The sequence below is a fragment of the Macaca fascicularis genome, chromosome 7, assembly GCF_037993035.2.
Source record: "Macaca fascicularis isolate 582-1 chromosome 7, T2T-MFA8v1.1".
NCBI classification, from domain to species: domain Eukaryota; kingdom Metazoa; phylum Chordata; class Mammalia; order Primates; family Cercopithecidae; genus Macaca; species Macaca fascicularis.
Window position 1 is genome coordinate 133,844,291 of NC_088381.1, and position 72,089 is coordinate 133,916,379.

General features: G+C 42.6%; 1 long non-coding RNA gene across 1 annotated transcript; it reads left to right on the forward strand.

The window, feature by feature from the left end:
• The first annotated feature begins 6,676 nt into the window (after window positions 1–6,676).
• On the forward strand, window positions 6,677–45,748 carry LOC135972002 (uncharacterized). Its single transcript, XR_010588523.1, has 3 exons — window positions 6,677–6,878; window positions 10,165–10,316; window positions 44,239–45,748. It is a non-coding gene; the product is annotated as an uncharacterized lncRNA (long non-coding RNA).
• The last annotated feature ends 26,341 nt before the right edge of the window (window positions 45,749–72,089 follow it).

Sequence of the window (72,089 nt, forward strand, 5' to 3'; positions counted from 1 at the left end):
ATCATGTCATTCCTAGGATTAAAATTTTCTTATGGTTCCTGTTTGTTATCTATTGCAAACCATCCCCAAGCTTAGATGCTTAAAACAGCCAATTATTATTTATCATAATTCTGTGGATCAGCAATATAGATTGGGCTTAGCTGGGCAGTTCTTCCATGTGGTCACTTACCATTTAGTAGTTCGGCTGGGGATTTCTTACATAATGGCAGAATTGTTTCAAGAGGTGAAGGTAGAAGCTACAGGAACTCTTGAGGCTGAGGCTTTGGAATTAACATATCGCGTTTGCCATTCTGAGGTCAAAACTAGCCACAAGTCTAGTCCAGATGGCAGAGCTGGGAAAACAGAGTCCAATGCTTGAAGGGAAACGCTGCAAAATATTGTGTCTTTTTTCCATTTCTCACAGCTTTCCATTGTCCTTAGAATAAAGTTTCATAATACATTCAAAATGAATATTCAAAAATTTGAAATAAAGTTCAAACTGGCCTTACATAATCTAGGACCTGCCTCTCATCTGAATTGACCTGTTACCAATCTCTCCTTGGCTCACTAAAAATAAACAGTTGCACTCCGTTTGGGGCCTTCATATTTTCTGTTCCCTCTGCTTGGAATGTTCTTCTCTCAGATCTTTGCAAAGTTCAATTCTATTTTGTAATTTAGTCCAAACGTCAGCTCCTCAAAGAGATCTTCTTCCCTGAGCCCTTCTCCCAGTCACGCCTTACCAGCTTACCCTGTTTTATTTTCATATAGCACTTAACAACATCAGAAATTATTTTATTCATCCATTCATTCATTGTCCATTTTCTTACCAGATATTGGATACTATGAGAGCATGGTCATCGACTTTTTAGGCCATCTCTGTATCCCCAGTGCCTATAATAGTGCCTGACACTGAGTAGATGCTCCGTAATGATTTGTTGAATCAGTTAACATTGCTGTCTTCATCTTTGTAGCTTTTGAAAACCCATATTATCTTAGAAAATAGGACAAGAGTGGGTGGAAATATGAATCTCTGTATACAAAATTGGGATTAAAAAAAACCTGTAGGCTCTTTTCCTATAATCAGTATACATTGCCACCAAATGGCAGTAAGTGCCCTATTGGGCACTCTATCAGGAAAGATTTTTTCCTGAGATTCACATTTTGTTGTTTTCTCAAGTCCATGCTAACAAATGTATAATTAATTAGTAATTACATAATATAGTTTGAAAATTGCTGACTTGAAAGAACAATAAACAATAAAGTGGCTTATTCTTTAAAAATCAACACTTAGAGAAACATTTTGTTAACTCCGTATATGTTTGCTATTAATCATCATTAAATCTAAATCCTCCCACATAGCCATATTGATTGAAATGTTCTAATTTGACGTGAATGCCTCGAGGCTGATGTGGGGAGCTGGACCTTCAGGCTAGATTTATGTTGCAAAGCTTTGTGGCTTCTCTCAGCTGTTATCTCCAGCCTCATTTAGAGCCTGCTGATGACTTAGTTCCTCCTGGGTTTCAACTCCCTTTTTTCAACAGTAGCTCTTTTACTTCTCTTCCTTAAATCAAAATTAGAAGGAGAGAGAAAAAACACCCATTTCTTTATCCCGAAAGCATGGTTTTGCCTCAGATTCTTGCTAATACAAAGAAAGTAATTTCTACTTCTCCTTAAATAAGAGCCAAATATCTCCCTTCATTCAGTTTTCTCATTGGGAATTCTTTAAACTGCTGATCATGTACAATAGGACTTATCTTAGCGAAACCACAGCAATGGTTTCACAAGAGGCAGCTTATACAAACTGTTTTCATGATAAGAATTCCTCAGAAACTCTTTATCTAAAGGAAAAGATAAGCTCTTAAGCAGAAAAATGAAGCAACATTTATACAAATCTTCTGACTGGGCCTTTCAGCTTTTCTGCACAGCTCCACTGAAGAATGCCAGCTCCAGAGGGTGGATCTCATGAGTCAGCAGTAGGGATCCAGCTGTGAATCGTGTTAAGATCTTAAGATCTCCAGGAACAAATCCTTTCCTTGGCTCACACTTCTTCACCAGGCATGTCAGGGATGCAATAAATGCTACGGGGATGATACAGACTCTTGGCATTCCATGGCACAGCTGCTTGATCCAACCTAAAGGATAACTTTTTCCTTCTTTCCATGAGAATAGCCCATTCGTATTTTTTGCATATTGCTAACAAAATCCAATCACCCTTAGCTTAAATGTCTTTTAGAATATAAATGCAATCAATACTCATTAAGCCAATGTTTGTGTGTAGTGAATATTCATTGAATGAATGAATGAAAATAGCCACACATGTAGTCCCAGCACTTTGGGAGGCCAAGGCGGGTGGATCACGAGGTCAGGCGATCGAGACCATCATGGCTAACATGGTGAAACCCCGTCTCTACTAAAAATACAAAAAAATTAGCCAGGTGTGGTGGCGGGTCCCAGCTGCTGGGGAGGCTGAGGCAGAAGAATGGCATGAACCTGGGAGGTGGAGCTTACAGTGAGCCGAGATCACACCACTGCACTCCAGCATGGGTGACAGAGCAAGACTCTGTCTCAAAAAAAAGAAAAAGAAAAAGAAAAGAAAATAGCCACACAGAGTTTACAGTCTATAAAGGTGTTAAGTTACATCAGTGTCTTCTGCTCTTTTTGGGTTACATGACCCGTATGTTAAAAACAGTAAACAACCCCCTAAAATATATGTGTATTTGCATAGGTTATTCAGATGTATCAATGTTTTATATATGTGAAAATACATACAAAATGTAAATTATGAAGTATAAGATAAAAAAGAAACAATGCTTTTTAAGTAATTGTGTTATTAATGATAAAATGTTATTCTTACTAAGCTCTTTTTACACACTATTAGTATTAGTGAGAACAATGCACTTGAAAATACTTTGTTTTCAAATCTTGGTTTAGGACTTTGTAGTATACTCATTGGAGGGTCCAGTTCTAAGTTGGATTTGTTTGCTTGCTTGATTTTAATTTCTATCAGAGGGAAAAAAAGATCCTTCATAGATTCATATGGAAGGCATGCACCATTGGTCTCTCTTACTAAATTATAGTATTCATTATTGTCATGGCCAGGGTCAGGTTCCAGCCCATGCTGAGGTTTGAGGGAGTGCGTAGATGAGCAGAAAGAACACTCAGGGGGCCGTAGGCAGGTGAAAGATGATTTTATTCAGCAGCAGTTGTCAACAGCTTTCTGACTCTGTCTGTCCTGTCTCAGCTGCTTAGTGGCTCCCACACACACAGCTGCATGGCTGGTTCTCCCTTGCCTTCAGTGTCAGCAACTTAACTCTTTCTCTGGGCACTAGCGAGCTGACCTGTGTCCTGGCCTCTGCTCTGTCTGCAAAGATGGACAGCTCTGACTGTCTCTCTCTTTCTCTGGGCGCCAGTGCACCTGTACAGTGTCAGCAGGGCAATTATACCTTTTACAGACAATAACGACTTAGAGCCAAGGGATGGCTTTCCTATGTTATGGCTACATGGCTGTGATAACAAGTGGAGTTACACACCTGTGCTCTAAACTCGCTAAGTCACTCTGGATGTTTACCTCGGTCTGTCCTTGACCAAAGCACAGCCATGTTCCTTACAATTATTCAGTCTTATTCACCAATTATGCAAAAGTATTTGTGAAAATTCAGCTAACATTTTCGATATTCTCTGATACCAAATTAGTTTTCGTGCAAAGAAATTAGAAGTTGATGTTTTTACATTTTTAGCAAATGTGTTCAAAATTCACTATGTAAATGACTTAAATATTAGAAAATTCAGTTTCCAAATTCTTTAGTGTGAAAATAAGAAAGTTTTTGTGGGTGGTGCTTTGTCATTTCAACAAAAACTCATCATAATGAAAACATCTGTTTTCACAATGTTCTCTTCACAGCACAAAGCTTTCTGAAGAGCAGTTACTTTCCTATTCATTGTTAAATTGCCACTTTTGCATAAAGAAATAGATTAGATGTATTTATTTATTTCCTGCTGGATAGAATTCTACCAACAACTATTTGTCATTATTTAAAAGGTCAGAAACTGGAAAATATGGTATTTTTGTAAAGGTAAAATTAGCAGCACATCTTCATATACGACAGCTCTTTAGGACACGGACACAAGGTGACCAGCAAACCTCTCTGTGAAAATGATTTGCATGATCCATACCAAATAACCTGAAGATTTTATTATATTGTCAATGATCTTATTTTTATACAATAAATACCAACCCTAACATTTTGTATTTCTTTACGCTCTCACTATTCCAAGAGTAGTTCATGGACCAGCAGTGCCGGATCACCTGGGAACTTGTTAGAAATGCACAATCCCAGTACAGGCCAGCCCTCCTGAATTACAATCTGCATTTTAACAAGATCCCCAGGTGAACCATACGCACTTTCAGGTTTGCGAGTACTGCCCTATGAAATTCTGCCTTCTACTTCTTTGCCACAGTAGCTTGTTAAGGAAAAATGAACTAAATGAATTTCACACATGGGACAACTCTACAGCCTGACTTTGGAATCCTTTTTTTTCTCCAATCAAACCACCTGCTCCACTGGAGGTAATATTCAGTTTTCAAGATGTCATTTTCTGTGGAGAATCTGTTTTCTTTCATGCCTCTTTTTTTTTATTGACTCACAAAATCAGTTCTTCTACAGCCATTATGGAAACAGAACCTAGCAATACCATTCATTTAGATAACATCTTTTCATCCCCAAGTCTTAAAACCTCCCACTCTTGTTCCAGACACATTTCTTCTAAACTTTAACAATATTTTCTATGCATCTTTTAATATCATTGGCTGACAAAGTAATTCATTTCTGTGTGTGGCCATATTCTTTTCCACATCTGATTTCAGTTATTTTCACAATAGAAGGAAGAACTAGAAAAAAGATGTGTGGCCTTTTGCTTCCTCTAAGTAAGAAGGCTTTAAAGATCCTTCTTTATTGTAGTTTAGTCGCATTTTTAAAAACACTGGATTGGGTACTACATGACCTAGGCTATTGCTGAGGCAATTGCAGAAGTTTGTATCTGGGTTCTGAATGCTTAAAGTTTTCATGTCCTGCTAGTTATGACAACTTCAGGTACAACGTGCACTTGGGACCATTTAATGATAGTTAATGATAGTGGATATAAATACGTATTTTAAACAGTAATCTTCTTCATCATTTCAATTTTTTTTCCCCTTTAGCTGACTTCTCTGAAGTGATCACATCACCTCACCACTGTGTCACTTTGCAGTGTAGCTGACCAAGAGCTTGTTCTTGTGGTGGGCTGCTCATCAGCCCAGCCATTTCCCATTTCCCTGTTGCTTTTGGTCAGTGGCAGATTAGCAGACATGACACAAGAAGGGGCTGCAGATGGGCTTGGGCATTGGAGCTTACTCTCTTGCATCTACACCAACACTGTGAGGAAAACAAGCCCGGGCAAATCGACCGATCCCAGTACGAGGCCCTGTGTAGCAGATGAGCTGACAGCTGCTGGAGTCCCAGGTAAGCTGACCACTGTGGAGCCCCAGACAGGTGAGTCCAGCCAAGATCAGTGGAGCTCCTTAGCCAACCCTCAGTTGATTCCAGTGGTGGGAGCATCAACATGTATCGGTGTACTTGCCTGGGTCTTTGTGGCTGTTAACTGGCACTAGGTCTGTTCTCCTGTCCAAGACCAGCAAATCTTCCAACTGCTGTTTTTTGCAGGAAACTTTCAAAGTCATGTGTTCATTTTCTGACAGTTTAGTTAAAATTAGACACTAGATTCCATCAATGCCCCTGACGGGGAATACATCACAACACACTGAATTGAAAGAAGGGGGAGCAACTCATCTAGACCCCTGATTTATGTAAGTGCAAGATCCACAGGTGATAACTACAGACACCTCTGTACACTGAAGGTTTATAATTTGCAGTGCTGTGCTTTAGTGTTTCAGAAGCAAAGCGAAGTATTTATAGAATGGTTCTGCCTGAAAATAGAGAGGAGGGAGAAGGGCAGGTGATGATAACTTTGGGGAATGTCTGAAGCATATGGGGAAAGCACTCCCCATCACAGAATCAACATTTTGCTCCCTACTTTTGTGGTTTAGCCCTTGAAAACCTGGCTTCATTGATCCACAAGCTCATTTCTTGCCCTTCCAAGTATAATATGGATATCAGCCAGAGCTGTCTTTTCCTCACTTTTGCAGACACTCCTGTCTCCCCACCCTACTCTTTAAATTAAACTCTTTCACAGTCCAGTAATCTTCTCTCATAAACAAGCTTTGGAGAGAACATTTTTTTCTTTTGCCCAGGAGCAGATTCCACCAACTTCATTGAGGTGGTGGAGGGCTTTCCCCCTTTCAAGAAAAGCAATAAAGCTGACTTTGCTGTCATTAAGTTTTATAAGGTGATGCTGACCCTATCATGAAGTGTTCTCATCTAGGCTGACTTTGCTCATTAACCACAGTTGAGTGTTAACCTTTCCAGACATAAATAATACAGCAGCACCTTGATCTGCACGAAAGAGGAGCGAATGGCTAGGCTTTGTCTTTTTCCCTTGGATTCTTACAAACCGCTTTTTCTTCTTGTGTTTGACAAAATGTCAAAACTGTATTTCCCTTTATCTGTGTTAAGATATCTGTGACCTCATGCTCTCTGCCATTTAACTTTGCAATGTGTGGGTGGACTGACCTGATACTGGGCTCAGCCACATGACTTGCTTTGGTCAGTGGGAGATTAGCAGGCATGATACAAGGAGAGGCTGCAGATGGGCTTGGAAATTGGAGCTTGCTCTCTTGCATCTCTGCCATTGCCATGAGAATAAACAAGTCCAGGCAAGTCTACCCATCCCAGGAGGAGGCTGAGGGTCTTGTGGAGCAGATGAGGTTCATCCAGATCAGATGACAGCTGTGGAGTCCTAGAGAGGTGAGTACAGCCAAGATCAGTAGAGCCAGTTAGCTGACCCTCAGTCGATTCCAGATGTGAGGGCATCAACATGTATTGGTGTACCTGCCTGGGTTTTTGTGATTGTTTTTTAACTGGCACCAGGTCTGTCCTCCTTACCAAGGTCAGTACCTCTCTCTGCACCCAGGACCCAGGCAAGTCCCCCATCTCACCTTCTCACATATACCCCTCTAATCATCACCCCTTCTTCCTTCCATCTCATGAACCTTTTCCTCTTTATTGGCTAATTCTCATGAGCATTTGAATCACTTCAAGTCTCTTCTATCATTTAGTTTCTAAATAATTGCCTTCTATCCTGTCATTCTCCTCTGGCACTTATTGCCTCCTCTTTCCATGTCCTTCACATGTGGAATCTTGAAAAAGTTGTTCTTACTCTAAATTCCACGTTTTCACCTTCCATTCACTCTGCAACTCACTGCAGCGGTGTTTCCTCTTCCATTGTGCCACTGAAACTGCTTTTACCCAGGCCACCAATGATCTGCTTACCATTGATGACAGTGGACACCTCCAGTCATTCTTTTAAAATTCCTCTTTCATTTTGTATGACCTCTTTGTTGCATTTGACTCTGTTGACAATCCATTTGTTTCCAAAGCCTCTCTTCCCATGGCCCCATGGCCCCTCTGGCAACATGCTCTCCTAGGTCTTCTACTCCACTGATCCTCAGGCTGCCTCATGGGCTCCTCACCCTCATTCCATCCCTTTGATATTGATTAGTTCCCTAGGGCTCTGTTCTAGGATCTCTTCTCCCCATACCAAGGGTAATTTCATCCATATTTCATTGCCTACATTACCAAGAATAAAATGATAACTCCCAAATCTCTAAGTCCTGCCAGTTCCCTGTCCTGGGCATCAGACACATATATCTAAGAGTTTAATTGGATATCCCAAAGGCAAACATGACATATCTAAAATTTAATTCACCATTGTTTTCCTTAAACTCCCTCTTCCCCTTTTGTTCACTATCTCAGTAAGTGATACCATTTCCCACCCAGTGGTATAACCCAAAATCCCTTTAGCTTCTTTCTTTCCTCCTCTTCCATATTCAACCCATTTCTGTGTCCTAATTTTACATTTCTAGCATATCTTCCGTCTGTTCACTTCTTTCTATCCCATGTCAGATATCTTGGTTCAGGCCACTTGTATCCTTTGGCTTATTTGTTGCTTTACCAGACTCCCAACTCGCCCTCCATGTCCACCTCTCCCTGTTCCAATTCATTTCGCACCCTGCAGCCTACACCATCTGACATGGTTTGGCTGTGTCTGTACCCATATCTCATCTTGAATTGTAGTTCCTATCACCCCCATGTGTCATGGGAGGGACTGGTGGAGGGTAATTGAATCATAGGGATAGCTACCCCGCTGCTGTTCTCATGATAGTGAGTTCTCACAAGATCTGATGGTTTTAAAAAGGCTTTCCCCCCTTTGGCTTGGGACTCCTCCTTGCTGCCATCATGTGAAGAAGGACTTGTTTGCTTCCCCTTCCACCATGATTGTAAGTTTCCTGAGGCCTCCCTAGCCATGCTAAATTGTAAGCCAATTAAACCTCTTTCTTTTATAAATTATCCACTCTTGGGTATGTTTTTATTTGCAGTGTGAGAACAGACTAATACACCATCTTTCTAAAATGGATATCTGATCACATCATTCCCCTGCTTAGAACCTTTTAAGGGTTTTCCATTTTCAAGAATCATACAAGGTTCTTTGTGATCTGGATCCCTGCTTACTTCTCCAGGTTTTACCTCTTGATATTCCCTTCCTTGAACTAGTGGAAGCCATAAATAGCTACTTGGAAGTTGCTGAAGGACACCCCGTTTTCTCTCTTCTTGCAGATTTTTATACCTCTAGCTCTATCTGCCTGGAACAACCCACATCCCATGCTTGCCCTAGCAAGTCAGGTAGGAACCGTTCCTGTAACCACCACATGCACTGGCATAATACCCCCTGCCTCCCTTTCCACTTATTCCATCCCTTTGCACTCAGTGGCCTCTTTCCTAGTCTATCATCTATGTGTGAGGTCCTTGAGATAGGGATTGTGCCTTGGTTATCACTGTATTCTCAGGAGCCACCACATTTGGGAACATAGTAGGTGCTCAATAAACACTGGTTAACTGAGTGACTGAGAAAGGTAAATACATTAATGAATATGCACATGAACCATAGACTTCTCAACTGAAAGCTTCTCTACTTTGTATACTGTAGAGCTAAGACCTTTTAGTTTCTCAAAGATTTCCTCCTCTTGCTTATCATCTACAAATGAATTTTGTCCTAACTTTATTGGCACTATCTTTAGGTCCTATAAAAATGTCTTCAATTCCTTTTACTAGCTATCTCAGAGTAATAAGCTTCTCAAGTTTCCCCTCTCTCTAATGACCGCCATATGGGGACATGATACGCTAATGCTCACTTCAATAAGCTGAAGTTATTGTTAAACAAACTGAACTACCTCCAGCTCACCTCCCATTTTAAAGGGCCCACTAAAATTGATTATGTGAAATAGGCTTTTAAAAAATATCCTCCTTAAGTAGAAAATATAAACAGGGGAGGACTGTTAGCTCAGAAAATGTAAGCCTATTTGGAGACCCAGTTTACTTAACTTGACTGAACAGGAGGTAATAGCGCTCATTGGCACAGTGCAGTCTGAACCTGTTTTTGTCCACATTAATGGATTCAGAGTTATCAAAGATTCTGATTTAAAAAAATGGCTGCAGCTTCAGCTTTGACTATCTTTGGGAGTGACTCACCTATGACATGGCACATTCATGTGTCTATGTGATGGAGGTAACAGTGCACACAACCACTGTAGCATGAAATGTTTTGTTCATTTGTGCCATGTTTCCTCAATACTAATAAACCAGAGTATCACAATTCTACATCTAAAGACTTATTTATGACTGCATAAAAGCTGTTGCTATCACAAGGATTATATCAATTTGTACATACAAGACACAGACAGATACACACATATTTATATAATATTTATCATGTGAGCCTTCTGTGTACTATCTTCTAAGGCTATAAACAGTAAATAGCCTTAGACTGAGCATTTTTCTACATCCCCATTTGGGGTCATTTTAGGAAATGAGAGACCTGGGATCATAATCAAAAAAGAATCCAAGGCTGCATGCAATTCAGTTTCAAAATGAAGAAGACAGCTCTGATTCTCTAGCTTTTGTTTATAGACTTCTTGAACTGTGGTCACTCAGCCAGACGGCTTCCTTGAACCTCGTTCACTGTGTCCACTGTCAGGATGAAATGCACTCTCTGAGGCCTGAAAACACAACCCAGACAGGGAATGCAGACAGACCGGCAGAGCAACATGGCATCAGAGATTGCTGAAAGGATGGTGGGGGGCTCACAGCAAATACAGCCCCAGGCAAGGTATCTGGAGGACAACCCAGGTGAGCTTCTACTGGTGATTTGGGGCCAGAAGCTGTCAATTGTTTTTGAAAGTTTTGATAGGTTTTTTTGTGCCAGTTCTCTATTTTTTTTTCTTTAAACAGAAAAACTAAACTATTGTGGTGTCAATAGAGTGAATCAAAGCTGTAGAAAAGCTTGTTAGGTAGCAGAGAGAAAAACCGAAATGAAAAAGCATGGGCTACAGAAAAGAAATGAAAATGAGTCTTAGAGCATGGGTCAGTCAGAGTCAACTAAAATCTCCTAACCTGCAGCCCAGCAAGTACATTACCTGTCTGCCCACCTCTACCCTGAGGTACGGGATCTGTTTGCGTAACCCTGCCAGGCCTTTTGTTTTTAGTGTGAAGAAGTAGAGTTCACTGTGCGCAAAGCTCTGAATATTTTCTTTCCAACCTTAAAACTCATAAGAACATAGACAATGGGCTTTAAAAGGCAGTGGAGGCTGGGCATGGTGGCACATGCCTGTAATCCCAGCACTTTGGGAGACTGAGGCAGGCGAATCACTTGAGGTCAGGAGTTCCAGACCAGCCTGGCCAACATGGTGAAACCCTGTCTCTACTAAAAATAGAAAAATTAGCTGGGTGTGGTGGCGGGTGCCTGTAATGCCAGCTACCAGGGAGGCTGATGAAGGAGAATTACTTGAACCTGGGAGGCAGAGGTTGCAGTGAGCTGAGATCGTACCACTGCACTCCAGCTTGGGTGACAGAGCAAGACCCTGTCTCCAAAAAAAGGCAGTGGAGTCTCCAAACTCTCATGATTCCATATTCCTATCAGTTAAAAATTGTATTTTTATTTAATAATACATTATAAGAATATACTAATATATTAACCTAAGGTACACACGATAAAGCATATATATATAAAATAGAGGCTAAACAATGTATGAGATAAAACATACAAAAGGAGGTATTTTCTTCCCATACCATAGGAGATTGCTGGGAACAAAGGGAATATCAAGAGAGTGAGAAGCTGATAAATTCTTTCAAGAGGCGATTATAAATACAGAAGGTGGAAAATATAGTGGACTAGAAATCCTGAAAACTTTCCCATTCTAAAATAAACAGGCAAACAATAACAACTTAAAATGCTGACCAAAATGTTTTAAGAATTCAGAACTTCTGAGACAGTAGAGAAAGGCTCAGAATATGAAAATAAAGTGGCTGTGGAAGCCAACAGCTGCCCCCGAGGGGTTCCTTGGCCCTATCATCTTTTCTAGAGCCTTGGGGTTTTATGGCCATGGTGGGGCAGGTGTCCAGACAATGGATCACCACCAGTTAGGGAATTGGAAGGGCAGGAATTCTCTACATGCTACAACCACTGGTGGAAAAAAAAAAAAAAAAAAAAAACACTAGGAAAAAATTCTGCTTCACAAGGGCACAAACAAGAAAATGTGATTATTTTTGCTTTGGCCTTTGGAAGATGAAAAATCTCTTTTAAGTATTTGTAACCACAGGCCTGTGCCCATACATGTTTGGAGCTTGGACACTACCTATGTATACCAGAAAAACCCAGAGATATTAGTTAATGAGAAATTAATTCAAAGCAACCCAGTGTTGGAAGCACGTCTGGCATGTGGCAGAAGCAAATGCAAATCCTCTCTGGAGGAAAATCCTTCAACCAGACTCTTGGGATTCCCACAGATAAACACCTGAGAAACAAGAAGGTATGAAGGGCAGAGAAGTCAAATATGCATCTAAGTGGAATTGCAGAGACAGAATATAGAAAATGGGGAGAAGCCATGTTTGAAGAATAAAGGCCAAGAATTTTCCAGATTTGGAACTGCAATAAATTTCAAGCAGGATAATAAAAATAAATTTATACTGTTAACCAAAAATAAAATTCTAAGTCCCCCCACTGACTGAATGGAATCTCCTTGGCCAAGAGAGACCATGACGGGAAGGGGGGCCTAGACATACCTCATTATACTCTCTTCACTTAGGTGTTTAGGCACAACTGACCAGCACTGACATTAAAAGGGAGATTGTAAGACTGAAAAACCAGATTCTTTGTGGCAATAAGATACCCAGCTCCAACCTGACTCTGGCATAGCATCATGTGACACATAGCAGGCCATGAAGAAAATAAAAATATTTTACCCCAAAACACATTTCTTTGACATATTTTGAAATGGCCCTGCAAAGCTATATCTTGTGGAGGAAATCTGCATACAGTAGAGAACCTCCTATACTTTCTTGGTCTTTTTCCAAAGAGTCTAACACTTTAAGGTCCAGTAAGAGACATTAACCATCTATTTTCTCTGAAGTCTGTTGCTTAGAGGCATCATCTATATAAGAAGAACCTTGGTTTCCATAACCCCCTACCCCATCTTAACTCAAGCATTTGTTTATGCTGACTTCAACTCTTCAGGCAAAGCTTAACACTCTCAACCAATTGCCAATCAGGAAGCCCCCACTCTTCAAGATGTTCCACCTTTTTGGGCCAAACCAATGTCTATTTTACATGTATCAATTTTATGTTTTTGCCAGTAACTTCTGTCTCCCTAAACTGTATAAAACCAAGCTACAACTCAATTGCTTTGGGCACATGTTCTCAGAACCTCCTGAGGCTGTGTGTCATGGACCATGGTTCACATATTTGGCTCAGAATAAGCCTCTTCAAATATTTTACAGAGTTTGGTTTTTTCCATCAACAACATTTTGCCACATTGTAGTGTGGCAAAGAGAAGATCTTAAAAACAGCCAGAGAGGAAACTCGGATCCCAACAATAGCAATTGACTGACTTTAGCTTCCTCAACAGCAGTAATGGAAGCCAGCAGGTGGAGGGATTCTGTCTCCAAAAGGCTGAGAGAAAATAACTGCCCATCAAGAATCGTATACCCTGCAAAAATGTCTTTTGGAAATATAGGAAAAAAAATATTGTTCAGAGAAATGCCAGTGGAGTTTGCCACCAACAGAACCTTCTTGAATAACCTTTTTATCTTGAGAGATCCCTCTTTCTTCTCAAATAACAGTTCTTAATCACAATGATAGTCATAGAAGCCATTAGGGGTAATTCCTAACAAGGAGAGTGTCCCCCGCTTCTCCTCTCCTCATACTACCTCTCTATGTTAGTCCCCATCTTCTCAGAGCTACCAGGAGGGGATAGCTGTACTTCTTCTCTCTCCATTCTCTTATCTCTTTGCTGGAATGGCATTAAGGAGCTACTGACATGTTGTTCTTTGCATTTCCTGAATGGGCTGTCTGCACCAGTTGTTAGAAATTAGACCCCACAGAGACATAAGTGAATCTCAGATATAAGCCCCCTTCCTGGGCCCCCAAGGAGGCAAGACTTGCTCAGCTGACACTGCAAGAGAAGACTAATGTCCTTTGTTTTCCAACCAGTTTGAGAGTCATCCACATTTACAGTAATTCTATTCACTTGTTACCATTTGGCATTTGGGAGCCACTAGTAGCGCTGTCAGGTAAAGTGAAAGAAAAGTGATGGGGAACGCCAGGAGGGATAATTAAAATGGAGTGCTAATGACTCTGCCCATCAAAAAGCCCCTGTCACTGTGCTCTGAGTGCAGCTCATTAAGCAGACCTGCCAGCTGGAGAGGAGCCGGAGCTCCTGCCCTCCTCACGGCCCAGCTGCCTAGGTAGCTCCCAGGCCCAGCGTGCCCAGTTTGTTGAGCATTTTGTGGAGCCTGAGCTCTCAGCTGGTCCTCAGTGTCCCATCTTGGGCAGGTATGGGGGTTCTGAAGTGAATCTGCCTCGGGATGAAACCCTGCAGCATCCTGGAGGCTGTGGAGGTTGGACTGGCTTTTCTCAGGAGTCTTGAGCATGTGTGAAGGCAAACACTTATCTCAGGATGGAGGAGGGGAGCTGACAGAGGTTCTAGCGTCAGCAAACATGGAAGGCAAACTCGAGGTGACTTAGTAATTTTATGCCTTTCAAATAATTCAGCCATTCCAATTTCCTTGACAGAGAACAAAAGGTCAGGCCTGAAGGCTGCCTCATTTACTTCTTAGAACACACCTGATGAGGCAGAGATTATTGGCATCCTTGCTTTACTGAGGGGGGAAGTCAAGGGACCAAGTTCCTGTGGCTAGTAAGCTCAAAGCCTTAGTCCTTTCTATGCAAAGACAGAGTTTCATCCAACAAACATGGTGCTCCTGGCCTGCAATGTTGTCCAAGAATATAAAAAATAGCATCAGTTAATATTTACTGAGCTCAACCCATGTGCCAGGAATGGCTCTAAGGGTTTTACGTGCTAACTCATTTAATCCACACTGCAACCCCAGGGAGCAGGTACTATTTTTATTCCTGTCCTATAAATTGGGAAACTAAGGCCCTGAAAGGTGATGTTTCTTGCCCGAAGCCTAGAGCTGGTAAAGTGGCTGGGATCAAACTCTCCAGAGTCTTTGCTCTTAATCCCTTTTGTAAGTACAGTATTCTTTCTCCTTTCCATCTTCTCTCTCCTCCATCTTCCTTCTTCTCTGTCTCTAAATAAGGACCTGCTAAGTTCTGAAATTCTAAATACATATAAAAATGTAAATTTTTTTTTAATGCTCAGTGCTGCCATATAGTAGGCTGTCAATCTAGATTGGGTTTTTGACTTGTTTTTCTGTGGAGAGAAGGATCAGCATTACGGTATCTGTATCCTAAACCTGTCGCTCCCTAAAGCCAACAGCATGAAGCTTTGTAGGTATTTTGTGACTATGTATAAAAAGAAATCTGATGGTTGGGACATAACCTGGTGCTTGGCAGTATTAGCTGGGGCTGGAACTAATGAGCCACAACCCCATTTCTGTGACCCAACCCAGGGTACCGTATTCTAGGGTGGGCATTTCCAAATATACCCAGGTACAGAGCTCCTGCTGGCATCCCCATGGCCTGGACCAGTTTTAGTTCTGAAAGGGCCTACCCAAAACTTTCCTCAACACACCTCTCAGAAAAGCAGGTGCACAAGTCGTCCAGCCAGCAGCCAAGGTGACTGTCCCCATGGTGTCACATGTGGGGTTTATTAAACTGCAGAGCACCAATGCTTTGTGACTAGCCAGACCTCAGCAGCCTCCCTTTGTCACCTGTGTCACTAATTGTGTTTCACTTCCACAGCTTTATTAGGATGAGATGGCATCTTGCAATTGCTCCTTTGTTTGGGCCCACTGACTGGACCACATGTCTGAGGAGTCTTAGTCAATAGATCTATCATATATTAACTACCTCTGCTCCAGAATGCCGCAAGTTCTGTGGACAGACATGGGCAGAAAGGTGTCTTCAGGGACACAGATAAAGAGGAAGGGATAGGTCCAGGTTTTGTGGGGCCTGAAGTTTATACTATTTTGAGGGCTCTGTAAGATAAACAATGACACTTGTGAATATGGAATTTCTAGACTGTTGGTAGGACCTTGGAAGGGGCCTGTGTGAGTGAGTCGGGGGATGCTGAAGATTAAACTTCATTAGCTTCATGGTTAGAGTCTGTCTCCTGTATCTGTTGATACACAAATTTATAGAAATGAGAGCACCACAACTGTGGTTGCCATTTGAGTAGACAGACCTGTGCCATGGCTTGCTTGGGAGACTATACATGGAAACTGCCTTCCTTTTTAGCTTCAGCAAAGAAGAATGCAGGAGAAAGGAGATGCAACTCCCAACTCAACTTTGCTGTAGACAATCAAGTCCAGGCACTGGTAGATTGCCTGGGCCAACAGAGCACAAGGCAGAGGAGAGGAGAGAATGAGGAAAACAGAGATGTTTAGAGTGACCCTGGAATTCATCAAGAAAGGAATCAAAGCTGCCATTTGGGCAGGGGGAAGTAATAAAGTAATGAACTAAAATAGCTTTCATTCATCCCACTATCCAGACTCACTGTTGTCAATAGGTGGGGTCATCCCTGTGTTGGTTATTCTCTATTTGTTCTCCACCTCCACCCATGCCATTGCTTCCATCCATGCCCTGCCCTTTTCTATCCTACTGTTCCCCCAAAAGCTGCTCCTATAGACCCCATCACCCAGATCCCACTGCACTCTGACCTACAGTTTTGGGACAATGGAAGCACCAGCAGGAGATCAGAAGGTAGAAGAGGAGAAGGAGACCAGGGCATTTCTTGGTTGTCCTCTCCTTGCATCAGTGCCACCCCTCTAGCAGGGGCTGAGTGACCCTGCCTCAGTGGCTACAGCTCTCACTGGGCTCTGGTAATGGCCTGGGGTGGCGATGGCTTCCCACTGTTAGCAGTTACTGGTTATCTCAACAGGCAAAGGACTATCAGCCTGTCCCACAAGACTTCTCAGGAGAGGAAGGCATGAAGAAAATAGGAAAGACAAACGGACGTACAGAGAGAAACCAGGAAACAGAAACAGAGAGCAAGACAGAGCAGGAGAGAAACATACCTGACATCATGATATGAGACCTCTCCTAGCTGCCCATTCTAGTCAGATTTCTGAAAGATCTTTGAGACAGAACCGCCTATGAAAGGCTGATGGTTCTAAAAAGCAGCAGGGATCTTGAGTGGAAATTAAGAGGAGATGACCACATGGTCTTGAAGGGAGATCTGTTATTTTCAATTTGGAAGTTATGCTAAGGCTGGTACTTACGCAGGAGCATCTCTCTCGAGTCTTTAGAAACTAATGAAGGATAAATAATAAAGCAAAGGTTCACCTTCCTTTGACTGCTGCTGGGTCAGAACAATCTGGGCTGGAGCAGAGTGCTGGACAGCTGAGTTCTTGACCACCCTAACCTTAATTAGTCACAGGCCCCGTACAATTCCTAAACCCCCAGTGGCTCCAATTGCCTTTCCTGTAAGACGGAATTGAGATTTAACAAACAGCACATGAAACAAGTACAAAGCACTACACCAGGGCTATCTTTTTACAAGTGTGATACTTTGTCCAAGAACAGAGGTTCTTTTAACTGTTACAATTTATAGGTTTTCCAACATGTTGGAGATTATAGCAATGAGAGTTCCAGCAAGAAACAGAATTCAATGAGGAGACTCTAATAAGAGCCTTCTTACAAAGGTGTGGGCAGGGTTAAGAGAACCAATAACACACGTTAAGGCACCAAGAAACTGCTAAGGGCGGAAGCCATTACCACCCCTGTACTTGTTACCAGGATCCTGTGAGAGCTGTAGTTATGGAGGAAGGGTCACTCAGGGTCACTCTGAACAAGGAACTTAGCCTATGTTAACAAAAGCCAAAGGGATGAGAGATTGAAAATACCACTACAAATCCTCTTTTGTTGTTTTTCTTTAAACCCATTTTGTTTATTTATTTATTTATTTATTTATTTATTTATTTATTTTTATTTATTTATTTATTTTTGAGACAGAGTTTTGCTCTTGTCACCCAGGCTGGAGTGCAATGGAGTGATCTTGGCTCACTGCAATCTCCACCTCCAGGGTTCAAGCGATTCTCCTGCCTCAGCCTCCTCAGTAGCTGGGACTACAGGCCTGCACCACTATGCCTGGCTATTTTTTTGTGTTTTTAGTAGAGATGGCATTTCACCATGTTGGCTAGGCTGGTCTCAAACTGCTGGACTCAAGTGATCTGCCTGCCTCGGCCTCCCAAAGTGCTAAGATTACAGGTGTGAGCCACCGCGCCTGGCCAAACCCTCTTCTAGAAATAGGTGAGAATATCTACCATAAACAACCTCATGGATAACCATATTTACTGACATAACAAAATATAGTAACTTTTATTTCAGAATAATTTGTCTAGGCTTCTTTAAATAACAAACATCATGACTTATTAAAGGATATAAACTCATTTAAATAAATTTTTTTGAAACTTAAGCATGTCCCTGGTTTAATAAATATATCTGAAGTGAAGCCCTGGCCCACAACTATTCCACTGACCAATAGCTCCTGCTTTTAGTGGTGGGTCCATCTCCCGCTAACCATTACCCAGTGATTATTCCCCCCCTTGGCTCTCATTCAGCTTTTAAGAAAGGAGGTCCAGTGACTCCATTGGAGTTGCAAGGTTGCTGACTCAGCTAAGAGGTTGGGCAGGTGCTTTCTTTTGTCCACTTCGTAATCCTTATATTGTCCACTTTGTAATCTTTCTCTCACTCTCACTACATTTGCCCTTGCTACTCCCTGGGGAAAGGCTCAACAGCTGTACTTTGTCCAGGAACTTTTATGTAGGATAAAGTCTTTCTCATTGGCCATGTGGTCCCTAGGGCCTGCCTATACGTGCACAGAACTACTGACTTCTATAACAAGAAATTGATTCCCAAAAACTGCACCTAAAAAATAACTTGCTATGGACTATCTTCCTGCACTGGGGAAGAGCCAAAATACATCCAGACCTTATGACTAAAAGAAGTAAAATAAGCGATACTCTTTGCTCTTGGTCATTACTTTCTTCTATCCTGCTTAGGAATTCTGTGAATCATCAAAAAACAAGCAGAGTAAAAACAAAGTGAGGCAGAGAAGCCAACCATAATAGAGCCCCTCCACGAAGTGTACTTCTGATCTGTCAGAATCTCCTCCACAACTCCATGGCTTGAGCAGAATCCCTAGCCAAAAATCTTTCTTCAGGCTAAAATTCTACACCTGCGGGGAAGCCAGAGGATGAAAACAAAAGAGGAAATAATTGGCCCAGAACTCTACTGGAGTTACAGAATTTCAGAGAAGGACTCCCGTGGCCCAACTCAATACAAAGAAGACAGCTTTATTATATGGCATCTTTTCTTTCACTCTATATCCAGAAATGCCTTTCAAAGCAAATTTATTTGTGATTTGGACAATTTAAGAGTTTCAGATAGAGGAGAAACTAAAACATCTTGAGATTTGAACCAACTAGAAATTCCATGAAGCACGGAACTAGTCCTGTCAAAAGGTAGCTAATGAACTCTGCTGCCTCATCCTCAGGACTTGGACAATTTAAAAGTTTCAGGTAGAGGAGAAACTAAAAACTCTTGAGATTTGAATCCAACTAGAAATTCCATAAGGCATGGAACTAGTCCTGTCGAAAGGTATCTAATGAACCCTGCTCCCTCGGCCTCAGGACCTCCTGCACTGGGACCCATCTCGAAGAGTCATCTGGTTTCTCATCCTCTCTGGTTGCTAAAGAATGTTCTTCCTTCTGGCTCATGCTACCCTGGTCTGAACTGCCCTCTTGTTTCCCAGTACAGGGCATTCAGACTTCACAAAACTATGTTATCCCAACTCCTGCTGACCTCTTTCTCAGGAAATAGAAAGCCAGGTTATCTGCTGCAAATGACAGGAAGGAAACTAGGACTAGGAATGGAGTGGAGGGCTTGAGGAGAGTGCTAAAGGTTTTAAACAGTCATTTGGAACCAGATTGGAAACTTCAGGTGCCAAGGGGTTGGCATCTTTAATTTGTAAGGCAGGCACCATGATAGGTTTTCACAGGCACCACTAAGCAGCAGGATCTGAGGAAGTGGATGGTTGGATTTGTCCAGAGTTAGAATTGTTGTGTGATGATCAGAGGAAGAACAGCTCCAGAGGCAGAGAAGGGTATTGGGAAGAGTGTTATTGAAGTGACTACCCATGAAGAACATAGGTAGAAAAGGAAGGAAAGCCAGAAAATGCTGGGAGGCTCTGCAGAGTCAGGGAACTGGAGATCTTGAAGGATGGAGGGACTAGATGGCAGCTCTGGTGGGACTAGAGATATGTGGGAGAAATAGGGAGATGGCCAGGTGTGATGGTTAATATTGAGTGACAACTTGATTGGATTGAAGGATGCAAGGTATTGTTCCTGGGTGTGTCTATGAGAGTGTTGCCAAAGGAGATTAACATTCAAGTCAGTGAACTGGGAGAGGAAGGTCCACCCTCAATCTGGGTGGGCACCATCTAGTCAGCTACAGCAAGGCTAGAATATAAGCAGGCAGAGGAATGTGGTAGGACTAGACTGGCTGAGTCTTTAGGCCTTCATCTTTCTCCCGTGCTGGATGCTTCCTACCCTCAAACATCAGACTCCAAGTTCTTCAGCTTCTGGATTCTTGGACCTATACCAGTGGTTTGCCAGGGGCTCTTGGGCCTTTGGCCACAGACTGAAGGCTGCACTGTTGGCTTCCCTACGTTTGAGGTTTTGGGACTCGGACTGGCTTCCTTGCTCCTCAACTTGCAGACAGCCTATTGTGACACTTCACTCTGTGATAGTATGAGTCAATACTCCTTAATAAACTCCCATTCATATATTCATCTATCCTATTAGTCCTGTCCCTCTAGAGAACCCTGACTAGTACACCAGGAGTGGAGATTCCAAACCTGAAGCAGTGCAAAGAGAGGGAGGAGGGTGGCATGGTTCTGGATGTGATGGTGGCAGTTGCTGGATAAGGCAGAGGGGATAACAGGGGTGAGAATATGGACTGGGCTGTTGGATGATCTATCCCCATGGACCTAGAGGTCAGTTAGTCTAATGGCAGGAAGTAGATTTTTCCAGAGAACATGGAGCTGGTGGACAGAAGTGCTCTGATTGGAGCCCAGACCTCTGGGCTGCCATCTTGTGTGTGTTCTCCATTAATAAGCGCTGTACACCTTTTCTGCTATAAGTAGCTCCCAAAGAATAAAACTTCTGAAGCCCCACTTCAGAGTCCTTATTCTAGGTGTCAGGATGGCAGCTCCGTCTTTGCTCAAGAAAACCCTGGATGTGTCTTTCTCTGAAGTTGAGAATTGTGGCTCCCAGCAATCCTCTTCATTCTGGAGTAAGTCCTTAAAAGAGCCCATCTAAAGGTTAGATGGGGAAAAAATGTTGGCATGGACAAAAATAAAAATAAGGGTGAGGTGCTTGGTTCTTTTCTTCTGGTTTAGACTTTGGCTCCTCCATAAGTCTGTCTCTGAGCTGGAGGCATCACAAATGCCAACCCATAGGTAGTTCGACCCTTGTCTCTTTTTGCTTCCCAGTCCTCTGTCTTGGGAGGGCGCTGGTAAGAAAAGAGCTATTACTTGATACACCAAAACTGATTTTTAAAATATAATTTTTCTCTTTTTTTGCCTGCCCTCCAAATGTTGCTCTGTGAAAATGTGCTTTTTGTATGCTTGCCACATCATCCCCAAGAAACATGGAATCAGAAACTCAGCATTCAATTTAGTTCCAAGTTAGAACTTCTGGCATCCAATCATGGTGCTAGTTTCTGGTGCATATTCAAAAATCAATATCACCATCAAAAACAAAATTGAAAAAAATTGGAATGATGTTCCCTTTAAAAAATGAAATTTCCTAAATTAGCTACGAAGAAATACCTCAAGCCAGAAGGAAGAGAAACTGTGATCCTGGGTAAGTCACGTTCCCTCTCTGGGTATTAGTATTCTTATCTGTTGAATTATCTGAGGTCGTTCCCAGCTCTACATATTGTTATGAGTATGCTTAAATAGCTAAATAGCTTTTGTGGACTGCCTCCCCCAGCCCCACCCCTCCACAAAATGTATTCACAGGAAAAATGAGAAAGTCTGGTTTGGTTTGACTTTTTTCCATAGAGACATTGATAGAAATCCTGCACCACTGTTATTCCTATTCATCTTGTCATCTTTTTTCACTGCATCTCACATTTCAGCAGAGAGCTTATCTGTACTCTATTTCCAAAATCTTCCATATTATCCTCATGGTGTCTTTGTAACTCTATTCACTGTATTGAAGTTTGGAATACAGTTTTCTTGAAAGATAACACCCAAAGCCAAATTCTTATAAAAGACTGTCACTTTGGTTTGAAGAGTAGAAATGAGTTGGCAATAAAGATAAGACCCTCCCTTCACGTTAGGACCAAAGAAATCTGAAATCTTTAAGAAGTCCGATTATGAGCTGCATACTTTGCTGACAAGGCTGAAATGGATACATTATGCTTTACAGTAAAGAAAAATCACCCCTTGCAAAAAGCAGGGACAAAAATTGCATTTAATCATCATTTATACAAGAACTTGGAGTCCCAGAATGACTTATCCCTTATTGCTTCAAACATTACATCATTTATTCCCAGCTCAGTTCAATTCCCTTATGTTGAATGTCTTCCTTTACTGAAATTGATCTTTGTTAATACCAGGCATAATGTGTTCTCCATCTCTTAAAGGAACCCGATGGACTCTTGCCATGACAGGAGATAACTGGAAATCTATATACTCCGGACACCAATATCCCATCAATACACTAAAATGTCTTTTCTTTAAAAATAACAGCCCTGCATGAATTTGATCACTTTCCCAAATTAGTGTAATTGATGCACCCTGAAGCCTTAATGATTCAGAAAGTGCATACTCGAGGGATATTTAAATAGCTATTTTGTAGAGAGATAAAATACAGGCCAATTCACTGAATACGCATTCCCTGAGTTTAGGTAATGCTCAGAGCTTGGCTGAGGGCTGGCTGATATGTCAGAAAGGCTGCCCTTAAATAACACAGAGGGCAAATGACTTCTTACAAGCATGATCTTGTTCTCTTCAGGGCCCTCAGTGAAAGATGCAAATGACTGCATTTTAGGACATAATTATTATGGTAGGAATTATTCCACTGGCTGTTTCCAAACCAAAATTAATCTCAGTTTTCTATCCTGAAAAACTGGGTTGATAATAATTTCTACTTCCCAGGGTTATTTACTGACGTTGAATCTAAATGAAGTGCCAAAGCATACTCGAGTCTGGAAAACAGCTTGAGAGTTCCCAGAACTTCTTCCTACAGCACATCCTCTCTTCCTCCAGTGCGGCAGTGCTGCTGATGGAAGCTATTCTGAGAATGCTGAATAAATGAATACATGAACGAGTAACTTCCTCCACCAGCACCTTATAGGCATGCTCCAGCTGCACACCAGCTAGGAGGAATTGGCTGCATTACTTCAAGCTAAAAGATAGCAAGTATACCTCCACTCATCATTTCTAAGCCCTTGGCAGACATAAATAATCAATCACAGCATTCTTCTCAAATGTGGCCTTCAAAATATTTCTCTACAGAAATATATTTCAGGCAGCCACTACCAGTTGTTCAGAGTTGACACTAGAGATAAAACCCATTTGAAAGCCCCAAGGGTATACAAATTATTGTTAGGGCATAGAGGCTCCTACTGAATGGATGCTTGAATCATTGATGCATCACAGCTGCCATCCTGTATTGTCGGGACACCCTTAGCACTGCTTATGTGCACCGTGGGTGGCGAAGGCTGGGAAACCAAGGTCTACTTAAGGGGCAGATTGTGCTGTATACTGCAGGGCCCTGCAAGAGGGACTTATTTGGTTTGCCTCTGCCTGGCAGCCCTCGATGCTTCACGCTGCCCAACACACGCCGTTTTCCTTGTCAAGTGAAGCAGCCCATTGTCTTCTACCTGCTGTCTCTGACCTTCCTGGTCTTGGTCCAGAAATACTCCAGAAGCTAACTGGGCTAATAACAAGCCCACTCTTGTTCTTCACTTGTGTGCCTGTCACCCCTTCTCCGTGTTGCTCCTGACCTCCTCTCTCCCTAATCTTGCCTGGGTCCTCATTCCTTGCTGCTCAGACTCTTGCCTGAATCCCTAAGCCCCCGATGTCTGCTTGTCTGCCCCCACTTATCTGGCTACTTGCCTGTAGTTCTGGTGACCCCTGGCAAGTGTCAGGCACATTGTGCTGGATGCCTCTCAAGGTTGTCAGCCTCTACTGGGGAAAGATCCAACATGTAGTGCTTGCTTTTTTTGGAGCCAGCTTCTTTGAATCCATTACCTAATTTAATGTTCCAAACAAAGCCAGGAGGATTGATATAGCATCATTATAATCTATGTGGGGGATGGGAGGGGACTGGAAATTCAGAGACATTAAACAACCCAAGGTCACAGAGCCGGTAAATGCAGAGCTGGGATTGCAGATCTGACTTCAGAATTGGGCACTGTCCATTCACCGCACTGCCTCCAAGGGAACTGATGCATGCATTGCAGGCTTTGTGGAAGGTGTTGCAAAACATAGGGCAGTTTCCTCCTTCCTACTCTCCCCTCCCCACTGCCTCTAGCTCCGGATCTTCTCCCTTCAACATGGCTCTCAGGCTCATGTGACTCGTGAGGAGAGGAAGAAACAGCAGCTTTCTCTGGGTACAAGAAATCCAATGCAGTGATTTGCAGCATGGGGCCTGACAATTAACTAAACAAGATGCTTTCCAATGAGACAAATCTCACTTGTTTTTATTGCCACATTAAAATGTGACTCTTAAGCAAAATAAGAATATAAATCTTACTGGAGGATGCTGGAGTTTAAAACAATATATACTCAATTCGATACTCAATAGAGAAAAGTCTTTACTGAAGGCCATAAACCTTTTTTCACATGTCGGGCAGTGGGGATATGACCATAAAACTGACTCTGGGTTAGTGATTTGGTAAGTGAATAAAATGTTTGTCTGGGTCCCAGCTGGATTCTTGGGGGCAGTCATTAAAGCCCCCATATGCAAGAGCAACATTCTGTAGATCTATGTTGTCCAAGCACAGTGTTTCTCCCTGAGGGTGCTCCTGGTATTTATAGCAGGATAATCTTCATTTGGTGGGGTGGTTGCATTGTACATTGCAGGAAATTTACATCCTGGGAATAGACCCCTCCTTATTCCCAAGAATACTTCAATGCATTTCCCAAACAGCCTGTGAGGCTGTGCTTTTCTCCCACTTACCATGGAACCCCAGAACAGGAGGCAGCAAACCAAAGGCGTCTTCACTCCCCCAGGCTCCAGTTGTTTCCTCTGTACATGAACAAGAATGCCATCTGCCTTTCACTTACCTCTGGGTCTTGTGATGGTTCAGAACAAGAGAATAAGAAAAAGAGGGCAGGGGAGAAAGAATAGAGAGGAGGTTAAGGTTCCCAAATAATACTTATTTACAAAAGGCAGAATCTTGACTCACAAATACAAAATAAACATATCATTACTAATGAGGAAACTGGTAAGATGTTATAACTAGTTCAAAGGAGAATTTTTAAAATATCACATATATAGAACATCAGAAATGCTTAAATAAATACAGATAGATACAAAACTGATCAATTTCTACATAGAAATAATCAAATTCCTTCCCCTGGACAGAGTTTGCATTCCCGTGGGCAGGAATTACTTGCATTAGTACCAGAATTCCACATCTTGACAGAGTTGTACAATAGCTGGTAATAAAAGATGACCCAGAAGGGTGCTCTAGATAGGACACCCACTAATCAATTTTGCCTATTTCCAAAGTCTTTCACAAGTTTTGCTGACAAGGTGGTTAGGTATGAGGGGTGTCTCTAAGAGGGGACTCTGTGTCCTGCCCTATTCCCAGCTAAGCCAAGGGTATGGCTATGTAGACACCTGAGGATTTGGGGACAGGGCTGGGGGAGGAGGAGCAGGTAGACAGCTTACGTGCCAGGCTTCTCTTCAGTTTCCATGGAAGAGGAAAATCCTAACATATATTTTCCAACAGACTATAGCAGGACAGATGTCGGAATGCTATAGAGATGGCTTCAGGGGATCTTTTTACACGTAGAATAAAATACCAGCCCCTTACTATAGCCTGCAAGGCCCTGCCTGATCTGGCTGTGCCTACCTCTGTGGCTTTCTTTCTCCCTTTCTTCTCTCTACTCTAGCTATGCAATCATCTTTCAGTTCATGAAAGAGGCCGAATTCCTTCCTATTTTAGAGCCTTTGCACTTCTCTTTCTTCCCCCTTGGAAATCCATTCCTCCAGATTTTTGCATGGCTGCTTCCTTCTTATATCATTCTGTTTCAGCCTAAATGTCATACCTGAGAATAGCTTCACCACCTCTGGCTCCCTTCACAGTACTCCATGTCTCCCCTTTTCATTGATTCATTTTCGTGTCTATGACCTAGCTCTCTTCTCTAGAACATAATAGTCCGATGGTAGGGACTTGTGCATTGCCATCCACAGTGCCCAGGACTCAGTGGTGTTCGGTATTTTCAGATCACCTGGTTGCTCAGGCAGCTAAGCCAAGGCAGCCTGCTTTTCTCTCTTAAAGGCTAAGAGTAGCACAGGTGTGATAGTTGGATCCGGCCTCCTAACTGGGGTAAGAAGTGTAATGGATCTAGTATGAATTGTAATTGCTGAGGCGCAAAAAGGAATGTGAACATTTTAGGAAATGACAACTTGGCAGGCATCTCTGTAGCCAGGGTCCTGATGCCACAACACCATGTTAGTCCCCTGGGCATAGAGCCTACACCAGGGAAAGCGGGGGAAGGAAATAACTCTGAAGTGACTGAGTTTGCCCTCAATTGGTGAGACTGCATTTTCCACAACCATGTGAAATGACTCAAGATAGTTAAAGAAAAAATTTAAAACTTATATGTTTGAACACCTAAGTTTTGTGGCCTGCAATTATTTTGCCTGCTACATAAACAATTCTGTAGACTAACCATCAAAATTTTGGTAGGTTATGGGTCTTGCATATTCATGTATACAAAAGGCCAGGGTAAGGGGAGGAGGAGGTTGAAACTTTTGCTTGTGCTAACCTACTCAGATGTTCCCCATCATCTTGAACTGAATTTTCTGTCTTACTATGTTTGTTTGCGTTGACAATACAGTGAGGGCCTTGGAAGGAAGTGGGTGGGAGATGGAGAAACAAGGGGTTGTCTCTAATTTTTATCTTCACCACAGGAACTCTGAGGACATCCTTTCACGCTCTCAACACATATTAATCAAATATTTACATGTGTCAGGCACTATTCTAAGTGATTGGGATACAGCACAGAACAAATTAGGTGATCGCTTCTGCCCTGAGAATCTTACAATCTTACAGGGGAAGAGAACAATACATAAAAAATATACAATAAACAAGTAAATTACATTGCAGGTTAGAAGGGGAGGAGTGCTTAGAAAAAAAACAGATCAGGATAAAGAGGACTAGGAATGGGTGGTAAAGGGCCGAGAAGCTTGGGGTGTTAGTGCGTTAAGGAAAGACCTCATTAGAGCTATGAACTATGATTGAAGGAAGTGGGGGAGCTATTTGGGCATCAGGTGAGGAAACAACACGAGCAAAAGCCTCGTGGGGTAGGGTGGGGCCTGGTTTATTTCAGAACAAAGGGAAAAAGGCCAACGTGCCCAGAACCAGTGAGGGAGAAGAGAGCAGGAGGAGTGGAGTCAGGAAGTTAATAGGAGCTGGATCATGCAGGGTTTTATAGGCTTTTACTCTGAATGAAATTGGGGATATACTAGTTTCCTGTAGCTGCTATAACAAATCACCAAAAATTTGGTGGCTTAAAATAATAAAATGTATTCTCTCATAGGACTAAGAGTCAGAAGTCCATAGTCAGGTTCACTGGGCTGAAATCAAGGTGTCAGCAGGGCCGTGCTCCTCAGGAGCTCTGGGGAAGAATCTGTTCCCTGCCTCTCCCAGCACCTGAGGCTGCTTCACTTCAGTATCTGCCTCCATGATCATCTGGCTTCTCCTCTTCTATCTGTTGGTTAACTCTCCCTCTGCCTCGCTCTTATAAGGATACATGTGATTGCATTTAGGGCCTATCTAGGTAATCGAGGATCATCTCCCAACCTCAAGATCCTTAATTTAATTGCAGTTAACAAAGAGCTCCTCCCTTTTTTTTTGCCATGTAAGGCAACACTCACAGGTTCCAAGGACGAGGACATGGATATGTTATAGGGACTGTTTTTCCATCCACCACAGGGACCACTGCCAGGTTTTGAGCAAACCTGATCAAGTGTACCTTTTAAAAGCATGAAAAGTACCCTCAGGTAGTGGAGAAAAATATAGAAGCAGGAAGAACATGATAGCAGGAAGGTTTTCATAATAATCCAGGTGAGACATGACAGTAGCTCAGATCAGGGTGGTAGCAGTAGAGATGGTAAGAAAAGTCAGATTCTGAGTATATTTGAAGATAGAATAAACAGCACCTACTAAAAGATTAGATATGGATTATGAGAGAAAGACAGGAGTTAAGGGTGACTCCAAAGTTCTGGGTTTGAATAGCTAAAAAAATAAATAAATAAATAGAGTTGCCATCAACAGAGAAAAACAGGGTTTCTGGTGGAGCAGATTCAAAGGAGAAGATTGAGAGTTTGGGACAAATTTGAGGTGCTAGTCTGCTGGGTTGACATTGCTACGGTCTGAATGTTGGCGTCTCCCCCAAATTACATTGGAAACGAGTATCCAATGTGATCTTGGTGTCAAATGAATGCTGATAGGTCAAGGAAAGCGAGGATTGTGGATTATCTTTGAATTTAACCGAATGGGGGTTACTGGTGATTTTGGCAAGGAGAATTTGATGTTAGAAGAGTTAGGAGAGATGGGAGGAGAGGAATTGAAGGCAGGTTGTATAAGAAGTGGGGCCGTTTAGAAAGTGATTCAATCATGAGGGCTCTGGGCGGGGCGCGGTGGCTCACGCCTGTAATCCCAGCACTTTGGGAGGCTGAGGCAGTCAGATCACTTGAGGTCAGGAGTTCCAGATCAGTCTGGCCAACATGGTGAAAACCGATTTCTACTAAAAATACAACAACCACCACAACAAAAATTAGCTGGGCGTGGTGGGATGCGCCTGTAGTCCTAGTTACTTTGGAGGCTGAGGCAGGAGACTCGCTTGAACCTGGGAGGCTGCAATGAGCTGAGATTGTGCCACTGCACTCCAGCCTGGGTGACAGAGTGAGGCACCATATAAAAAATAAAAATCATGGGGGCTGTGCCCTTATGAATGGAGTTATTGCCCCTATAAAAGAGGCCCAAGGGAGATTGTTTCCCCCTTCTGCCATGGGATAAGGCAGCAAGAGGCACCTCTATGAAGCAGAGAGTTAGCTTTCACCAGATACGAATCAGCTGGTGCCTTAATCTTAGACTTCCCAGCCTCAAGAACGATGAGAAATGAATTTCTATTATTTATAAGCTACCCAGTCTAAGGTATTTTGTCATAGCAGCAGGAATGAACTAAGGCAGACATCCAAGTGGAGATGTCAAGTAGGCAGTGGCATATACTAGTCTAGAGTTCCAGACTAAGGTCTGGGTTGGAGAAATACAGATGGTATTTAAAGCCAAGAGACATGATGAGATCATTAAGGAAATGAAATCAGACAGAGAAGAGAAGAGATTCAATGACTGACCCCCAGGGTAGTCCAACACTGAAAAGTTGGGAAAAAGAATGACTCAGAAGAGACTGAGAAGTATTCATTGAGAAACCAGGAAGGCCAGGAGGGTATGGGGTTCTGGAAGCCTAGATAGAACAAACAGAACAAACAAATAGAAAAGAGAGTGTAGCCAGGAGGAGAAGAGGCTGAATTGTGTCAAATGATGCTGATAGGGCAAGGAAAGTGAGGAACGTGGATTACCTTTTGTTAACCAAATGGAAGTTATGGGTGATTTTGACAAGAAGACTTTGATGTTAGAAGAGTTTAGGAGAGATGGGAGGAGAGGAACTGATGGAAACTAGTGCCTTCGTCTCTTCCAAGGAGTTTTGTGGCAAAGAGGAGCAAAGAAATGGGATGTAGTAGGTGGGGGAAAGTGGAGTTAAGAACAAGGCTTTTTTTCCCACTTTTGTTTAGATGGGAGAAATAACTGTATGCGTGTATCTCCCAAGTAAAGAATGACTCAGTATAGAGAGAAAATTGATGATATAGCAGAGAGAAAGATAAATTGCTGGAAGAATGTCCTTGAAAAGACAAAAGAAAATGGATGTTTATCTAAGTAATATACACAGAGGCAGAATCTGTGGTACAGATGCTGGTGGGGGATAGATGTGGTTGTGAGAATATGTGGAAAGTTTCTGCTTCAATTTTTCCAGAGAATTAGAAACAAGATTATCTGTCTAGAGCAAGAATAGTGAAGGAGGCATTGGTAGTCTGAGAGTCATCTAGGAGAATAGCAGAGTGTGCAAGGGTAGGGAAACCCAATATTACAGTGAATGCTTCAATCGCATCTTTGTTGAATGTGATGGAAGGAGAAGCCTAGGGAAGGCCTGGTTTTAGTTCATTAGACTCGCATGGGGCTTTTAGGAGCCTCTTTGCATGAATGAATCAAGAGCTGATGAAAAACATGATGAGGGAGAGCTTGAGGCTCGAATGGTGTCTTGAGCCTTTCGAACAAAGGGCTGCTCCAATCTCAGAAGTGGCTGTGTGTGTGTGTGTGTGTGTTTGTGTGTGTGTGGTGGGGATGCCGAACAAAGAAGCAGCCCTAAAAAGAAATGAGGCAGCAGACAGCAGACTCACCCTCAGGTAAAAGACAGTCAGCATATGCTGTGGCCTTTTTAGGCAGATTATTTAGGGTAAATTATCTGCTAAATTATTTGATAGAAAAGACAATGACCTGAAAGGCCCATGTGAACATCTGGGGATTCAAAAGGCTGTGGCTATTTAGGGGCCAGGACAAATATTCAGAGCCATCATCTCCCTGGTGGAGGGGAGAAAGAGGAGACCTCAGAGAAACCATGATAATCGCTGTGAGTGGACTGGTCTGGGACTGCCCCAAAGCTGAACTCATGAACCTTCTGATCAAATGGCCCAGGAAGGGATTTGTCTATTCCCCAGACTTCGTCCTGCAACTTGCTCTTGAGAGAACAGAGGATGTAATCAGCCACCAGCAGCGCTCTGCCAGGTGCCCTGGCCCCACGCAAGTTGGCCGGACCTATTTGGGAGTTTGTCTAATTCTTCCCGGCACCAGGAGGAAATGGGAGAGCCTGAGGAATGTGGATTAAGCACTCCCAGCTGCTGACATGCTGCTGACTGTGGCAGATAAGGAAGGATGAGTGGCATGTGCTGAATGCAAGCTCCAATATTACTTGACTACATTCAGATGGCTGGTGTTCAGGGTACTTGAAGTTATTCAGATCCATCCGCCCCGTTTAGGAAGCCTGATGTGTGTTTGCAGACATGTGTGAGGAGTCAAGGGTGCAGCGGTGCCAGTATGTGATGGCTCATACTTGCTTAGTTCACACATTGCCACGCTGGTTCCAAGCACACGGTCCCTGGACACACTCCCTCCTCCTCTTCATAACTGTTACAGTGAAAGTGGCCTGCCTGTGAGTAATCCAGGCAACTCTCTGACCATCCAAAAGGTAAGTTTCCAAGCCATTAACTCCTATACCTACCAAGTAAAGAAACTATAGAATATGAGCAGGCAAACTGGAAATTAGAACAAAGACTGTTGGCAATTTGATGTATTAGGCCCTACTGAGTAGGGAGAGGATGCATTGCACTGGGAGTCACGTGACTAGTCGTATGCCCTCAGGAGGCCATGTTACTTCTCTGAGCTTCAGTGTCCTTATTTGTAAAATGAAAGAATTAGACTAGACCAAATCAGTGTCTGCCTGCCTGCTTTCCTTCCTCCCTCCCTCCCTCTCTTCACATGGAGCCCTTTCCTCAAATGAAAAAAATAAAACTTCACTAGCCCTACACTTTCTCTTGTAACTTGTTTCAAGCTTTTCAGTGTGAAATTATCATTCCCATAATAGTTTATGGGTCATACGTGGTATAGTCCAGGAGCTGGAAAACTTCTCCTGTAAAGGGCCAGAGTAAATATTTTAGGCTTTGTGGGTCATTCAGTTAAGTGAGAAAGCAGTGATAGGTAATAAGTAAACCACAGGTGGCAGCCCAGATTTGGTCCATGGGCTATAGTTTGCCAACCCCTGTGATGATTCCATTAGCAATTTCCTCAATTCTTGAAGCCTGTGTGAGAACTCCATGGTTAAACTGAATGAGGGAGGAGCTGAGATGAGCTAGATCACTCATTGTACTGCCCTTGACCTGATAGCATTTCTCTCACATCCTGGTCTGAAAATAGAAGTTCACAAATAGAGGGGACTTCAAAAAGCTCATGAAAAAATTGAGTTAAAACATAAAGATAAAAAATATAAACTGCATTTCTCAGCATACGCTCCATCAAGGTCAAGACATTTCTGTAAGAGATGATATCAGCCATTTAGTCCATCCCTAAAGAACAGAGGATCCTGGAAATTTAACCATGTCAATACAGTCTTCTTTTTTTTTTTTTTTTTTTTTTTTTACAGTATTAACAGAGGGAAAATTGATGCCTTTTAAAGATTTTTTTTTTTTTTTTTTTTTTTTAAGATTAGGAAACAAAAAGAAGCGAGAAGGAACCAAATCTGGATTGTAATGTGGATGCCTAATGTTTTCCCATTGAAACACTTACAAAATTGCCTGTCTGATGAGAGGAATGAGCAGGAGCATTGTCGTGGTAAAGGACTCTGATGAAGATTTTGCAGGTGTTTTTTCTTTCTGTCTTTTTCTTTTCTTTGCTAAAGCTTTAGCTTCTGAAAACAATCCTATGCTAAGCAGATGTTATTATTCTTTGGGCGTCCAGAAAAATCAACAAGCAAAATGCCATGACCATTCCACAAAACTTTGCCATAACTTTTGCTTTTGATCAGTCCACCTTTACTCTGAGTGGACCCCTTCCCTCTCTGGGTAGCCATTGCTTTGATTGTGCTTTGTCTTCAGGATCGTACTGGTAAGGCCATGTTTCATCTCCTGTTACAATTCTTTGAAGAAATGCTCCAGAATCTTGGTCCTACTTATTTAAAGTTTCCATTCAAAGCTCTGCTCTTATCTGCAGTTGATCTGGGGTGCAATGGTTCTGGCACTTGTTGAGTGAAAAGTTTTCTCAACTTCAGTTTTTCAGTCAAAATTGTGAAAACTGAACCAATTGAGATGTTTATGGAGTTGCCTATTGTTTCTGCTGTTCATCATTGGTCTTCTTCAATTAGGGCACAAACAAGATTATTTTTTCCTCTGAAATTGATGTGGATGGTCTGCTGCTATGAGCTTCATCGTCAACATTACCTCATTCCTTCTTAAAATGAGGTATCCATTTGTAAACTGCTGATTTTCCTGGGCATTGTCCCTATAAAATTTTCACAAAGCATCAATGATTTCACCATTCTTCCACCTAAGCTTCAACACAAATCTGATGTTTGTTCTTGCTTTAAATTTAGCAGAATTAATGTTGCTCTGATAGAGGTTTTTTTTTTTTTTTTTTTTTTTTTGACAGAGTCTTGCTGTGTCTGAAGTGCAGTAGCACAATCTCAGTTCACTGTAACCTCCACCTCCTGGACTCAAGCATTCTTGTGCCTCAGCCTTCCGAGTAGCTGGAATTCTGGGTGCCTATCACACTGCCCAGCTAATTTTTTTGTATTTTCAGTAGAGATGGGGTTTCACCATGTTGGCCAGCCTGGTCTCGAACTCCTGACCTCAAGTAATTTGCCTGCCTCAGCCTCCCGAAGTGATAGGGGCTCTTTTTAAGTGGATGTCTTATCCTTCTTAGCACCTCAAACTATATCCTGTTAAGACATGTTATAACAAGTTATTACACATTTATTTTGGTGCAAAAAATATTGAAATCCATGCACAGTTTTTCCATAATTCACATTTCCATGAACTTTTTGAAGACCCCTTGTATATGCTCCAAGCGAATGATCCTTACTTAGAAATAAATTGCTCCATATTCATGAAAGGAAAAGAGACCAAGAACACAAACTGTTGTTGACCCGACTGATAAGCCAACTGGCTACCACTCTGCACTATCCCATAAGGCTAATGACAAGTCCCGAGCTGGATCCTTAAATCAATAGGATCCTGCCACTTTCTTCCACCAGAGCAGAGGCCCCAAAGGTAGTCCACACAATGTCCCTCTCCACTTGTCCCTCTGCATCTGTTGCATGAGTAGTTTCCAAAAGTCCCAATGTCAGGTTATTAATTGTATAACAATCTGCCTATGTGAGGACAGATTCTCTAAGTTTATAATAATTTAGATTCTCTAAGTCTATATTAAAACTCTTATATGTACAACATTTTACAGTTGTAGAGGATAGTTCCTGAGCTATTTTTCTGGTCCTCTTTTTCTGAGTACCATACTTCCCCACCTCTAGTTATCACATTCTAAATGATAGGAGCCCAAAGGGTGCTCAAAGGCCCCTTTGCTGCCTCAGGATCTTTGTACATGCTGTTTCCTGTACAGGAATCTTTCTTCCCCCAGCTGTATCCCTGATTAATGCCTACTTATCTTTCAAGTCTCAATTTATATATCATTTCCTAAAAACAAAAAAACAAAAACCTTCCTTGGCTCTCTAATCTAAATTAGTCCTCCCTGTTATTCTTAGTATCTTATTTTCCTCCTTTATCACACTTATCATAAGTGTTATCATATATTTTGTTGTCTTCAGTTTAATGTCTGCTTCCCTACAACATTTTAGGGGAGAAGATGGAGACCTTATCTATTTTGTTCAACATTGTATCCCCAGCAACTAACACCATGCAGTGAGTTGGAAATTAATTCACGTTTTTTAAATAAATGACCCATCACTTACTGCTGTTGCTTTAAAAACGGCTGACATCTTTCCAGGGCTGGAGTCAGAGCCCACACTCCGCCCTGCAACCTGGCCTCGGGTTCTTCCTAACCACACACAGGACTGCTCACAGTTTCCATAGACTCTGGGCACTCCCATGGGCATTAGGAAGGGGAAAAAGGAAGTGGAGGGAAGGAGTGAGAAGAAAAGTCAGCAGAGTAGATGTCTTCGTTTCCAAAATGTTAAAGGAAATATTTAGAACTCCCAGCCAGTCTGGGCTTGTACTGAGTCCTGAAGGACTCATGAAAATTTCTTCTCCCTTGAGGAGAACTACCTATTTACTGACACTTTTCAAACTTATGGTCATCCTGCTGCTGTCCCCACTACTTCTGTCCCTAACATACCCAGTTCCCTGGTTTGTGCCTAACATATGGGCAAGTAAATTTCTTCCCTGAGAATGGCCAATGGAAACTAAAAGAGTTCATTTCCCACACATAAATTCGGTGACCATGATTTATGAATCATGATTTATGGTCTATAAATAAAGAAGATTCAAACAAATGTGAAGGCAGAGTTAGAGAGGACAGCTAGAGAGAGAGCCCTGAGGCATTCTAGTTCCTGGTTACAGTTCTTCCCTGAAGTCTCCCTGCAAACTTGCCCTCAGGTGCTTTGAGAAACCCACCTTTTTGATGAGGCAAGTGACCTACAGTAAAACAAATTCTAGGTAAACTTAATGATTTCTAACAAATTGTCCTGTTTAATCCTTACAATAACACAGTGGGGGTGGTATTACTATCCCCATTTTACAGATGCTTTTTGGTTACATGAAAATTAGTCCTAGATTAATTGTTAGGGAGACTTAAGTTCTAGTCTCAATTCTACAGTGACGGCTACATCTAAAGCAGATTAACTTCCTTCGGCCTCAGCCTTTCTCAAAAAGCAACTTAGACTGGCAGAAAGATTCACACAAGTGGTTAAGCAAGATCCTATTTGTAATTTATGAAATCAATGGCCATGACCTGGAAGACTTCGCATGGGCAGAGCTGTCAACAGCATGGTCTGTGTCTCCTCATTCCTAAGTGCATGAATTAGATTTTATAGCATGTAAGATGCCTTCAAGCTCTAAAATTCAACAGATTATTTTCTGGCCCCAGCTAGCAAGAGGTTCATTCTCAATCATGAAAGGACTGAAAATGGCTAATAAATTTGGGGAAACATTTGGACAACACAGTTATGGAACCACTTGAATCTATAATAATTCTTTTTGGCTCTAAAAACCTTTGGAATTTTTCCCTTTTATTATGACTACATGGATCATTACTTGGCAAAGAAATTTCCCCTAATATTGATCTATGAACATAAAGAATTATATCTCAGGATAAAAGAATATAAAAATAAAGCCTATTAACTTATTGACAATAAAAGTAGGGGCTGAATTTTCATGAAAATGAACCAACAAAAGCTTCTATGGAAACTGGATGAGCTGAGAAAATGCAAGCTTAATTGATTTACCCTGAGTTAGTGGGTTTCAAGCAAATGTTCCCCAGTTCTGAGCTTCCAGTGTTTTCTTGACATTGTTTAATGTCAAGAATTGATCGCTAAATTCTTAGTCGATTGTCAGCCCACTCAGAGCTGTAACTTTGATTGTCATCTTTACCAGAGTGTCCCAGCACCTCATCTGTGCACTTATTAGTATCTCTTGGATGAATCCAAGATCCTGTAACCCCACAGCATAATAGGGAAACACCTAAACAGAGCCTACTAGCATTGGACCTCACTGAGTTCCCAAACTGAAAAACCCATTAAGATAGACTCCGAGGATGATGGTCTGCCAACTACATTGACATGTATTTTCCAAAAGTGGCATAAAATTTGGATCAGATGAAATTCAGGGACAACCTGTATTTTTCAAACATCTGTGATTCAGAAAAATCAGGTCTATTCCTACAATAGTTCCTGGCACATATGTAGTTTTCAAAGAATGGTTTTTAAATGAATAAATTAACTTTACATATGTGTATAAGTATCAAAGCTTTTAAGTATATATGCATACTATGTTCAGATTTTATTACATATAAAAGGAAATTTTTTTTGTTTTGTTTTGCATTATCCTTCAATCTTACTTCATCTCAGTTTGAACATATACATGTGACTCAGCCAATCCAAAGTACAAAGTACATTCTACCATATTGGCTTTAGAGGCTCATCTTCTGACTCATTCGCGACCTCATTAACTGAAGCTTGACTGAGACCTGAGAAAACTCAATTAACTGTACCACATAAGAAGAGCACTTTGCCTGCCCAAGGCATCTAAACCTTATTTTTTCCCTTTGCCACATAGACAGATAGATAGACAGACAGGCAGGCAGATGGATAATAGATATTTAAGTTTTAGTTGCCCTTTTAGAGCACAATACAAGTCCTGAATTTCCCTTTGTTCCTGCTCAAGCAGCATATAATATGGTGTCATCCTCTACCTGTAACAGGGCTGTTCATTTCATTGAGTTGCCAGGTCCTTGGCCTTCATTAGCCCTCCACTGCCTTTCATTTGATTTGCATCTCAGGCTTCCCATATAGGTAATTATTCTAATTTTGAAAATTTCCAGAGGTTATAGCAAAGAAACTGAGCCAGGAAGAAAGACATACACAGAAATGATACAAGTATTGCTGGCTCCCCTCACTCCTGCCCCATGATTCACCCCCTAGAGAAAGGATGGGCTGCAGGGGACCGTGAAGCTTGGGGCCCTGAGCCTTCCTCTGTACTGCTTTTTCTTCAATAAATGGGCACCCATAGTTAATGTCACAGACATCTTGACAAATGAAAATCAGAACCTTTGCCTGAAACCACCAAAGCCTTTTAAAAAGGCAGCAGCCCCTCTCATACCCTGCTCCCCCTTATCCACTACACAACTGCAACAGCAACCTGCCCCTCCCTTCTTGCCTCAGGGCCTTTGCACATTCTGCTTATTGGGCCTAGATCTCCCTTCCTCTAGCTCTTTCTAGATTAATTCCTACTTATCATCTCAATTTCCATATCGTTTCCTAAGAAACACCTCCCTTGGCCCTCTAATCCAAATTAGTCACTTCATATTCTCTCTTAATATCCTGTTCTTCTCCATTGCACATATCATATATCTTAAGTGTTGTTATATTTTTATTTAATGTATTTTGGTTTGATATCTGTCTTCCTCAGAAGAATTTAGGGGAGAAGATGGGGACCATATCTATTTTGTTCAACACTGTATCCTCAGCATCTAGCACTGTGCAGTGAGTTGGAACTTAACTCACATTTGTTGAATGAATGGCCCATTATTTGCTGCTGTTGATAGAAGAAAATGACATCTTTCCAGGGCTGGATCCAGAGCACTCTCTCCACCCTGCAACCTGGACTCAGGTTCTTCCTAACCACATGTGGGATATAAGGCTGCTTGCAGGCTATAAGAGACACACACTCTGGGCACTCCCATGGGCATTAGATGGGAAAACAAGAGGTGGAGAAGGGAGTGGGGAGAAAAGGCAGCAGGGTAGGATGCCCTGGTTTCCCAAGTGTTAAATGACATCTTTAGAATCCCAGCCCACCTGGATGTGTACTGTCTTTCACAGCATGGTGGTTTTTCTCTCCCTTAAGGAGAACTGCTGTATCAGTCCGTTTTTACACTGCTATAAAGAAATACCGGAGACTGGGTAATTTATAAAGGAAAGAGGTTTAACTGACTCACAGTTCCACGTGGCTGAGGAGGCCTCAGGAAACTTACAATCATGGCAGATGGGGAAGCAGGCAACTGTCTCAAGGTGGCAGGAGAGCAAAGTAAGAGCACAGGAAAAAAACTGGCACTTCTAAAACCATCAGATCTCATGAGAACTCCCTCACTATCACAGGAACAGCAAGGGGGGAAACCGCTCCCATGATCCAATCACCTCCCACCAGGTCTCTCTCTCTCAACACCTGGGGATTACAATTCAAGATGAGATTTGGGTGGGGACACAAAGGCTAACCATATCAGAGACCTACCTACTTACTGATGCTTTTGAAACGAGGTCTGCTCCAGTACTGAGCCTGGCCTCTCAAGCTTTGGCTTGAGTTTATGCTTTATGGATGCTCCCTCAGGCAGACAGCACCCAGGTACTTGCTCAAATCAGGAGTGCTCAGTTTTACAGTCAATAAGGCCCTCTCATTGTATTGGTTTCCTTCACTGCTATCACAAATTGCCGCAAATTTAGCAGCTTAAGTAACATAAATTTAGTATCTTGTAGTCCTGGAGGTCAGAAGTCTGAAATGGGCCTCACTGGGCTAAAATCAAGATGTTGGCAGAGCTGTGTTCTTTTCTGAAAGCTTTAGGGGAAAATCCCTCTCCTTGCATTTCCAGTTTCTAGAGGCTGCCTACATTCCTTGTTTCTGCATTTCCAGTTTCTAGAGGTTGCCTGCATTCCTTGTTTCTGCATTTCCAGTTTCTAGAGGCTTCCTCCATCTTCAAAGCCAACTGTGCTGCATCTTCGACCATTCTCCTGTAGTGCATCTCCGCCTCACCCTCTTCTCTTTCTCCCTTCGAGTTTTAAGGACTCTTGTAATTATATTGGGCCCACTCAGATATTCCATGATAATTTCATCTCAAGGCCCTTAAATTAATCACACCTATAAAGTGCCTTTTGCAATGTGAACTCTTCACAGGGATTAGCACATGGGCATCTTTGGGGGCCATTATTCCCCCTAGCACACTGGTGAGTTATTCCTAGGACAAGTCTCAAAATACAGGTGAGGAGGTCTCAGTTCCACCCCGGCCCATTCCTCTGAGGAGTCAAGGAATATAATGAGAAAAATGTAAGGATTGGAATATTCATTCATCAAAAAAGCAGTGGCAGAAGCCTCAAACCAATGAGCACCATTCTTCAACATATCAGCCACCACAGTCAATAAAAGCCAGCTGTAAAAACTTTCCAGACCCTAAGAAAACGATGAAAAATTACAGACTGGAGTGATGTGAAGTTTCTGATATTTGCTAATAATGAATTTGGGGTATTCAGAGATAAATTTCAAAGTCATTTGTGCCAGGAATTATTTCAGCTACAAATAATAGAATAACCATAAAACAGTGGCTTAAGCAATAAAGGCATTTAACTATTTCCTGTAACAAAAGGCTTAGAAGTAGGTGGTTCCAATATGGGGGCAGCAGCTCAGGGGCAGAAGAGATCCAGGCACTCTCTACCTTTCTGCTCTGCCTTTCCCAGTAGGTCAGTGATGTCTCCCCTCATGGTGGCAAGATGGCTGCACATTCACCAGAATCACATCCTCACAAAACATCTTCCCAAGCACCAAAGAAGAGGATGGGGAGGAGGACTCTTTCTCTTCCTGTTGCTCTGATATGGTTTGGCTATGTCCCCACCCAAATCTCATCTTGAATTCCCATGTGTTGTGGGAGGGACCTGGTGGGAGGTAATTGAATCATGGGGGCAGGTCTTCCTCATGCTGTTCTCATGATAGTGAATAAGTCTCATGAGATCTGATGCTTTTATAAGTGAGAGTTTCCGTGCACAGGCTCTCTCTCTTTGCTGCCATCCATGTAAGATGTGACTTGCTCCTCCTTGCCTTCCACCATGATTGTGAGGCCTCCCCAGCCACATGGAACTGTGAGTCCATTAAACCTCTTTTTCCTTGTAAATTACCAGTCTCAGGTATGTCTTTATCAGCAGCATGAAAATGAACTAATACATGCTCCCTCTTTTATCAGAAAGGAACATTTTCCTGGAGTAGACAGCTGACCTCACCCCAGATATCAGTGGCCAGCCAGGTCACATGTCTGCCCTGGCAAAGGGAACCAGGATTCCATGATTGGCTTAGATGCTGCAACCTGGACTCAGGTTCTTCCTAACCACAGGAATCATCCTCTGGGGTTGGGCACATTGACACCACAAGCAGAATCGAAGTTCTATTAAAAGAGAAGTAGGGGCAATATTTATTGAGTAGTAGGCAACTAGCAGTGTCTGTCACAGAAACATGATTTGCTTTTCATTTTTAAATGTGCCAATGCATAAACAGGTGGATCTCCATTCAGAATAAGGCACACTTTATGCTCAAATCTGAAATGTTTATCTCATCAACTGAACCACACCACTTTGAGCCTTTATATATAGATATCTTATCTAATTTTATGTAAAAAAGAAAAAGACAAAGGCACTAAACTAGTATTCATGGACAGATCCCCATATGATATACTTTATCCATCCATTAGAAATTATTTATTGAGTAGCTACAGTGACCTTGGCACAGTGGCTAAGCACTATGACAAAGACATTGTTTCTCTCCTTGAGTAATTAATTATAATATGGATGGTTATGTGTTATTGCAAGGACAAGAACAAGAAACAAGGAAATGTCTCTAGGGATAGAAGGGTAACCTAGCCTTATCTTGGAATCAGGGAGGGTTTTCAGAGGATTTGAGGCTAAAAGAGAGACCCGAAGAACAAATGGAATTAGCCAGATGATGGGTGGGATAGGAACTATGTCTGGGGTTGGGAAGAGGATGAGGAGATGCTCCAGGCAAAGAAACCAGCTGTGCAAAGGCTTGGCAGTAAGAGAGTTCAGGCAAACTTTGAAAATAAGTGTAACGCAGTAAAAAGGAGCAGAGTGTGATTGGTCGTGTGAGAGGACAGATAGGCTGGGGGTCAGATCATGAATTTAGACTCTATCTCAAAAACAATGGACAATGGAGAGTAACACAATAAGAATTGCATGGTAGAAATCAGGGCCAGTGTAGACTGTTTTATTGGCTGCTACACCATCCTACAAGTCCACAAGAAGCCACGTCTGTCAGGCACTTGGGCTGGGTGCAGTCTCTAAGTCATTTCCCACTGCTCCAGGTAAATGTTTTGAATGCCCTGGCAGCCTCTGATCGATTCAGCCTGGCTTCTGCCTTCTAGATCCATGGTGGCTCCTGGTTTTAATATGGCATTGGGCTCTTTTCCCTTGCATTCTGGATTCTGAATTCTGTAGACCAGCTGTGGCTCAAATACCAATGCCCCTTCTATGGTGGGCAGGAGGGGCACTGGGAGAGGTGAGAGCGTGAGCTATTGAGGAGTGAAAAGTTTGCGGGAGTGCACACAAACACACACGGCCACTAAGCCCGGCACAGGACTTGCTGGAGCTCTCAAACAATTACCACATTTATTACCTTGGTGATTGCTCAGGCTAGGGAACACCAGACACTTGAAGTTTGTTTTCCTTTTCAATTGGAACTGACATTTCCCCACGATTGGATTACTTTGAAATCAAGAAATTGCAGCTCAGATAGTTCATAAATTTATTTCTGTTCCACCTTGTAGCATTTATTACAAAGACTGATCAGCCAAAGAATATGGGCTTTCTGCTTTTTATTTCCTGTTTTATTGCAGTAACCTTTGAAGAGAGGGTGGTATGGCTCGCAGGGTGGAGGTGGCTCGCAGGTGGCAGCTAGGACAGCAGCCCAGCAGAGACTGGAGTCCTCTGGCTCTCATGGGCTCTGTCTGCTGCCTCCTCCACCCAGCCCCCCAGAGGAAGGGCCTGGGAAAAGATATCCAGTGTTCTGGGGGAGAAAGGTGCCTAGGGGGATGGGCAGAGAGGCACTGGAAACCCCCCATCGTGTCTGATAGAAACCCAGAATTAGAGTGGGACAGCCGTTCTTTCCTGTCCCCACTTCCTCTACCCATCTTTGGGGATAGGTTAGAAAAGGCCCTTGGTCAGAGGGAAGAGATTACAAACTCAGGGGTTCTGGAGAGGAGTTCTGGGACTTTTGGGGTCCAAAGGTCATCAGTCTTTGTTGGGTGTGTGTGAAAGAGAAAGAGAAAGGCCTTGTTATCAAAACATTTACTAACTAGTGGCAGACTCTGCAAAAGAGGCTGAGGGCACAATGAACTGTCTGTCCTCCAGAAGCTCCCAGTCTTGTAGGGCCACTGAGCCTAAAGCCAGGATAGGGAGAGCCCAGGAGCCATGAGAGCCTTGGGGAGGGCTTCCTGGAGGAAGTGCAGTCTAAGCTGGCATCTGCTTGGAAAGGCCCTTTGATGTAAGACAATTATTGTCTTTTACGTTGTTAGACCCAGATTACTGAACAGGAGAGGTGGCAGGGGTTCAGGGCAGAAGCCCATTCCAAGATGACCACTGTATATTTGACAGTTTGGCAGGGTGGTTAAGAGTCCTCCTGGGCTGATATCCTGGTTCTATCATTTGCTAGCTCTGTGACCTTAACCTTTTGTGTCTCAGTGTCTTCATTTGTAAAAAGGGGCACAAATGGCTTACCTCATAGAGCTGCTGGGGGAATGAATGAGACAGTCCGCGTCAAGGCTCTGGATGGTGCTGGCCACCAGAAGCGCTTGGTAAAGGCCAGCTCTGCTAATTTGGCAGCACCTGACTCTATGTGTGTCTTTCAGAGGGAACGAGGAAAGTACAGAACACACGAAGCCTGCACCTTTGTTCTTGGAGCCCTGTCCACCCAGGATAGACGGCTGACCCAACCACAGTCAGCCCGAGATTTAACAGACAACTTATTTTAAATGAGGAAAGGAGAGCAAAGTTTTTCCTCATCTGTCATATGTCCTTTTTAGGATTTAAATAACAGTTACAATCTCCACTTGTTTCTTTGTCAAATAAATGCCTAGAAGCACAGCCTACCTTTTATAGCTGGGAGAATAAAATCTCAAACTGGTTAAATAACTTGTCCCACATTGAGATTATTAAAGAGTAGGAGTCTGAACTCTGCTCTTCCAAAGCACAGGCCCAGGCCTCCTAATGAATCACATTATTCCCTGTCATCTGCTACCCAACAAGATCTGCTTCCTACCATTACTGAGCTGGTCATACAAGGTGGAATGATTTCATCGGAGCAAGCCATGCTCAGAAACAGAAAATGTTGCCTCAGGTGCTTTCTTGAATGTTAGATTTTAATATAAAAGCCAGTTCTATCCATAATGGGCAAATCCTCAGCGATTGATTCTCTTAGGTTTCTCCGACAGCAGAGAACAGAGGCTGAGAAGCAAGCGAGCTCTGAAGGGTCAGCAGAAGGGGGAACGGGGTACCAGGTGACTTTTATCCCTGTGAGTGGGAACTTGACCTTGCATTGCAACCCTGCTCAGCTGTTCATCCAAAAGGAAATTGTGGTTTACAATTACAGAAAATCAGTAGCTGGAATTATTAATAATAGCAAAACAAAAAGCGCTGTTTGTGTAGCAAGTGATTTGTAGTAATGTTTTCTAATTGATAGTCATTTCTATTATTTAAATACTAATTAATTCATTTCATGTACTACGCAGTGCATTGACTTTACTTACAGTATTATGGCAGCCCTCTTAGCTTAAAATCGTTCCTTATTGTTTTCTTTAGGTAATTAAAATGCACTGCTCCCATGTTCTATTTGTGGCTGCTTATAGGATTGCACCCGCTGAGAGAGCACTGTGGGCAGTTTATACAATAGCAACCGATATAAGCTCTGGTCCTTTCAGCCTGATGCTTTTCTCACCAGTAGGATTCCCGGGATATCCCTTGGTAATTTGTCCCCACAGTCTCCCTACTGCTGGCTTCATTTGGCCCTTCTACAACATGAGAAGAATGTGAAGTCTTTGAGTGCAGCTGCCATTTTACAGCAATGACCTGAGAGGTTCTGGCTTTTCTGCAGATGGGTTTTCTGGGCCAGTCCTTTTCCCCTGCAGGACTGTGGGTCTCCTGTCTAGGGTTATGAAATGAGGGGGATGGAAGTGGTCATCCTTAAGAGTTCTTGACGCTCTAAATTTGAATGAGATAATGGAATCAGTGAATATGTTTTCTTGCAGGTGCATTGAAGGTTCTGACTGCTGAAAACAGAAAATACAAAAAGATTAATGGGCCCGTTACCAGAGGATTCACTGCCGACAGACATGAGCTGCCTGTTCCCATTTAGTATCTCTGCATCTTCCTGAAGGCTGAGTTTTATTATTTGATTCCTCATATCCCTTTAAACAATAGGCTGTACATAAAATAAAATCTACTGAATCTCAGCTGAGGCTCTAGCATGATGCTTTCTGAGATATTTCAGAATATTTTTCCAAGTTTATTTACAAGATGAGTATTTATATTCCATTTATTGGACATATTCATTTGTTTTTGTTTTTGTCTCAGGAAGACAAGAGAAGGCATTTATAAGCTGTCAGTCTCACCTCACAAGGTCAGAACTGAAAGTTCTGTGTAGAAAAAATTGAAGTCCAGGATTCAAATATGTTATATTGCTGACTTATGACTGTGCCAGGTCAGATGGTTTCAGCAACCTTGAGAGATTAAGACCATGGATTCATGTTCCATGTAATTTCATGAGTTTTGTTCTGTCCCATGGCTTCAGATCATGGTCATAGCTCTAACCAGCTGTCTTGTAAATGTATGTCATGTGTTTTAAGAAGCATTTGCTCTGACCTGAAGCTTGGTGTTGAGTTCTTGCTACCTGTGAATGGACCTTCTTCCCCATCTTGGACCTATCAATGCTGAGCATGTTCTCGAACCATAGCTGGAAAGGCTAAGTCTCTTGGCACAAGAAGTCTTGTCTACCTGGTTGAACCCTGACTGTCAGATGGTATGCCTAAGCTCAATGACTTTCCATCATCTTACTGAGCAGATGTAATGTCAGGCCCTAAACCTTCCCCCAAACTTATTTGCACAGCATTGAATAAGATGTCATGAGCCTGGCCAGCCTATCCTCAGCCACAGCCATGGACAGCACCTCCTGGAATGTTTGGCACCATTTGGAAGAGGTCAAACAAGTAGATATGGATACATTTCAAATAAAACAATTGTCAGGGAACCAAAGAGCTACCCAAAAGATGGACTTTGAACTTTTCCTCTGCTGGAATTCATTGAGAGATAATACAGATGAAAACAAGTAGGCTTTTTTATTTAAATACAAATAGTGACGTGGGACATGCCCTAGATATTAAAATATACCAGTAAACTGAAATAAGTTAGTATTGAGGTACAATTGTGAAAAATGGACAGACACACCAAGAAGAGATAACCTTGATATAGACTTTGATATTTATAATTGATCTATAATAAAGGAGGAATTACAAAGTCAATAAATGGAGTTGAAAATTTTAGTATTTTAGGAGAAAAGAATTGACTTAGATATTCCTCCCAGAGTATTTTACAAAATAGTTTCCGAATGGATAAGATGGATATGAGAGTTATGTGTACAAAATGAAACTTAAAACGTCACAAGGAATTGTAGAAGGATTTCTGTCTAACCTCTACATGGTAAAGGACTTTTTTTTAACATAAAAACAATGGGGTAAGATCAAATAGATTTAACTAATAAAAATGTAAAACATCTGTAGATTTTAAAAAATCAATATTTATCTTCAAAGACAAACAATGAAAGAAATGGTTATCAAGGAGGGATTCTGAGAATATAGAAATGACAGTGGCATAGTTTTTAAATCTCCCATAATTCCTACATAAAACAGATGGAGCAATTAGACAGCCAAAAACTATAAAATCCATGGACAACATTTACAAGGTTAAGTGACAAAGTATTCTCACAAACCCTAAAATACAAGCAGATGGGGCAAACCACCAGCAGCTTCAAGATCTTCAAGGTGTCAGTGTATGTGCCAGAAGAAGCTGAGAGAGGAAGGGGGAATCTGACAGATTTGAGAATAGGCCAACCCCAAAACTGGGAAGCAAAGCAGGGTCTCATGAGAATAGCAGTTGAACCTAGGAGGGATTTTACTCAATTGTATTAGTCAGGGTTCTCCAGAGACACAGAATCAATAGGATGGACAGGTGGATAGATAGATAGATAGATAGATAGATAGATAGATAGATAGATAGGAGGAGATTTATTGTGGCAATCAGCTCACATGATTATTATGGCTCAGAAGTTCCACAATACGTGGTCTGCAAGCTTTAGGCCCAGGGGAGATGATGGTGAAACTCCCAGTCCAACACCAAAGGCCTAATAACTGGGGAGGCTGCTGGTGAAAGTCCCAGAATCTAAAGGCCCAAGGACCAGGAGCTCTGAGGGCAGCAGATCACAATGTCCCAGCTCAAGAAGAGAGAGAGAATTGTCCCTTTCTTCACTTTTTTGTTCTATCAAGTGGAGCCTCAATGGAGGCTCACCCCCATTGGTGAGGGCAGATCTTTCCTCAGACTGCTGATTAGAATGTGAATCTTTTCCAGAAACACCCTCATAGACACACTTAGAAATAATGTTTCACCAGCTATCTGGGCATCCCTTAATCTAGTCAAGTTGACACATAAAATTACCCATCACACCATTCCAGTCATAGTGAGTGCAGGGAGGTTTGTAAGGAGTTCTGGAGAGACCAGAGCAGTCTTGTCTTTACCTTGCCAGCTCTTGAAAGGAGCAGTCAGGGCTCCCCCTGGGAGGGTTCTCAGGAATCATAGAGGTGGTGGTGGTTTTCGCATTGTTATTCTGAGGCTGTTGTGTGTATAAAATGGGATAATGCAAATTAATAATTTATTGAATAGTCTATTTTCCTGTGTTCTTGACAACCAGGATTTTGGGTATAGAAGAAAGGAAGTACAGGTGTCCTATAGATTAAGTAAAAATCTTATAGTACTGAAATTAAACTGGAAAGTCCGTATGAATTCATGAGGTGTGTGTGTGTATTCAGTTCTGCCAGAATATAACATATGCGTTCCTAAAAAAAAAAAAAAAAAAAAATCACCTCATTGTGCAAAAAAATCACAAGATTAAAAACCACTGGGTTTATGGTCAAAATGTGGGTAAAGGCACAGCACTCAAAAACTTCAGTGACAAATTTTTAAAAGGATATAAATCTAGCAAAAATGACATAGCAGTTATATACATGGTTAAAAATATGTTAAAAATAGGTAAATAATACAATAAATATGGTACCTCACATTGAAAAAGACCTGAAGTTTGCATGTTCAGCTATCATGAAGGGGTGGAAGAAAGCTTATCTGAAACTGGACGGATTAGATGTGGATGAACGTGGCTCAGTGTCCTCTGTTGGGCATTGACGCTAAACATGAGAGTTATCTGACCTTCTGTAGCCTTAAATCCTGGGTCATGTTTTCCTGCCTTTGAGAGAGAGGCTCTTTGAGGAATGCATTTGTAATAGATAACCTGTTTCATCAAAATTGAAAATTTTATCTCTTCTGTAGCTTTATTCAGTTAATTTCTGAGTAATTGCTAGACGTTCCTTTCCTACCTTTTCATGTGCACTTGCAACTTTGCCCCCAAGTTGAAAATTCTGGAAATTAGAGTAGTGTTTGAAACCACTAAACCCACTACTCACAGCAGTAAAAGGTGCCGCATCTACTAGATCTGGCAATTTCTGTTTAAGGTGTTTATAGAGAGATGGTGTATAGATTGTGCTTCTCTTTGATTTTGAAAAAGACTATTCTTATTTTTTATTATTTTATGTATTCTTACATGGTTTTGTTCAGCTTAGTGTGGTTTTCTGCATTCGTTGATTATTTCTTCTGTATAAAATAGCCAAACACAAAATTTGTGTAATGCTCCACTTGTTCCCTAACATACCAATTGTGGTTGAACAAATTAGTGTTTTCAAAATAAGCATTATTGCAGAATGGCTGGGGGTAGATTTCCCCCAGCTCCTTTAGCTCTGTCCAATGGAAAGGACTTAAAAGAATGACTAACCTCACAGTGGAATAGCAATGAGCATCCGTAGCACAATGATTAAGGTCTCAAAATACTATATCCCATTAAAAGAAAGCAGGGTTCTTAAAAAAATGGCTGGTTTCAGTCTGGGACAGGGGATGGGTCTGGAACATCTTGTTATTCCAGATAGCAGGGAAGCTATCAAAGACTACTAGGGTCATGTCAGAAGGACTCAGGAGCCAATTGAAGGAGCTCTTGCTGCCAAAGATGAGACCTTTGTATCTCAAAAAGAATTTTTCAATTGTATATACATACTTAATTCATCTAATGTGTTTAAATCCATGAGTTCCTCATGATATTTGAAAAACAAAACAGACTGGTTGCTTTGTTGGAGGATAAAAAGCACCTACTTATTATCTTGAAAACGGATAAATAAAGGCAAAGAATCGAGTATCTATCCTGTCTTTCTTTTGTGAACTGTGCCACTGGGTAACCAAATCAGAGAGGAGAGAAAGCATCTCTTTGTGGAAGTATTCCAGCTAATACATGAAAAAGGGAATTAGAACATTCCCATTTTGCAACCCCCAGTGAACTGATGGATCTCGGCACTGAACTTCAACAGCTGCTAACATCACAAAAGGGAGACATGCAGACGGTATTTGCCTCCTAACAAAAAACACAACACCATCTATAATCTTGCCAAGGAGATCAGACTTAAGTCTAATCAAGCCTTTGGATCCAGCTACCAATTTGCAGAAAACACAGAGCTCAGAAGAACATATTGAACTGTTTTCTTAAATAAAAAATCAGCAAAATCCAGACTGTGGGAAACTTTACCTTAAACAAAAGAAAACAAAAACAATCTGTAAGAATAAGATGAAGTCTAGGTGGAACTTCTAAGTTAAAAATATTAAAAAGACATAGCAAATTTTTAAAAATAGGCAAAGCTAAATTACAGTGCCTTAGGGATGCACTTTTTGTGAGAAAGCTACAAAGAAATGCAAGGAAGTGGTTGCTATAAGAATCGGGGTAGTCAGTAATTAAGTTAAACTAGAGAAAATTACAGAAACTCTATTTCTTTACAATTGTGTGTGTGGATTGAAAGTCATGCTCACTACATGCCTATTGAGCCATGCTTTTCCTGATCTGCCTTCTTTCAGGACAACGCGTAGGTTTGCATCTCTAGCCCAATGTGTAGCGCGTGCATTAGAAACCACAGGGCCTCACACCACACAGCGTTTCACCTGTGCTGAATGGTTTGCTACTGGGCTAACCCTTTGCCATCCTCCTGCGGGCTAAGGCAATTCCCTGGAATGAGCAGAGCAGCCACTTTATTCCTAGATCTCCTCTCTAAGGTTATGAGAAGATTCAGTGTTTGCTTTTTTCCCCCCTACATCCAGAAAAACAAAAACAAACAAACAAACAAAAAAAAAACCCCAAAAACCAAAAACAAAAAAACACAAATGCTGGGCCCGCCCAAGATTTTTCCTCACTATCCCTGCAAGAGCCCAGGAGTCCTATCTGGCTGTTTCATGACAAGCCAATTAGGTAAAGATTGTTAATCAGAGTAATGAGGGGAGAAGGGACTGGAGGAAGGGAAGGAGGACAGGAGTGTGGCAGAGGCAGCTGCAGAAGGCAGGATTACCCCTCCCACTCTGCTCTGATGTTTTATTCAGGCTGTTTGCAAATGAGCCAGCGGAAACAGCATTAACAATAAATGAGATGCATTAGACTGAGAAGGGGCTGGGGAGGGAGATTCGAGGGCCGTTCCTTGCCAGCCAGGCTCACAGGCTCCCTATTGGGTCGACAAAGGTGAGTCTTTCTCAGGCAGCCTTACCTGCTGGCCCACCTGTACTCCGGCTTTCTGAAAAGGTTTATGTCCCATTTAGCAAATAATACTAAGAAGCTCAGAGGGTTTTCTAGCCAGTGAGAGCCAGCCTGAAAGGCCTGTCCAACATACCAACACCTGATGGCTGGAAAATTTTCCTCCCAGCCTCATCACTGAGGTGATCACAACTCAGATGACCCGTGAGGTACTTTTAGGTCCTCCACTTTATTAAAATAATGAATACTTGATTTATGCTTTATAATTAACCAAGCACTTTCCATCATAAAACATTTCTCACAATAACCCTGTCAAGGATTGGGAGTGACCCATTTTATAAATAAACCGAGCAAGGTTATCCAGGGTCTGAAAGTCCTCACTTTCAGAATTCCATTCATTTTTTCCTTTTGGACAATTTCCATGAGATCAAATCTCCCCACCTACCCATTTACCCAGACTTGTATAGCTCCTTCTTCTCATTCAACAAAAATGTAGCAAATATCATAGGGGCTGAGCTAGGAAATCCCAGTGGCCAAAACATCCAGTTTGATTCTATAGGCTATGAAGCTGCCAGTTTTCCTCCGATGTGGATTCTGATTCTACTACAATTGGTGCTTCCCAATTTAAAAATGATGGCAGTCGTCATTGATGAAGCACATACTAAGGGCTAAGCTCTGCGGTAAACAACCTACAAATGCGATTTCACTTAAGCCTTTGAGTCTATGTCCCTTAACCCCAGACAGAGCTCGTGGTCGGAAACCATATGCTGCCAACACAATACTTTTTCCTTTTTTTTTTTTTTCTTGAGATGGAGTTTCGGTCTTGTCCTCCAGGCTGGAGTATAGTGGCGCGATCTCGGCTCACTGCAACCTCTGCCTCTGGGGTTCAAGGGATTCTCTTGCCTCAGCCTCCCTAGTAGCTGGGATTACAGGCACCTGCCACCATGCCCGGCTAATTTCTTTTGTATTTTTAGTAGAGACAGGGTTTCACCAGGTTGGCCAGGCTGGTCTCAAACTCCCTACCTCAGGTGATCCACCCTCCTTGGCCTCCCAAAGTGCTGGGATTACAGGTGTGAGCCACTGCGCCCGGCCAACACTTTTTATAATAAAGGGAGCAAGCTTTCGTTTTCCCTGTTGAATCCCACCCTTTCACAACCTTAGTGAAACTACTCCCGGTAGTGGGACATGTTCCAGTTGTCTGACTTGGCAGCATGATTCCTCCAGGGCAGCTCTTCCACTGTATTTCTTCCTCATACCCATCAGCATCATGGGCAAGGCTCTCTCCAGCAAACGGTGGTTAAAGAAGGCCAAGTTTCCTTTCGTAGCTTAGACAAAATAAACCTCTGGCACATAAATGTTGGATTCCTGTCGGTCAGGCCAATGAGACCCAAGAAGACTTAGAGTGATATTCCCTGGCACCCGTCTCTCTCGAAGGTCTCCCCAAATATCCCCAATATCCCAGGAAGGCATAAAGGAAGGAAAAGATGTCTATCGGAGAGAAGCAGAGCTCCAGAAGACAACTGTTTACCTAGTGTTGCTTTTCAGCGTAGGGACCTCAGTGTGGCAGCAGTATCCTCATCACCGTTGGAGTTTGAGAGGCACTGAGTTAGAATACATGGGGAGAGAGTACAGTGTCGTGCTGTGGTTCTCAAGGTATGGGCCCCAGAGACCAGCAGCATCGGCGTTACCAGGGTACTTTGAAAAGGCAAATGTTTGAGCCCCACCCCAGGCCAACTGAATCAGAAGCTCTAGGGGTGGGCCTCACCATCTGTGTTTAATAAGCCCTCCAGCTGATTCTGATGCATGGTAAAGTATGAAAAGCCCTGGTATAAACAATTACTTTTCCAAGCCCTGGCTCCCCGACTTCCAACTCATCCCTTAGGCTGCAATCTTGGCTGACATTTGGGGGAATGGAAGGAAGGCCTTGTATGCTTGGTTTTCCCCCTTCCATTTGATTTCCCTGGGGACGGTTCTTAAAACTCAAGCTTCTGAACAAAAAGTCTCTCTTGCTTGTAATTTAATCCTTCATTTGCATTGCCAACAATTAATGGGAAGAAAGAAGTTCCAGGAGACCAACTGGCTTTTAAGTACTATATTGTATATGATCAGAAGCAGGCCTGGGAATGGAAGACTCAGGTTTCCCAGCCCAAGAATAAACAAGGGCATGAAGCCACGAGGAAGCGGGGCTTTGGTGGGGCTCTCCCAGGTCACAGGCTGGGGGTGTGGGTGGGCATGTACACAACACTGGCACAAGATGGAGCCAAAAGGGGAGAGTATCTACACAGACAGAAGAGGCAAGAACATGTGGATACCCTCCTACTCTGCAAAATCAGAGAATTGTCAGCTGTCAGACAACACCACAGTCCACCTCCCACTCTGATCAGTACCACGCGTACATCTCTCTAGACTGAGGACCTGCATTTCTTCAGTTTGTGGTGGTGCCCTCATCACCCGCTGATATTAAAAGAAAGAGCACAATAGTGTCCATCCATTCATTCAACAAGTCTTTGCTGAGATAGGCCTAGATGCCAGACACAATGGCAGGTGCACAAAGACACAACTCCCAACTTCAAGGAGTGTACATGCTAGTGGAGGAGACAACCCTCAATTTTTAAAGTACGTAGTCATCACAACATGTGACCATGTTGGGGGAGTGTGTGACAGGGAACCTGGCTTAGTCTCAGGTTAGGGAAGGCTCCTTTAAGGAAGGAGATTGTTGGAGTTTGGATTCTGAAGAATGCACAGGAATTAACTAGGCAAAGGCAAGTGTTGATGGTGGTAAGGAAAGCATCACAGGCAAAGGAAAAGGACGTGAGCTGAGACAGAGCATGGCAAGTTTAAGGATCAGAGAAAAGCACCATAAAGAGACTCAGGCCATGACAGAGGGTGGTGGCATCGGATGGGCACAAAAGTGGTGGGCAGGACTAGGCCGCAGGTTTATAAAGCTTTGAGTCTTTATCCTAAAAGTGATGGGGAGCCTTCAAAGGATTTTAAGTAGGAGAGTATCCAGGACAGATTTCCATGTTGTAAAGCTTACTCTGGCTGTGCCGTGGAGAGGGAAGTGCTGATTTAGGAGTATGGAGCAACTATGAAGCTGTTGAAGTTGTGCAGGGGCCTGGGACCAAGTGCTGGTGGTAAAGGTGAGCAGAGGAGTGCACATCAAGGAGAGACTTGGATGACATCCTTAGGCTTTGGATATGGATTGGACATTGGTAAGGTGTCCAAGGAATCTGTTAGTCACGAGGCTGGGCTGAAAATGGGGTGAGAGCCAGACAGGAAGAGAGGCAGTCTCGTAGCTACAGATGTAGAAGAGATGCACGCAGAAAGAACACGTGATGAAAACTGGGACAGTCTGTAGGGAATAAGACTCACTTAGCAGTTAATTAAAGTAGGTGTCCAAACAGCTCTCAGTTATTTGGGTTATCCAATGTGTTAATTAGGGTCCTGTTGCTCCTCTTGCAATCTCTGGGCTTTGTTCATTTACATCTTCACCAGTAGGTGGAAGGAGAAGGGAAGGGGGATTTGGGGGACCCAGTTCACTTACTCATGTACGCCTTGTGGAGAGATGAAAACCAAGTGGCCTCATCTACTTGGAATGCCAGCTTATTGCAACTATTTAGCTTTTAGAACAACAATCCTGTCCCTGAAGATGAGGGCTGCATATAAATGCAGTTTACATATCCAGCAACTTTCTGCAACCATCCCTTAATGAATTAGTTAAACCTCCAGGCATCCAAATTGGTTCGTATGATCCTTTCATCTTCCAGGTTGTTTGCCTTTAAAGTTTAGAACTGGATTGAAGAGTATTTATAGCGATAGGACATTTTTGTGGGCCTGAGGAAAGGGGTCTTTGATAAATCAACACTAGAGAACTGCAGAAAAGGAATACAGCCAGTGGGAGCTTTTCAGGCAGGTTTGCAATGACTCCTTGTGCCGTCTCTTGGAAAGGTGTGAGGGCAGCAGCCACCCTGGGCTTGGAGACTGTGTGGAAAAGAGAATCCAAAACTATAATAAAATTTTAATTGTATGTTTGATCTGTTTCAGGATGAAGAATTAAGACAGATTTAGCTTTCTGTTTTCTTCAGGGTTAGGGCAAGAATCAAACAGTACACTCAGAAGAGAAGGTTGAAGAGAAATGAATGAAGGAACTATTTCTAAGGGTGTGAGCAGGGAAAAGGGAAGCCAGTGAGGGACAGTGAAGCACAAACTATCCAGAAACCACCAACACCCCAAGGCATGAAATGAAAAGAGGGGAGAGTGGGTAGTTGTTTGTCCAAGTGTAGCAGGAGGCTGCCTTGAATCTGCAGAAGAAGGGATCCACTGCCAACTACAGTTCAACCAGGAGAGATCCTGGGAGGGAAATGCCCAGACCTCTCCACAGGTGCCTCCCATTGGTCCACCTAAAGAAGAAGCTGAGGAGCCAGGAGCCCATTGACTCACCCCACAGGCAGCCTCCCAGGCACAGAGTAAGGCCAGAGAAAGGTGCGAAGTGGACACAGGAAGGCAAGCAGAGAAAAACCAGCACATGGGTGGGCCAAGAGACTGGTTCAGATTTGCAAATCTAGGCAGATTAATATATTTACGTGGGTCTGTGAGTTTCACTGCCAAGGCTGTCCTGGTTTCATAATGATACAGCATAGCGCACGTTGATAGTATTAAACAAACCAACAGAAGACAGAGCTGCTAGCCCGGGATGTGCCTGGGGTGAGGTGGGGAGGGAACGTGCTGAACAGAGCTGTCTGTTGTTTCCTTGGTTTCCCCTCTGAAGTCAGCTGTGCCTCTGGCCACGGGGCTCTTTTGTTCTTTCTCCTCTCCCCACTCCCCCACCAAAGGAGACAGGGCTTGAATTATTGATGAAATCAAAAGAATAAGCTTGGGGATTGCATGTTTCCATCTTGCCTGTTGTTTGTCTGGTAAATAATGTGTTCTCTGTAAAACCTAAGCTTTTATCTCAGGTGTGCTGACCAGATTGAAGCTGGACTCGAAGCTTCCCTTGGAGAAAGCTGGCTATGGTCCTGGCTTACTCCAGTCTTCTCTCTTCCCATATGCAGACAAAAAACACAGGGTCCACCAGGACACTGTCCCCGTGGCCCTGTTTTATTTCCCACTGTGGAACACATGCAGAAACAGACTTTGCTCCTGGTCTTTTCTGTGACCAGATACCTGCTCCCCTCCCCAAGACCTGCTAATTTCAGAGCAGTTACCTGTTCCCTTTGGTGAGGCAGGGAACCCCTCAGGGTCCCAGTAGAGGAAGACCCGCGCAGACACTGCCCTCTGCTGGAAACTATTGGGACTGCTCCATCCTCCCTGAGGGCTCCTTCCGGGTTCCAGAGGAAGGGACCTTCACTCCTACCTGGTTGCAGATACACCTGCAACATACATAGGGACTGGCTTATCTAGAAGGCTTCTCTCATTAATGACTGAGATGTAAAAAAAATTAAAGTATGATGTGGGAGGATTTTTTATGATTTTATATGGAAAAAGATTTCTAAATGACACAAAAAACAAAACACATTAAAAAACTGATAAATTTGACTATATCAAAAACAAAAACTTTTGTGTGACAGAAGGCAACATGAGCAAAATGAAAAGACAAAAGGAGAAAATACTTGTAACAAAGGATAAGTATCTAGATTATATAAAGAACCTCTACAGATTGAAAAGAAAACAAGCAAACAAAAATCCAACAGAAAAATATTCTAAAGATATAAAATGGTAATTCACAGAAAAGAAAATGTAAGTGGCCCATAAGTGCATGACAATAATACTCTGTTTTACCAGTAGTCAGGAAAATAGAAATTCAAACATCAGAGAGAGATCTCTTTTATTTACCTGCTAAATTAGAAAAAATTAAAAGGGGCATGGGGGAAATGATACTCTTCACTCTCTAGGTAGGATCATAAGCTGGTATAATCACTTTGCAGAGACATTTGGCAATATCTATTAAAATGCAAAATATTCATACTCTGTTCCAGTGATTCCACTTCTCCATATCTACCCCAGAGAAACACTTATCCATGTGCCCAGAAGGTTGGTCTCAGCAAGTTTGTGGCAGCTTTGTTCGCAAAATATCAAATGTTAAGTGCAGAAATAACTGAACTGAGTGTAAAAATTGGATTGATTAAATAAACTACGGTTCATTCATCACACAAACACGTGTGTGTGTGTGTGTGTGTGTGTATACATATATATATATACACACAGCAGTGTTTTAAAATATATATACTACATGTACTGACATTGAAAGATCCCCAAGACCTATTGTTGAGTGAACAAAAATCAAGCTGCAGACTGACACACACTATGATAACTTATATATAAAACACCCAGGCATATTAAACAATATTTTTTCTATGGGTATAGATACTATGGGTCTTTAAAGCATGGTAAAATGCACAGGACATGTAACATTGATACCAAGAGTTACCTCAGGGGCAGAGATGAGGATTGGAGCTGGCGGTCAAAGGGGATTTCAGCCTTATCTGTAATTTTTTTTTTTTAGTAAAAAGAATGTGTTAATGTATTATATGTGCAATTAAAATTAATAAAAGCTATTCTTATATTAAAAAGGAGAAAAATTTTTCTTCCTCCTTATTAAAGCATTTGGAACAGCCAGGAATCATTGAGCTATAAGTAAAATGCTGCCTTAGGTGATTTGTCAGGGGACCTGCTAAGTAGAGGGCAACGTGGTTGTCATGGAGACAGCTGTCTTCAACACAAACCATCCTGTGCATCTATCTACACATGTTGGATATGTAACCATATCCCATTCAATGTCATACTTTTAAATCTCAGTTCACAAATTCAACAGTAATAACGTCTAACACAATGAGAGCAGTCAGTATTAAAATCGAATATCTCATTTAAACCTTTACTCTTTCTCTCTCCCCACCCCCACCCCCAGATGAGTTTACTTAGATTTAGAGATGTTAAATAGCCTGTCCAAAGTCAGTTGACTAATATGGGTAGAATTTTTCCTACCCTAGAGGCCATTCTTTCAACCATTTAAACTATATTACAAAGTGATTAACATCTTTGTCAACTTCAGCCAGGTAAGGGAGGCTGAGGCAGGAGGATTGTTTGTGGTCAGGAGTTGGAGACCAGCCTAAGCAACAGAGCGGAAACTCCATCTCTAAAAGAAAGAAAGAAATGTCAGTTTACTGTCAAAAGCTTTTGTGGGTTTCCCTGCCTCATATGCCATGCCTCTTTGCCGCATTGCTCTGAATCAAAACAGCAGCTGGTTCATTCTGGGAGAAAAATCTACCATAAGAAGAGGTGTTATTTGGGTCCCAGTATAACTAAGAAGCTCAAAGACAAATACGCATCAAAGGAACAACTAAGAATTTAGGAATCATCCTCAACCAGAAGACTACTTCAAATGCTTTAAAAATAAAGGTTAGGAACAAAACTAATCAATAATAGCAAAGGTGAAAGCTCGATAATAATGCAAACCTTGCAAGGTTCTCATAGGATACAATTTGCTCCATTTTCCAAATTCTGCAAATTTTTTATATCAACACGAAATGCATTCCAGTGATACAGGCTTGTTCTCAATGCTGAACCATTCCTGCCAGGCAAAAACAATGCAACTGAGTGACATCAGAGATTACAAAGATATGTCCCTGGCGAAGACCCTCCAGCAGGGCTCTTGGGTTCCCTCTGAAGCAAAGAAAAGCAGGCCTCTGCTTGCTGGGGAAGAGGGCTTTCAAGGGATGTTTCCAGAATAACTCATGAGTGGATAAGGGCACCAGGTTTACAATTGAGAGTTGTGATTTCCCACTTACAATGAATTTTTTAAAAACGAATTAATTCCAAAAAATGAATTCATCTCTGTTTGGTTTCTTCTTAAGAACAGGTGTGTCTATGAATAATACATGGTGGGGCAGGCAACACATGGGTCAGAAGACCCAGAGCCTGAACACAAATGAGAACCAGACTGTGAAGATTAAAAGGTAGATTTTAAGGAGCATCACATAAGCGAGAAAAAACCTGGGAGAGCACAAAAACTACTCTGCAAACAATAAGCACACATCTAAGCCCCTGGCTATGTACACAAACACATCTCTTCTCAGATAGCGGTAATTGAAAGTCACTAGGTTCCCATATGAGGAAGGGGGAGATAAATTAAAAAATGTAATCTAAAATAAAGACTAAAACATTAGGGTTTTAATGAATGATGTCTCAGGACAGAGAATTAAGGACATTTACATCTTCCTCTCTAGTTTGGAACTTTAACTTCTTAAATTCATTAGAGCCGGGCGTGGTAGCTCGCGCCTGTAATCCCAGCACTCTGGGAGGCTGAGGTGGGTTGATCACCTGAGGTCAGGAGTTCGAGACCAGCCTGGCCAACATGGGGAAACCCCGTCTCTGCTAAAAATTTAAAAATTAGCTGGGCGTGGTGGCGGGTGCCTGTAATCCCAGCTACTCAGAAGGCTGAGGCAGGAGAATTGCTTGAACCTGGGAGGCAGAGGTTGCAGTGACCTGAGATCTCGCCATTGCACTCCAGCCAGGGTAACAAGAGCGAAACTCCGTCTCCGTAATAATCATAATAATAAAACTCATCAGGCACTGGGACAAGAGAAGCCATGGTCAGAGCCGCAGATGTGAGGTGGAGGGGCTGCAGAACTCCTGGGTCCCCTCCAGGATTTCACTCCCTGGCCTCCCAACAGCTCAGCTCTGCCTGGGTCTGCCCACCGAGGCTGAGAAGATGTTTTGTTTTTTCAGTTTGTTAAACATGAAATAATATCATGGCATCGTATGGACTGGGGTATTAAATGTCAGCAAAACCCTTGCAATGTAGAATTTCTAACTGGCAGTGTCTCAGCCTAGCGCTGTTTGGGGGAAACAAGATGTTGTAAAATGTGTCCCTGGCTGGCCTCAGGAGCATAGAGAAGGATCTCCCATTCCTTGATTTGGTCCTTCTGCGACCTGTGGTGTCCCCAGATAAACAGGAAGCTATGAGGATCATGGAGACGACAGTAAGTAACATGCTGTTTGAAGGAGGGGCAACCTAAGATCTTGACAGCTTTACTATGCATGCTGCACGCATGAGCGCACACACACACACAGATGCATGTTTCTTTTCAGCTCTGTTGGAGCAAAGAATTTTCACAGATAAAGGATTTGGATTTTTATCTTGTCCAGGTGCCTTTGGGTATTGTCTCAAGACAGGACAAGGTTTGGTCCCTTTAGCCTTGTCCCAGATGGAAGTGTACACAAACAAAATATTGCTCCACTCCCCTTCCTCCCTCCCCATCCCTTCAAGTAAAATGGCCCACATGTAGGAGCAGAAGCTATTTGGAGCTGTGGCAGGAGGCACATTAATATGTGAACTGAAAACAGACCCCTTAGAAGTCTGCCTACATTGCAGAATTGGAAATAGATGAACTTCTTTCCCATTACAGCAACAATACCACAAGGCAGGATTTGTTTGCAAGATAATAAATTGGCAAACAAGCTGGGACTAGATAGTGGCTCCTGTCTCCCTCTACAGCCTGAGTAGGGCTGAAGAAGAAAAGCAACCCACAGCTACGGCAGGCCCGAGGAAAGCCAGGACAGCGGGCTGTGTAGAACACCGCCCACAGCCTGTGTCCCCACCCCAATATCTGATTCCTGGCCACTGGCCTTTCAGATAGAGGTTCCCTTGAGCGTATCACTTGTGACTGGAGCCTGGTAGGGTTGGGTAGTTTGCCCTTTAGTCTGGCCCCAATGGGGCCACTCCTCATGGTGACAGAGGCAGCACAGTGGACAGAGACAGAGAGACCCCAGACTGCCATGTGCAACCCCACCTTGAATTCTGACTCTACTACTTATAAACTATGTGACTATGTGGCCTTAGACAAGCTGATTAACCACTGCAAGCCTCAAAATCTCTTATCTGTAAAATGGGTATAATACTATCTACCTCATGGGGTATTCTAAGAATTAAATGAGAAAATGCATGAAAACTCCTTAGCATATTGCTAGCATAGAACTTAAATGCTCAATAAATGTTGCTAATATTATAATTGCGATCCCCTAACAAGAATCTCCTTGCTCAAACATAAATATCTTCCCTGGAAGCTAGGTCTGGTACAAGCAGACCCAAGTGTTATCAGCTCATATATCTCTAGATCAAACTGTTTGATTTATTGCTATATGCCTCAGAGACTTGCAGAGTATCAGCCTCACCGTAAGTTAAATGAATTAAAGTTTCACTTAAATCTAAGTGTAAATAGCCACGTGTGCCTAGTGTAGAATCCCTTCAAAGATGTCCATATCCTGATTCTTGGAATCTGTTTACATGGGACCTGGAAAAGTGGAACCAAAATTGTAGATGGAATGAAGACTGTCAATTAGCTGACCATAATGTAGAGAGATCAGCCTGGGTTTTCAGGCCAGCTCAGTGTAATCACGTGAGTCCTTAGAAGTGGGAGAGGGAAACAGAAAAGGAGGTCAGAGTGATGCGATGTAAGGACTCCATCCATTGTTGCTGGCTTGGGAGATATAAGGGGGCCAGGAGCCAGTGAATGCTGCTGGCTTCTAGGAACTGAAAAAGGCAAGAAAACAGATTCTGTGTTAGAAATTCGGAGGGGAACACAGCCTGCTAACATCTTGATTTTAGTTCAGTGAGACCCGTGTCAGACTTCTGCCTCTGGAATGTAAGATGATCAATCTGTGCTGTGTGAGTGCTCCGTTTGTGGTAATTTGTTACAAAAGCATAGGTAACCAGTACAGAGGGGAGGATTTCAGCAGCCAAGATCGGGGTAGCATCCTGCAGGAGGGACTGAGGAAAGGCAGTGACCCTGCAGAGTATGACACACCCAGAAGGTGGACTGGAGGAGCTACGGTAGGAAGGAGGCCTGGGAAGAGGGAAGGCACCACGGCAGCAGAGTCTAATATTCCAGGGACAGGGTGGCATCTTTACTTGGAGGCCCTGCAAAGACATTGGAGCACATGCCGTGTCTTTTCTTGCTCTCTGCTGCTGTGAATCATTTTCTGATGCCTCTCTTCTGACACTTCTCCAGGCCCTCCTGCACCCCTGTTTAGCACCGCCTGAGGCATGCCACCCAGTCACACAGACCTTTAATAATGAGTGAAACAGTAGCAGGTGTCAGAGCTGAGAGAGGAAAAAAATCTCAATTCCCACTGGAGGACAGAGATCATTTTATGCATTTCCATTTAAAGGGAGAAGTGAAAAGCATTAAATCACATGCCAACGGGGAGAAAGAGTTTAAACCAGGATGACCTTGGCAGGAGCAGGCGCCAGCAGCTTCCAGGTCATGGCTCCCCAAACCAAGCTTCTGGGGAGAAATGGGGCATGTGCACAAGGCCACCATCCTGTCTTGACTTCTACCCTGAGCCCCAGCTCCAAGCCCTGCTGGCCTGCCTGACATCTTTACTTGGATGTGCCTCAGGTTCTCAGATCATCCTGCCCCAATCTCAGCTTGTCACTTTTTTTTCCCAAATATGCTCCTCTTCTCACATAATGACTTCTTTTCAAGTCAGAAACCTGGAGTCTCCCAGGGCTGCTCTTTCCCTCATATCCCCGACCCTACTGCATCATCCATGGCTACTCAGCATCTTACAGCCGAGTCAGTTCTGTCCCTGCCCCTTCACCCCACGGCCGTGACCTTCATCCAGCTCTCCTCATCTCACGTGTAGACTGGTGCAGTAGCCTCTTGGCTGACCTCCACTCCAACTCTCTCTCCAATCCAGGCTCTCTTTTGCTCCCAGAATGTTTTACCCCCTAAAGTACAAATGTGATGATGGAACTTCTCTTCTTAAAATCTTTGAGTAGTTTCTCTTCACTATCAGGATAGACCCCAATTTCAGACTGGCAAACAAGGCATTCCAAATCTTGCTCCTGCCTAGTTATCCAACTTTATCTGCTCATCTACTGACCACCCTCTGTCCCCACTCCCAAATTTTTCCCTTAAGGTACCAGGCTATTTCACACACTGTGGCTTTGAAAAGTCTGTCTCTTTGCCTTGTCTCCCTGGTGAATTCTTACTTGTTCTCCCAGGCCCAACTCGTGCACCCCCCACCGGCCCCTCTGCCAACTGCCTCACCCTTGGCCGTTTCCTCTGTCACACCAGTGTTGCACTTGTGCTCTCACCTCTCTGCCTCCCCAACTCGTTCCTGGAGAGCAGAGACTGTGTCTTGTTCATCTTCATATCCTCAGGGCCTAGGACAGTACCTGGTCCTGGCCCAAAAACCTGAAGGGGTGCCTTTGGAATGCATGAGCTTGTGAATGCTTGAGGGGCTGTGGAGAGAATTTGTGGACAGCTGGGGAGACTTGGTGAAGTGACAGAGAAAAGACATTTCCCCTCCTCACAGATCAGGAGCCCCTGCCTGAGACGAGCCCTGGGCCTCCAGATCAAGGGGACAAACCAAGTGTCAACACAGAATCCATAAGAATAACAGATGAACTATCCAAATATAAATATCCATCTCAATGGTGTCACAAAAGAAGAATTACTGCCTGTTCTTGGGATTGGAGAGGGGCCAATTCTTCATTTGGCCTTCTTCTAGAGAGTAGCATAAATTGGACTCAGGCCCACTGGGCTTCAGGATCTGTAAGAGCCAGGAGCTAAGGACGTCGGAAACATCTCTGTGGCACCTGGGGTTCTATTTGCGCAGGAAGCTGAATGCTAACCTCACTCACTTTTTTATTGTTACTGAGATAAAATTCACATAACATAAAAATGTACAGTTCGGTGGCCTCTAGTATATTCATGATGTGCAACCATCACCATTATTTAATTCCAGAGCATGTTTACCCCCAGGGGAAAACCTGTACCCATTAAGTTTTCACTGCCCAATCCCCCCTCCTCCCAGCCCCTGGCAGCCACTAGTCTATTATCTGTCTCTATGGATTTTCCCATTCTGGCTATTTCATATAAATAGAATCATACAATATGGGGTCCTTTGTGTCCAGCTGCATTCAGTTAACAAAGTGTTTTTGGGGTTCTTCCATGTTATAGCATATATCAGAGCTTCATTTCTTTCCATGGCTGAATAGTATGCCACTGTGGGCATTACCACATTTGTTTATCCATTCATCAGTTGATGGACATTTAGGTTGTTTCCACTTTTTGGCATTTATGAATATTTGGCTGCTGTGAACATTTGCGTACAAGTTTTTGTGTGAATATACATTTTCAGTTCTCTTGGGTATATAGCTCGGAGTGAACTTGCTAGGTCAAATGTTTAACATTTTTTGAGGAATCCCAAATGTGTCTTCCACAGTGGCTGTACCATGTTATATTCCCATCAGTAGTGTGTAAGGGTTCCACTTCACTCACTTTTAAAGATCTTAGGTGTCCAATTCCTAATGTCGGGTTTTTTCTGGTAGACCCTGAAAAAAAATACAACCAACTGGAGATAAACAGAGTCAGAATTTAATATCTGAAATGGAGAAATAGCCTCAGGCTGAATCTGAGCTTATCCCTGATGCCTCTAGCCATGCACCTCCAAAGATGTGTTCTCTGCAGCCATCACATGAGGCAGGGGTTCTGTGCAGCTCAGAATAGCAAGGGCATCACATGCCCTGTCTCCTTGATTGATTAGGTAAGAATGCCCACATGTGGCATCTCTACTTTCTCCCATTTACAAAGCCGATGAGGAAAATAAGTGAGTCCAGATGTCACTGGTGAATAGGAAGGAGAGGAAACAGGCCAGATTCCAGGAAACAATTTTATTTATCAGAAATTAGGAGTCTTTTCTGTGGAAGCCAGAGCTGAAAAATCCTCAGGGGTAGAGCAGGTACACCAGCAGGGGCACAGGAGGTCTGGCTACCAGGTTGGCAAAGGGCAGGTTTGGCCCAGTCTGAAGTTGAGTGATATGCAGAAGTCTAAGCAGGTGGGAGGTCTGAAAGCACCAACTGTAGCCCAGCCTCAAGGTGTGAGTCCGAGCAGCAGGTGCAAGCCTGGGTGACAGATGAGAACATGGCAGTGTTCTGCAGGTCCCAGAGGCAAGCCCACAGCCACACTCAGCACTGCCTGCTGGTCCAGCTTTATAGCTGACCCTCTCCCTTCTCAAACTATGTGCTGGCAATAAAAAGGAGGGCATCTCTAAGTCCATGAACATGGTATACCCTCTCATCTCATCCCCCATCATTCACACATGCTCTTTTCAGCTGCCTGAAAATTTACACCCTCAAAGCCCAATCTCTAAAATACTCCTATATATTCTTCCAGTCTCAGTTCAAGCATAACACCTCCGTGAAGCTTTCCCTATGCCCTCTGAGAACCTGGGTGCTCCTTTCCCCATGCCCTTGATCTGAGCACTGTGCCCACGATGACCTCCATCTCACTGTCCTGATTCGTGGTGTCTCCTCACTACATGGCAAGCAATGCCGGGGTGGGGACACAACCTTTCCACCTGTGTAGTCCTGGCCTCTAGCACAAAGTGCCCAATGCCCTAGGGGGCTGACTGTTTGCAATCAGTCTGGCTGCTGGGGAACTGCACAGGGATTCAGTTGCATAGCCTGGGATTCCAGTAGGGACTTCACTAAAAGGAACATGACCGGCATTAGTGACGGAGAGAACCAGGCTAGGGCTTCAGGGAAAGACCAGCCACAGGCTGAAGTGATGATGCTCTAAGCCAGGGGTTGGCAAACCACAGCCTTATAGGCCAAATGCAGTCCACCACTTGTTTTTATATGTCCCAAGAGCTAAAAATGAATTTTACATTTTTAAATGATTGAGCAAAATCAAAAGAAGAATAATACTTTATGATATGTGAAAATTATATAAAATTCAAATTTAGTGTTCATAAAGTTTTTAATTATCTCAATAAAAATGTGTAGCCATGTGTTTTCTCTCTTGTTACATGATTATGTGCATAATATCCTTAATTTTTCCTCTTAGCCCCAAAAGCTTAAATTATTTAAATGCGTCCCTTTACAGAAACAATTTGCCAACGCTTTCTCTAAGCAGTTAGCTTCAGGACACTCAGTCTTCCCACCTCCCAGATCCCCCACCCCAAATACCAAGGCCAAGCAGACCAACTCTCCCTCCTTGAATGGCAACATTTTCAGGGGAGAAGAAAAAAGCCAGCCATGACACTACCTCCCCAAGGCTGAACTCAACAGCTCCAGCACTTTCCCCACCCCCACCTCATGTCTTGTTACCAAAGGGCTTCAGGAAAATACAAAGCAACTCCAACTCACAAGAAGATCCATAGCCCTCAATGTGATCAATGACTAAAGTATGATTGTCCTAAAATCTATTTAAGAAGCACCTACTACATGCCAGGCACAGTGTGGGGCATGTTAAAGACACATCTCAAATACTTGCAACCCTCTTAAAATTTCTCATTATTGTACCTCTCACATACATGGCAGAACAAAAATGTTGGTCCCCTTTCCCTCTTTGATTCTTTTTTATCTCCACCCAGAGTGGAAAGGGAATCTTTAGCATAACACATCAAAGTGACACTAATTTATATAGCATTTATCATGAGCAAGGCATAGTTTTAAATCAGGGTTTCTCAGGCTTGTCACTACTGACATTTGTGGCTGGATCGTTCTCTGTTGTAGGGGCTATCTTGTGCATTATAAGATGCTCAGCAGAATCCCTGGTCTCTACCCACTAGAGAGATGCCAGCAGCATACCTCCTCCAGTGAGGACAACAAAATGTCCCAGACATTGCCAAACGGCCCCTGGGGTAGGGGACAGGAATTGCCCCCAGTCAAGAATCACTCTTCTAAATATTTGACATATACATTTACAAAAACTCTATTAATAAACCCTATTATTACTCTCATTTAAGAGATAAGTAATCCTTGGCACAGAGAAGGCAAGTAACTTCTCCAAGATCACACAGCTAAGAATGATAGAGTGAAATTTGAACCTGTATCGTTTGTCTCCTGCATCCATGCTATTAGTACTATCAATTTTAGCAGGTCTCAGAACCCCCTGAGTGACCCTCACACAGAGAACAGTAGGAGATTCCTCTGCTGCCCTTGTAGGGTAAAACCAAAATTGAGGATCTCTTTGGCTTTGACCACAGGGAGCACCCACAAGATAAAACTGGAGTGGGAGGGAGGGGAAAGAGCTAGAAAAGGGAAACTGAGACAAGGCCAGGGGACACAAAGCTTCTGGGCATCCATCCCAGGCTGACTCTGCAGCCCGGTGGGAAAGGATAAGTCCTATTCTGTATCACCCTCTGGACTATGGCTGTTTACTGCTCCCCTCCCTCCCTCTCTCCCCTTTTTCCTTCCTTTCTTCCTTTCATTCTCATCGGTTATGGGCTATATACCTGCCTTTCCAGATATTGTGGGGTGTAACATGAGGAATAAGAATAAATTAGTAAACCAAGGCTCAGAACTAATGAAGCAAAATGCGCCCATGCGCACACACACTTCCCTCTCACTCGAGGGACCTCCTAGCACAGCTGGGATTTTGTTTCAGTTACCATTGCTGTTGGCTGCAGATAACAGAAACCAGACTCACAGTGAAAGAACTAAACAGGAAATCATTTTTCTCCTTCACTGAAAGGTCAGCTGTGAGCCCTCCAGAACTGCTGGTGGCTTGCACTGCTGCCGACACCCCAGCCACCCTCTGTCTTCCTGCTCCTGCACCCTGGGCGTGTGGCGTCATCCTCCTGCCCACAAGAAGGCTGCTGCACTTCCAGCAAGCACAATCACAGGCAGGCGGGAGAGGAGAGGAGAGGAGGGAATGATGGACAGGTGGTGCCAGCTGAGTCTGTCCCTTTGGCTTCCTTCTCATTGGCCAGAACTGGGCCACTCATCCACCCTGGCTGCAAGGGATCCTGGGAAGGTGTTTATTTTTAACCTGACATGTTACCACCCTGCAAAAAATATTGGAGTTCAATTAGCAAGGAGGTGGGAAAAGGGACACTGGGGAGGCATCTAGCAGTGTCTGCCATGGATTCAAAGGTAACCCTCATCCCACTAGGGAACACTGCACCTCATGAGGGCCAGCGGAGTGGATTGGAGGGTACAAACTCTGAAGACAGATGGCTGACCTTGAATCTCATTACTACTTGTGTGACCTTGGGCCAGTTGCTTTAACTTCCTGTACTTAGGTTTCCTCATTTGTAAACTTAGGAAATAGAATAGCACCCAATTCACAGTATTGCTGTGGGGATCACGTGAAATACTTAGAAGAGTGTCTGGTGTATAATCCATTCTCAATAAATATTAGCTATTTTGGCTGTTACTATATATTTACGGACTCTCCACTCTATGCTAAATCCTATACATTTTCTCATCTAATTCTCACAACAAATACATGAGGGGAATAAATGCTTACCCAGGTGGCATGAGTTTAGGAGTCACAGACTCCACAGAGTGTCATTTTGCCATTTCATCACCACTTCACTCCCTTGAATCAAGAAGACTTCTAATCCTTGAGAGTTTCTTTAAAGAAAATACCTGTAAGAAAGTTCTCCACAGCTTTTTTAGCAAGCAGCTTGGCAGTTGACACTGAGGGCAGAGATTAGTAGAATCAGCACACCAGGATGTCAAAGACAGAGCCTCTACGTCTGACTTTCTAGTAGGTCTTGTCCCGGGTTCGGTTGCAAGGTTTGAGTGAAGCTTTAATCTAATTTCTATTCTTTCTTGCTTGATCTGCAAATTGACTCACCTATCCCGGATACTTAAAGAAATGTGTTAATGGTGCTCCCAGGATACAGCAGAGGCTGATATGCACAGAGCTTTCAGCAATCAATTAGGTCGGGGTTGAATCGACCTAGAAATGCCGAGAGAGAGGAACATGGGGAAAGGTGGTGGCGGGGGACCGGGGCTCAGAGAAGATTTGAGCAGTTGGTTGCTGAGTAAGGTCAGACTAGGCCAGAGAACAATCAAGTGCAATGACCCAGACTCTGTCTTTAGGGAGATCCCAGGTGCTGACCCAAGGACAGTCCAAAGCAACCTGCAGGGGAGAAGGCATCAGATCCATGGAGGAGGCCAAAACAGACCTGGGCCCTTCCTACAGACCCTCTCCACTGTGGCACCAAGACAGAGCCAGTGGGGCCCTCACTCAGTGCACCCCCAAATAAACTATCAGATTTTGTTTGACTCCTAGAAGTCCAGCCTAAATTAAATTTCATATTCCTGAAAGTGCTTTGAAAAATTTAAAGACTCCTATCTGTAGGGCAAATTCCACTTTTAGGAACATTTTCTGCAGAGGTAACATCCAGAAGGATTTTGCACTGTGGCATTATTTGTAATAGTGATAAATTTGGGAACAAATGAGGCATTCATTAATAAGGGACTGGTGAATTTATGGAATACATATGTTTAAAAACAAAGAGTACCTCAGAATTTACTAACATAAAAAGATGTGTCTGAATTATGAAAAGAAGATATACAAATGCCCAACGAACATATGAAAAACTGCTCAACATCACTAATGACTAGGGAAATGCAAATCAAAACCACAATGCAATACCCCTTTACTCTTGCAAGAATGGCCATAACAAAAAAATAAAAAAAAAAATGGATGTTGGTGTGGATTTCGTGAAAAGAGAACACTTTTACACTGCTGGTGGGAATGTAGACTATTACAACCACTATGGAAAACAATGTGGAGACTTCTTAAAGAACTAAAAGTAGAACTACCATTTGATCCAGCAATCTCACTACTGGGTATCTACACAAAGGAAAAGAAGCCATTATATGAAAAACATCTTGCACACGCATATTTATAGCAGCATAATTTGCAATTGCAAAAATATGGAACCAGCCCAAATGCCCATCAATCAACGAGTGGATAAAGAAATTGTGGTACATATATATATACACCGTGGAATACTATTCAGCCATAAAAAGGAATAAAATAATAGTATTTGCAGCAACCTTGTTGGAATTGGAGAACATTATTCTAAGTGAAGTAACTCAGGAATGAAAAGCCAAACATTGCATGTTCTCATTCATAAGTGGGAGCTAAGCTATGAGGATGCAAAGGCATAAGAATGATACAATGGACTTTGGGGACATGGGAGTAAGGATGAGAGAGGGATGAGGGACTATCAATTGGGTACAGGTATACTGCTCGGGTGATGGGGCACCAGAATCTCAGAAATCACCACTAAAGAACTTATTCATGTAACCAAACACCACCTGTTCCCTGAAAACTTATGGAAATAAGAAAAAAAATATGTGTCTGATAAGTAGTTACATAGGACAAAAGAACATTACAAAGGTACATATGTAAGAATATGTACAATTTATGTGAAAATATGGAAATAATATATGTAAGCATATATGTTTAGAAAAATATTAGCAGAAAGGCAAGAACATGGACAGAGACAAAGACATTTCTGTCTTTGCTTAAAATGTTTGCTTAAATGTTAGCATTGGTTTATCTGCATAAAACAGTTCCCGAAGAGCAAGATTTCTCACTGTTGGAGTGGGAATTTACAGATAAGCAAGGGGAGGAGGCTAGAATGACCTGTATGGTAATAGATTAGAGATAGAGATATCAGAGGAATTTCTTAGTTTAATACAGATACAGACAGTTACATATTAAAATATTTATAGATGCATGTATACTCATGTGTTGGGATACGCACATGTATTTCTTGGTTCTCTCAGCTGAGAGGGCCTAGATGAAGTGACACTCCAGTAGCACCAAGTGCATCTACAACCCAGATTTTTATTTCTATTATTATTCTCCAATAAAAGGAACCAGAGTGCTTTGGAGAAATGGCTGATTCTAAGGCTGGGGCAAAAAATGTACATGATAAGCATGGATGATTGTGTAATGCCAGAAAGAAAGGAAGTACTAAAAACCTACTCAAACAAAAATACTACATTGGTGGGAGTACATCAAAGGAGCCCAGGAACCAATTATCAGAATTCCCAATAGCCAGTATTGAAGCAATTTAGGCAACACAATTAAGTATATTGGATTATAATCCAGTTATAAAATAAATATCCATGAGTTCATACTGATATAAGTAAATGATGGAATACATTAATAAATGCGGGGAGGGGAGTGAGAGATAAATCTCCCACGCAGAATTCCAAACAATTTATATACACACTCTGCCCTCAAGGAGTGTACTGCCCCACTTGTTAAGGGGGGCCGTGCTGAGTGGCTTCCTTCCAGAAGGTATAGTATACGAAGACAGAAAAATGAAAGGTAGCCTTACAGTGGAGATGCCTGACAAACACAACTCAGTCCAGTGATCAAGGTCAACATCAACAACCATAAATCATGTGATTATGTAACCTTGATATGATGCGGTAAAAATGACACTATCTCTGTGATCTTCTTCCTCAAAATCTATAACTCCAGGCTAATCATGAGGAAAACATCAGACCAATTCTAATAGAGGAGTGTCCTATGAAATTCCTGCTCAGTACTGCTCAAAAATGCCAAGGTCATCAAAAGCAAGAAAAGGTTGGCAAACTATCCCAGCCAAGCAGAGACATGTACATCTTGAACTGTTCTAAAAAATAAAACTTTTTTTAAAAAAAAGTTCTCACAGAACGATTTTTACATAAACAAAAGAATCAAAGAGAATTAAAAATATATATATACACACATATATATGTAGAAAAAGAGAGAGAGAGAGAGAGTCTTGCTCTGTTACCTAGGCTGGAGTGCAGTGGCATGGTCTCAGCTCACTGCAACCTCCACCTCCCAGGTTCAAGTGATTCTCCTGCTGCAGCCTCCTGAGTAACCAGGATTACAGGCATGTGCCACCATGCCTGGCTAATTTTTGTAATTTTAGTAGAGGGAGAGTTTCACCATGTTGGCCAGGCTGGTCTCGAACTCACGACCTCGGGTGGTCCACCCCATTTTGGCCTTCCAAAGTGCTGGGATTACAGGCGTGAACCACTGCATCTGGCCTCGAAGTGAATTTTGATTGCAACTTTTAACAAGATGGAAAAGGATCTTTGAAAATAAAACTTTTCCTTAAAGGTTTTCCAATATCCTGGATCAAATTCTTACGTAGAACTTAAGGTCAAAGTTCTTGGGCTTTCTCCAGGATATGGAAAGAGTTTCCCAAATATAGCAGAGGCAGACACAACTCCGATCAAGGGGAAGGCTGAAGAAGGTTTAGGTTCCTTTCCCAGGCTCTTGATGTTTTCCTCATCACACATACACAACAGATTAAACTTGAGCATCTCAGCCTATCTTTTGAGAGATGGCAAAGTTGACTGTTTCTAGCTGCATTTGCAGTTTTCATCAGGTCCCAGTCCATCTCAGTGGTTTACCACTGTGTACCCAAGAAGCAGACTCAGAGCTTCTCAGAGAGACCATGAAGTCTCCAGACACATATGAACAGACAATGGTCAAATACCAGGGTCAAGTACCCTCAGGCTGCTGATTGGCTGAAGACGGTGAGACACTTCCATGAATGCATCTGGATGGCAGACTGGTATGCGAGGCATCCTAAACATTCCTCCTGTCCCCACTTTAAGTTAGAAGAATCTCAAGAGGCTGCACGCCTATGAATGAAGCTGATGGGGGTAAGCCATGGTTTGTTTTATTTCTTCTTTTTGATTTTGCATGTATGTAGCTTCACTAAGTAGAATTATAACAAGTTGTTTCCCTGGTGATCCAATAAATATCCTACAAAATATAATTCTGGATAGTCAGAAAAGTCCCTAAAATTAGCACTAGGATTTAGAAACAAGTCAGAAAATGACATCTTTGAAAACACAAAGTGACAAATCAATATGCAATGCATGGGATTAGCCCCCAACAGCTCTTCCTCCCCTGTGAGTCGTCCACACTCAGAGATGTTTGGCAAACATTACCGATAAGACTGGAGTGTCTCCCGAATGTTGCCAAGGGCCCCGGGTGTCTTGTGTGTCTCCACAGGAAACTTCTCATCTCAAATGAACTTTAGCTTATTGAGTAAGCTACAGTTTTGAAAATTGTGGCATGCTAATGACAAATGCAAATGCAAAGCTCTCCAAAGACCCTAGGGACAGGAGATAAATAGAGAAGTCCTGGTCAGGGTTTTAAAAATCCATCTAACCAGTAGTCTGACCAATTCATGGTTTCTGGTTGCTAGAAAAATGGCTTTTCCTGTGGAACTGGGACAAGACTTCCAGTTCTTGTGACATGCTGGTCCCATGAAACTAGGTAATCTTTTCTCCTCTCTAAGTTCACCAAGGAACCTTGTGGTCTTCAGGGAAGACACTGAGAGGGAGATGACACAGATAGGTGGACTAAGTATCCAATTACTGAAAAGCCTGGTCTCTCATTGTAGAAGTCCTATGTTAATATGTTTGAAAATCAGTGTCTTATGCAT